The sequence below is a fragment of the Manis javanica genome, chromosome 3 (assembly GCF_040802235.1).
Source record: "Manis javanica isolate MJ-LG chromosome 3, MJ_LKY, whole genome shotgun sequence".
NCBI lineage: Eukaryota > Metazoa > Chordata > Mammalia > Pholidota > Manidae > Manis > Manis javanica.
Window position 1 is genome coordinate 96,273,202 of NC_133158.1, and position 72,089 is coordinate 96,345,290.

A 72,089-nucleotide genomic window follows, 5' to 3' on the forward strand; every position below is an offset into this window, starting at 1 on the left:
CACATTAACATAATAGGAATACAGCTACATAACCAAAGCAGACCTACAATTACCAGCCGTATCCAGTGAAACCAAGAAAACCAGTTAGGTACCCTAGGCATTTGTGAAAACTAATCAATGATATGATGGATATTGTCTAACTGAATTTGAATAGTTTGAGAATAATCAGACAAATTAAAACAACACATTCATGGGGACTGTTCACATCCCATATGTTCTTTTAACAGTAGATAGTCCATAGTCACACGATTTTGGAGCACTGCAACTTACACTTCTCCTAATTCTTGGTTGGGTTCTGACAGTATAGATCCAGTCAAATTTGTTGTTTTACTGTATGCACAGGCCGGCTTAGATATCTCCTTCTTCATTCCCATGGCAAGTCCAGGAACCAGTGGGATGAATTCAGCTACAACTGCAACAGCACCAGGATCTTTGTTGAAGTTTTTTGATGATCATCTTCTGGAATGACTCTTCCAGAGGATGTTGATGTTGTAAGTTCTTCTTCATATCTTAATTCATTTTTTGGGTAGCCAAATTAGGCTTTGATCCTCTCACTGATTAGTTTTGACTAGTAAAATGTGAATGAATCCTGCTTCTTCCTGTCCTCTATGCCAAAATGTCTCAGAGACATCAACTAGCTTGTCTCTCCCCTTTGCTTTGAGGACAAATTCAGAAGACTCAGATATGGCTGAGCCACATGATGAAAAGAGACATCTGATCTGTATCAGATTTGATCAGGGTGTGGGTGTGTATGTGTGTGTTTTAAGTCACTGAGGTGTGGGGATAATTTGCACTAGTATTAATCACCTGTCTCATACAGGCAGCTTTCAACCTGCTTCCCCAAGGTGGCCTAGCAACTTAGGAATTGTGGCACCTCCTGCTCCAAATTCCTTCAGAAGAGATAGAGGATGAGCATTCACATACATAACAGCCCCCAGTTGTTCTATCTTTACAGCCAAACAGCCTAAGCCAAAAGTGACTTGGGTGACATGGCAGGACACTTTAATGACTATAATAGAGCCCTAAGAATATCCCTTTCCAAACTAACATGAATAACACTAGTTTATGGATTTCCTACTCCATCTGCATTCTGAGCAAGAGAGAGATTTTGAGGGACCAAAAATTTGTAGATATCATGAAATTTTATTAAAGTATGCTGAATACTATCCTCATAGTGGAAAAGAGAATACAGCAGCCATGAGTGTTCCCTAACACATACCCACCATGCAACTAAAAATGTCACCCCACTGATTTCACTCTCCATGTCTTGGTGTTTAGGCAGAAGCATAGTTCCCACTTAAATGTCTGTTTAGAGAGAGAATATTTAATCAGAACTGAAAATTAGTTAGAAACAAATGAATTGAAAATATGGACTTTAAACACCCATCATATAGCATGTTAACAGCTAGAATTTTTTAATTTTTTTATTGAACTATAATCGATACACAATTTTATATTGCTTTGAGCTATACAACACAGTCGTTTAATAGTTATCTGTGTTATTACGTCCTCACCCCAACTAGAGCAGTTACTGTCAACATAGGAAGATGTTACAGAATCATTGTCTGTATTCTCCATGCTCTACTACCATCCCTGTGACCAACTTATGTTATGATTGAGAATATTTGTGCCCCTTTATCACCCCTCACCCTCCCCACTCATGTACCCACCCCAACCCCTCCCCTATGGTAACAACCAGTCACTTCTCAGTATCTATGAGTCTACTGCTGTTTGGTTCATTTGTTTTCTTTCATTTTTAGATTCCACAAATAAGTGAAATCATATAGTATTTCTCCTATCCTGCCTGGCTTATTTCACTGAGGATAATACCCTCTAGATCCATCCATGTTATTACACATGGTTGGATTTCTTTCTTTTTATGCCTGAATAATATTCCATTGAGTATATGCACCACTTCTTCTTTATCCATTCATCTATTGATGGATACTTAGGTTGCTTCCATATCTTGACTATTGTAAATAATAGTGATAGTGGCAATAAACATAGGGGTGCATATATCTTTTCAAATCAGGGATCTTGTTTTCTTTAGGTAAAATCCTAGAAGTGGAATTACTGGGTCATATGGTATTTCTATTTTTAGATTTTTGAAGAACCTCCATTCTGCTTTCCACATGGCTGCACCAAATGGCATTCTCACCAACAGTGCAGAAGGGCTCCCATTTCTCCACATCCTCACCAACATTTGTTATTTCTTGTCTTTTGATAGTGGCCATTCTAACTGGTGTGAGGTGATATCTCATTGTGGTTTTAATTTGCATTTCCCTGATGATCAGTGATGTGGAGCATCTTTTCATGTGCCTGTTGGCCATCTATATTTATTTCTTGGAGAAATGTCTGTTTAGGTCCTCTGTTTTTAATTGGGTTATTTGATTTTCTGGTGTTGAGGTGTATGAGTTCTTTATATATTTTAGATGTTAACTCCTTTTCAGATAAATAATTTACAAATATATTCTCCCATACAGTAGGGTACCTTTTTGTTCTGCTGATAGTTTCCTTTGCTTTACAGAAACTTTTTAATTTGATGTAGTCTCACTTGTTCATTGTTGATTTATTTCCTTTGTCTAAGGAGATGTGTCCAGGAAAAAATTGCTCATGCTTATGTTCAAGAGATTTTTGTTTTTTGCCTGTTTTCTTCTAAGAGTTTTATGGTTTCAAGACTTCTGTTCAGGTATTTGATACACTTTGAGTTTATTTTTGTGTATGTAGATAGGCAGTAATCCAGTTTCATTCTCTGTAATTTGCTTGAGCAGATTGGCCATTTTGACAATACTAATTCTTTCATCCATGAGCATGGAATAGATTTTCATTTATTTGTGTCTTCTTTAATTTCTCTCGAGTGTCTTATAGTTCTCATAGTATGCATCTTTTACCTCCTTGGTTAGGTTTATTCCTAAGTAATTTATTCTTGTGAGACAATTGTAAATGGAATTGTTTTCCTGATTTCTTTCTCTGTTAGTTGTTAGTATGTAGGAATGTGACAAGATTTTTATGTGTTAATTTAGTATCACTTATTAGTTCTGATAGTTTTTTGTTGGACTCTTTAGGATTTTTTATATATAGTATCATCTGCAAATAGTATCACTTTAACTTCTTACCAATTTGGATGTCTTTTATCTCTTTGTGTTGTATGACTGCCATGGCTAGGACCTCCAGTACTATCTTGAATAAAAATGATGAGAATGGACATCCTTGTCTTGTTCCTGATCTTAGAGGAAAATCTTTCAATTTTTTGCCATTAAGTTTGATGTTAGCTATGGGTTTGTTGCATATGGCCTTTATTATATTGTGGTACATACTATATATACCCATCTTGTTGAGAGTTTTATCTTGAAAACATGGTGAATTTTGTCAAATGTTTTCTCAGCAATTCTTAAAATGATCATGTCATTTTTATCTTTCTTTTTCTTACTGTGGTGTATGATATGCATTGATTTATGAATATTGTACCATCCTTGCATCCCTGGAATAAATCACACTTGGTTGTGATGGATGACCCTTTTAATGTATTTTGAATTTGGTTTGCTAATGTTTTGAGGATTTTTGCATGTATATTCATAAGGGATATTGACCTATAATTTTCTTTTTTTGTAGTGTCTTTGCCTGGTTTTGGTAATTGAGTGATGCTGGCTTCATAGAATGAATGAGTTTGGAAGTACTCCTTCCTTTACTACTTTTTGGATACTTTAAGAAACATAGGTATTAGTTCTTCTTTAATTGTTTGGTAAAATTCAGCAGTGAAGCCAACTGGTATTAGACTTTTGTTTGTTGGGAGTTTTTTGATTACTAGTTCAATTTCATTATGGGTATTTGGTGTGTTCAGATTTTCTTTTTCTTCATGGGTCAATCTTGGATGGTTGTACTTTTCTAGGAATTTAACCATTTCTTATAGGTTGTCCAATTTATTGACATATAATTTTTCATAGAATTCTCTAATAATTCTTTATATTTCTGCAGTGCCAGTTGTAACTTATCCTTCTTCGCCTCTGATTTTGTTTATTTGTGTCCTCTCTTTATTTTCTTGATAAGTCAAGCTAGAAGTTTGTCTATATTTCGATCTTCTGAAAAAACCAGCTATTGGTTTCATTGGGTTTTTTTTTATTGTTTTATTTTTCTCTATGTTATTTCTGCTCTGGTCTTTATTATGTACATCCTACAAACATTGGGTTTCATTTATTCTTCTTTTTCTAGTTTCTTTAATTATGAGTTTAGACTGTTTATTTGTGATTGGGTCTTGAGGTAAGCCTGTATTGCTATGTACTTCCCTCTCAGAGCCGCTTTAGTGGCATTCGACAAATTTTGGACTGTTGTATTGTTGTTTTCATTTGTCTCCATGTTTTGCTTGATTTCTATTTTGATTTGTTCATTGATTCATTGACTATTTAGAAACATATTGTTTAGTCTCCATGTGTCTGTAGGCTTTTTTGTTTTATTTGTATAATTTATTTCTGGTTTCCTACCATTAAGATCTGAGAAGTTGCTTGATGCAATTTTAATATTTTGAATTTATTGAGGCTCTTTTTTGGCCTAGTATGTTATCTTTTCTGGAGAACACTTTGTGTACACTTAAAAATTCATGTCCTGCTGCTTTTGGGTGGAATGTTCTACAGATATTTGTTAAATCCATCTTAACATGTTGCTCAGTGCCTCTGTTTCCTTATTTATTTTTTGTCTTGTCAGTCCATCCATTATTGTATGTGACATGTTAAAGTCCCCAAATATGAATGAGTTGCAGTCTATTTCCCCGTTCAGTTCTATTAGTATTTGTTTTACATATTTAGGTGCTCCTATATTGGGTGCACAAATGTTTATAGTTGTTATAACTTCTTGTTGGCCTGATCCCTTTATCACTATATAATGTCCTTCTTTATCTCTTGTTAATTTGTTTTGAAATCTATTATGTCTGATGTAAGTACTGCTATTCTTGTTTGTTTGTTTGTTTGTTTTTATTACCCCTATTATTGGCAGGAAATGTTTTCCAACCCTTCACTTTCAGTCTGTGTATCTTTAGATCTGAAATGAATTTCTCGTAGGTTGCATATAGAGGGATCTTATTTTGTTATCCATTCTGCTATCCTATGTGTTTTGATTGGTGTTTTCAGTCCATTTACACTTAAGGTAGTTATTGATAGGTATATACTTATTGTCATTTTATTAATCATTTTCTCATTGTTTTTGTAATTCCTGTCTGTTCCTTTCTTCTGCTCTGATACTCTTCTCTTGTTATTTGATGTTTTTTTTAGTGTTGTGATTGAATTTCTCTTTTTAATATTTTTGTGTATCTATTATAAGCTTTAGGTTTGTGATTACCATAAGATTCATGGATAGTTTCCTAACTATGTAACAGTCTGTATTAAGTTGATGATAACTTCATTTTAAACACAGTCTGAAAGTACGTCTTTTTTATTATTCTTCTTTCTCCAAACTTTATGCATTAGATGTTATAATCTGCATTTTTTGTTTATCCCTCGACTGATTTTGTGCATAGTTGGTTTTACTACTTTGGTGTTGCTTTGTTTTAATTTCATACTCGCTTGGTACATACTAGTCTATTCCTTTACTATGGTTTTATTTTCACTGTTGAAAAGTATTTAAGCTTAAGAACATTTCCATCTACAAAAGTCCCTTTAACATATCTTGTAATGCCAGTTTAATGGTGGTGAGCTCCTCCAGACTTCATTTTTCTGGGAAATTTTTAATCTCTCCTGAAATTTTAAATGATGAACTTAGTAGGTAGAGAATTCTTGGTCAAAGGCCCTTCTATTTTAATATATTAAATATTTCATGCCACTCACTTCTGGCCTGTTAAGTTTCTTCTGAGAAATCTGATAGCCTGATGAGGTTGCCCTCACAAGTACATTTTTTCTCTCTATGGCTGCTTTCAATACCCTCTCATTGTCCTTAATCTTTGTTATTTTAATTATTATATATTTTGGTGTTATCTTTCTGGGGTTCCTTTGGTTAGAGGCTCCCTATACTTCCATGACCTGAGTGTCTATTTCCTTCCCCAGATTGGGGAAGTTTTCAACATTTATTTCCTTAAAGAGACTTTCTATTCCTTTGTCTCTCTTCTGCTTCTGGCATGCCCATTATGAGAATATTGTTTCATTTGGGTTGGTCACACATCTCTCTTAGCATCCTCCTGTTTCTAGAGATTCTTTTTTCTCTCTGTTCCTCAGTTTCACTGTTTTTCTGTTCTCTAACTTCCACCTAACTGATGTCTGCTCTACTTGCAGCAATCTAGTACTCATTCCCTCCATTGTATTTTTCATCTCAGTTACTGTATTCTTCAGCTCTGAATGGCTCTTTTTCAACTCTTCTCTTTCTTGAAGTCCCCCCTGAGATCATCGATACTTTTCTGCGGATCAGTGAGCATATTAATGACTGTTACTTTGAAGTCTTTATCAAGAATATTGATGATCACTTTCATTTAGCCCTCTTTCTGGTGTTTTATCCTGTAATTTTGTTTGGATCATATTCCTCTGCCTCTTCATTTTGTCAGGGTTTCTGTGTTTTTTCTTTATATTGAATGGATCTGCTATGCTTTCTGGCCTAGAAAGTAGTGGCTTTATGAAGAAGGTGTTATGTGGTACCCAGAAGCTCAAGACTGTTTACTCACCAGTGCCTGTTTCTCCTTTGTGGTAGAGACCCAGTTGCTGTTGGTGGGCTGTGGGAAGGGCTACCTTTCTGTCTGTTTGCTGGCAGTGGCCTGTCTCAGTCCACCTGAGTGGCAGCTCACACCAGCAGGCCCTTTGTGAGCTGAGCAGTGGTGACTGGAACCACTGGTACTGGAACTGTATGCAGGACCACTCTCTGCTTTCCCTGCAGCAATGGTACACTACTGAGCTAATGGGGTGGGCAGGGTGAGTGTGCATCTTAGGGCTGGGCCACCAGTGTGGAGGAAGGCATACTCAGAGCTGACTCCCACAGATGCCTCACCAGTTGGGCTAAGAGAGGGCCAAGAAAGCTGAAAATCCTCCCTTTGCTTACCAGGCAGCAAAGTCTCCATCTGCCTGCCAGACTACAGGTTTGATGCTGCTGGATTGAGTAGTCCAACTAGGTGGCTGGGTATGCAGGGAAGTGCCTGAGGGCTGAGCCACCATCATGAGGGATGGAGCATTTGGGTCCCCTGCAAGCCTCTGATAAGTTGAGCTGAGGGACGGCTGGGGAAGCATCATTCACCTGCCCTTTCTCCTGTGGAGACAGCTATATCCAACCCTCACTCCTCTGACACCCTTCCCACAGCTGGTAAATATTTCAAACTGATGTCTCTATGTTGGGTCCCTGTGGGAGTGAGGGAATGTGCCTGACTTCTAGAGGCAAAAATATCAGTTTCTCAGTGTGCTCCAACTATCCCTGGTGTCCAGCCCCATCAATCACTAAATCCCAATGCAATATGGACTCATGTTCCCAGAGCAAATATTCATGGCCAAGTGTGCAGAGTTCCTGAGTGCTTATCCCCTCCCAGCTCCATACATCTCCCTCTGCTTGTGGGCTGGGATGGGAGAAGGGCTTGGGTCCCGTCTATTGTGTCTCTGCCACTTTACCCTTCTCTGTGTGGTCTTTTCTTCCTCAACAGATGTTGATGGTCTGTTCTGCAGTCTTCAGGTCATTTTCAAGGTTAATTGCACTTGCTGTAGTTGCTTCCTTGGTGTTTGTGTGTGTGTGAGGAGGTTTCCACTTTGGTTTCTACTCTGTCATCTTTTTTCCTTCTCTCCTAGAAATTATTTAATAAACATTAGACACTGGTGCTGAAGAACTTTTATAATCAAGGAGCTATTTTTTTTTCTACCAAAATTATAAAAAACAAAAACAAAATTTTTCATGAGCAGAATATATTAACCAAATAGCTCAAAAATATTCCTTTTAAAAATACCAGCTCCAAGTTATATCAGGCAGGGATTGACATACTTCTGCAGAGTTCCTATAATGATAACCTAGCACATATTATATAGGTAGGTACTCAGTAAAAATGACTTAGGAATATAGCTTGCTTGAATGTACAGTTGTTTTATTTTGAATTTTAATAAATGGACTGCCTGCCTTTTGGGCTTACCTGGCAATATGGACTTGTAAAAGATATAATTACCTTTGAATGACAATTTCCTCTACTTTGGGAATGCACAAATAAGGGCCTTCAGTTGCATGCATATAAAACAAGTACCTTCCTATTGCTCAGGGATAAAATGTGAGTTCGTCTAAATTGTAATGGATATATTACTGGGTTCTGTATAGTTATGTAAATTGAGTTTATAGTCAGACATGATATTATAAATGATGAATTTTTTTCTTGAAATAAATAAATAAATTGAGATGTTGATATCCTGGTCATGTGCAAGAAGCAGCACAGGTTTTGGAGATATTCCCTGTGCACTATTGACTAATGTTGTTCACTGGATATATATTTCTGTGAAAGGATGGAACCCACACTACATATTGAAAAAATAAGAATGAACCAGCATAGTATATAGCTGATTTTAAATTCCTCAACTTTACACCCTGAGGAATTATGATGGAGTACAAAGACATGGTCAGTAAATAGTGATGCAAACTACTTAGTCACCCAGGTCTTGACAGGAAGCTCATGTGGCAATGTACTCTACTGAAGGTTAGCAAGACTTTACAGTGACAGTAACAAGGGTTGATCTACACTTGCTGAAAACTAACTGTGGTGGGCTTTGGAGAATATCTCAGGAAGAGCAGCTAAGGAGTAGAATAAGATTTCCTCAGTTCATGGGATGCAGTCTCAAAGCCATGGTGATATGACTACCAAGAGGCACATGACCTTATGTTGAACCCGAAGTTGATGAAGCCAGACATTTAGTTATTTAGGCTCCTTTCCTCAAACCCTTCCTTAAATTGCAATGGTGTGTAGTGACGTTCCCCCTCCCTGATGCTGATTATAGGTTTTCCTTATCCGTAATTTCTTCCTGCCTTGCCTGGAGGAGAGAACAGGAAAGGAAAGCTTGAGTATTATTTTTAAGGCTTGCTTGAACAAACATGGTATTTTCTTCCTTCAAAATGGCATCCTAAATACATTCTGTACCAAGCCTGACACTTAGGTAATCTCTTAGAAGTTCACAGACCTATTACAAAGGAATTCTGCTTTATCATAAGGAGATATTTTTGCCAGAGGGACGCAGTCTGGCCACTTAGCTTCAAAGCCAACTTACTTCCACTCCACTAGTTCTAATTCTCAGTATATTGTAGCCTGTAGCAAAATAGCTTTAGCAAGAAATAAGGAAATGCAGTGAAGAACAAAATCATCAAGGGCAATGAAAATAGCCCTTTGAACCATCATTTACTTCTCACTCAGACTAAAAACACCCACTTTCTCAAATTTTTCTCAAGTCAGTTTGCACTTAGCTAGTTCATGGTAGGAGAGATTTGATGAAGGTCACTCTACTAAATATTGTTATTTCGTACTTTGTTGTAGTAAGTATTTTTCAACTTCATAGCTCAATATATAAAGTGAACAAGTTGACAACACAAGCCTCATTTGTTGTTATAAACAGAACTGGAGTGTATTTTCTCTAAGATCCTGTCACATCATTAACTTAGAGTACAATATGGGAGAGATGCTTTGCTGTTTACAAAATAGTGTCTTTGCCGTATTGCATCTTAGACTAACCATGATGAAAAGAATTAGCAACTTTTCCGCCTTTCATTAAGCAGAGGGATGGAAGTCTCGGGAGTGAGGTGGAGCAACTGGCAGATGTTAGGCAGTGGATACATATCAGTCTTTCTTTCTATTCAGTACAAAACTGAACATTATCCCTGATTTATGTCTTAGTTTTCCCTTTTATTTTAATTAAGTCAAGCATTCTATAAGTTCAGACAGAAGAGATCAAGAATACGGTCAACCAACATAAGAAATAGCTCTTAAGAACAGTAGGTCAAATGACACTGAGTATCTTCTATTTAAATAGTTTTATATTATCTATGAATTTGGCTAAACTGACAGAATAAAATATTTTTGAAAGGCAAACATTGTTATTCAGGTGCACTTCTAAGAGGAAAAAAAAATGCTCCAGGAAGAAGAATTACAAGGGAAAAGTGCAGAAATGAAATTTCCTCTTTCAGGCAGTTGGATAATAAATTGCTGGAGTATGGAAATGTGGAATACTTTACATCAACTGGAGAATTGTGGTTATTAAAATGATCTGTCAATAGAAACAAAGCAATGTTTAGGTGATGAATAGCTAGCAGCTGCACCTTTACTGCACAGTCAGGAATTTGTAATGAGGTTTAGGTACTGCTTTTCTTTCTTTTTTTTTTAAATCTTCACTTTTTTGGTAAATAAACAGGGAGGCCTGAAAACATCTTCATGATTATAGTTATGGTGGATTACATTCCAATCTTAAAAATGTTGTGGAATATTTATGTTTCATTAAAAATTTGGAATATAAAGCAATGTATTTCTTCTGCTCATACTATTGTCATAACACCCCTGAACAGTCCATGAAAAACTAGCTAAGGAAATTTATATCAAACAGAAATGCTCATGGGTCAAGAATAGAATTTTTCAGGTAAGGATTGCAAGCTCTGAACTTTCTTTTATAGAATAAAACAAAGACAAATCGAAAACCCATGTAGTCTTTGATTTTAAAAAAATTATCAAAAAATTAAGATTTAACACTCAAAGTATCTGACGTTCATCCTGTGTTACCTCAAAGAACACCTTAATCTCAAGTCTCTGTAATTCTAGAGTAAAATATAAATCGGGGAATTATGGTATAACTGATGTTTGGATATAGTTACCTTCTTGACTTCCTAGCCTTCTATCCATCTGAACTTTGTTCCTAGGGCCACTTAACTTCATAACTAGCTCATCTCAAAGTTCTGGACCCAAATGGACTCTGGTCAGGTTCACCATATGTCAGTTTCAAGGAAATCTTATTTGCCCAGGCATGTTCCTGGTAAGAACTGGCCTCATTTGTTAAAGCCATGAACAAAACACAACTAGGAATGTGAAGTAATGCAACAAAGTAAGGTGTATTAGTGGCCTGAAGTAAAAAACACTTATCAGCCATATTGTCAGGGCAACTTGGAAAAGGAGATAGGGAAGAGGAGGATGCCTTATAGGTTCATTCGAGTCAGGGACATAGAAGTGGGGGCCCATTTTGACATGGATGCATCCACGCAGTAGAATGGTTCTGGCAATTATTTCAGTGATCTTTGTTCAAGAAGTGGGAAAAATGAAACAGGGCTGGGATGTAATAAATAACACAGTAGCAATCATTCTGAAGGACCAATGATTAGAAATTTGCACCTGTTCAGGTATGATTCTGCAGATATGATTCTTTTTAGAAACACTATTTTTTGTTAGCCTTGTCTCTGATCCTTTGGAAAATGGTTGGTGATCATTTAAGAACAGCAGTCTTACCAGCAACATGAGTGATTTTTACTTTCACATCTTGTTCCTGTTCCAAAGAAGTCTGTGCTATAAATAGCAGGTCCTTATTCTATTAACTGGATTCCCCTATTCTACTTGTTTTAATTTCCTATTCAATTGCACTACTCTCCTGTTTCATTTCTAAAGACCAGGCATATGCCTCTAAATACCACTTGGCTGGGATTGCAATCATTTGAACCTATCTCCCTCATGCTAATGGCTTATGGGACCCCTCTTGCCAAACTGTGTCACCTGCCAGAGCACCTTCCTGTTTTGACTACAGGATATTTTATTTGCCTAAACTTCCTCCATTGCCTGCTTCATGAGCTTTTCTTGATTTTCTGCCCCATCAGTTTTGTTCTGTTCAGTCTCCCTTGTCCAACCACCAGTTGGAGTCCAATAGAAAATAAGAAACACAGAAATAAAAAGTTGTAAAATTTTGTCCAAAATATGTTTCCAAATATTGAAATGTTTGGCAATTGGCAATCCATGCTATGGGTAACACCAATGAATATCTTATAGTTTTTATATTTACTTTAAAAAATCTGAATAAAACACATTAAATTAACCTAAAATGATCAGTGGTGAAAGAGGAAGTGTTTCTTGTTTGTTTCAAAACCAAGCCAAGACAGCTAGGGTTCGAGCTTCGCTATGCTATCAGCAATATGATAACGGAAATAATTATTTAACCTCTTTGTGACTTGATTTCCTCTGAAAAAACAGATACAATAATAGTCTAACCTCATAAGATTGTTGATACATAAAGTGCATAAATGGCACAAAGCACCTTGTCATTTTTATTATTATTATTTTCATTACAGGCGATTTCTGAAGATGGTGTTCTTAGAGGAAAAAAATTACTGAGACTAGCTATGAAATTATTGTTACAAATCTTTCTGGGAAACAACACTTAAAAGTTTTATCCTTAACATTGAATGTTTTAAGTGAAGACACTGAACAGGAATATATACGATGACAAGAATGGGAATAATTCAAAAACATAATTTCTGAGATAATATACCCAAGGTCTGCTGATATGAGTAATAGTGATGCTGTAGTGCTAACACAATTCTTAAGTGCCATTGTTAGTTATGCGTTGTTTAAATCATTTAGGAGGTTGTCATTTACATGTGCCTAGAGGCCTTAAGAGTAAGTGCGCAGTATAAATCCAAGGAAGAATAATAATGGCCAAGACATTATCAGCTAAAAAAATATGACTACTAAATTGTCTTAGTAACTTTTAAACTCATATATAATGTGTTATTATATTTGCATCCCTTAAACATTTTTCTTAACTACTATTTCAAATCATGCACTATTGCTTCATGAATTATATAAAAATATTGGAATATTTTGCCATCCAATGGAGGAATGTTATACATTGGACCACTTGTATCAACCTTAGTTTTTTACTCCAAATACTGCAATGGGCACAAACATGTACATCACCTTCTCAGCCCTCAGCACGACCGAACTCCTTCATCATCACCTTAAATTTGTTTACATAATTCCGTTTTCTTATCAGCCAATTCAGCACGGTCCCTCAGCACCAGAACAGAAGCCTTCTACTGTACTCCAGGTTTATCGAACTCCTGCAAGCATTCTCCACCTAAACATTCTTGAAAATTAACTCTAAATCTTTGCCTGAGGGGATTTTTTTTTCCGTCTTCCAATTTTCCACTTCTGTGGTCTTCTCTTTTGCTTCAACATATTCAGAAATGTGTGCAGTTGATAGGAACGCATTTGGAAAGGCAGTGCCAAGATGCACGTGGCTCCCCTGCTTTTCCAGGGGGATGCTTGGGTTTTGTGTGGTGTGTGGTCTCCCACAGTTGTGTCTGACCAACAAGGCACTGGAGGTTAATCTAATGTTTTAGGTATCTTTGTGGATTCCAACATCTAGTCTCTCCTTTATTTTTTAGCACTGAGACAGATTACCAGGGAAATGAAATTTAAGTAACAGTCACAGAAACTCTCCAACATAGATGACATAAAAGGCACTTACTAAACTAAATCATATCTTGGCAACTTAATGTCTTGCAGTAATGAGAAAATTTGAAGTCATTCCTAGGAACAATAGATCATACAGCTGCATCTTTAACAGGAGCTGAGGATAAAATGAAAAAGAAAGTGCAATAGCCATTAATATAGGAAATAGCTATGAAAATAAAACTTACAAGAAGATATGCTAAATCAAGGATTTGAACATCTTAAAAACAGTGCTGTTAAAAAATGGGAATCAATTTTAGGCATAGCCAAAAACCTTTAAAAAATACAGTTCATCAATCTTCAAGCCCAGCTTCTTCTGAGGCAAAGCCCTATGGCACACAGTGAGCATATGGGGTCTGAGAGATGTGCAACAGGACCTTAAAAATAGAACTTGAAACTTGTTTCTTCAGGTTGACATTTCCCCTTATGAAGTGTGGGTGCTGTCATTTATTCACACCAGTAGGTGCCTTAGAAACTAACTGATCACATCTGGATAAGTTATTTTTATTAATTTACAAATAGTGATCATATTCAAAGACATATTTATGCCTAACACCCTCAAAAGGGGCTAAATATCAAAGTACGATATCTATGTATTAATTCCACCCATGTGGAGAGAGCAATGATTTTCCATTTATTTTATTTTCCTCTTATTGCCAGTGTAAAGGTTGTTCATGTAGAAAATCTAGAGAATACAGATAAAGTGAAAATGGAAAAGTAAAAAACAAGCTCAAGTACATCACCCAGAGATAACCACTGATAACTGTTGTGGTATGTCTTTCCAGCATTTTTATGCATACTTTTATATGCCATTTTAATAGAAAAAAAACACCATATTATATATGCTACCTTACGTCTTACAGTTTTTTATTTAACAATATATAATAGTATTTTTGATGTAATGAAGTATGCATCTAGAACAAAATTCTGTACAGTTTTAGTACTTCATTGTTTATCTGATATTTGAAATTTAAAGAGGTAATATCTCAACAACTAACCTCAAATCTTATGTCACATATAAGGAAATGATCTCCTTTGGATGAAATTTTCATCACACTCAAGATTCTTTTTTTTCCTTTCTGAAATGGGGTATGTGTATGGGAGGAAAAATAATGTACATCACATATACTGTGCATGGGTATTGGGTGGGAGGACTTCCCAAGTTGACTCCTGCTGCCTGTGTCCACCCCTCCCACCCCCAGGCTTGGCCCTGGTGCAACTAGAGCCCACTGTTACTCCCATCTTCAGCTTGGAGCTGATGAAGGAAGGAAGGTTCCTGAGACCTAGGATCTCACCTCATCTGATGCCACTGATTTCTGTTCCTATAGTGGTTTGGGCAAGGAAAAGGTCTATTTCCCCACCTTTTGGAGGATCAACAGTCTCTCTCTTTTTGAGTCCTGTCATCATCAGGGGCTGAAACCCCAGAAGGTCTTATACTTCACCACTTGGCTGAGTGACTTCAGGCCCTGGCTTTTCTCTCTCGGGGTCCCAAGAGCCTGGTAGGCTACACTCTGTAAATACTGTCATCCAAGGACAACTGGTGAGGATCAGAGGAGGGACGGAGTGTGTCTTCCAGACTCTCCGACCTAAACAAACATTTCCCAAGCCATCTTGGAGAGCAGGCTTCAATGAATGCCTGACTTTAGATGTTTCCAGGCAAGGAAAGGCACTGCTTATTTATATTTTAGAATCATCCCACCTCTAATGGTTCATTTTATGTGTCAATATGGTTAGGCCACAGTGCTCAGGTATTTGGTCAAACACTATCCTGGACATTTCCTTTTTCTTTTTTTTGGCATCATTAATCTACAGTTACATGAGAGACATTATGATTAATAGACTCCCCCCATCATCAAGTCCCCATCACATACCCCATTACAGTCACTGTCCATCAGTGTAGTAAGATGCTATAGAATCACTACTTGTCTTCTCTGTGTTGTACAGCTCTCTCTGTGCCCTCCACCCCCTACATTATATCTGCTAGTCGTAATGCCCCGTTTCCCCCCTGTCCCTCTCTTACCACCCATCCTCCCAAGGCCTTTTCCCTTTGGTAACTGTTAGTCCATTCTTGGGTTCTGTGAGTCTGCTGCTGTTTTGTTCCTTCAGTTTTTTTCTTTGTTCTTATACTCCAGGTATGAGTGAAATCATCTGATACTTGCCTTTTGGTGCCTGGCTTATTTCACTGAGCATAATACCCTCTACCTCCATCTATGTTGTTGCAAATGGTAGGATTTGTTTTCTTCTTATGGCTGCATAATATTCCATTGTCTATATGTATTACATCTTCTTTATCCATCATTCATCTACTGATAGGCACTTAGGTTGCTTCTATTTCTTGGCTATTGTAAATAGTACTGCGATAAACATAGGGGTGCATATGTCTTTTTCAAACTGGGCTCCTGCATTCTTAGGGTAAATTCCTATGAGTGGAATACCTGGGTCAAATGGATTTCTATTTTGAGTTTTTTGAGGAACCTCCATACTGCTTTCCACAATGGTAGAACTAATTTACATTCCCACCAGCAGTGTAGGAGGGTTCCCCTTTCTCTTCATCTTCACCAACATCTTCTGTTGTTGTTTGTCTTTTGGATGGTGGCCTTTCTTACTGGTGTGAGGTGGTATCCCATCGTGGTTTTAATTTGCATTTCTCTGATTAGGGATGTGGATCATCTTTTCATGTGTCTGTTGACCATCTCAATTTCTTCATTAGAGAAGTGTCTGTTCAGATCCTCTGCCCATTTCTTTAATTGGATTATTTGTTTTTGGTTTGTTGAGGTGCATGAGCTCTTTATATATTCTGGATGTCAATCCTTTATTGGATATGTCATTTAAGAATATACACTCCCATACTGTAGGATGTCTTTTTGTTCTATTGGTGAGGTCCATTGCTGTACAGAAGTTTTTCAGCTTGATAATAGTCCCACTTGTTCATTTTTGCTTTTGTTTCCCTTGCCTGAGGGGATATATTCATGAGGAAGTTACTTATGTTTATGTCCAAGAGATTTTTGCCTATGTTTTTTTCTAAGAGTTTTATGTTTCATGACTTACATTCAGGTGTTTGTTCCATTTTGAATTTACTTTTGTGCATGGGGTTAGACAATGATCCAGTTCCATTCTCTTACCTGTAGCTGTCCAGTATTGCCAACACCAGCTGTTAAAGAGGTTGTCATTTCCCCATTGTATATCTATGGCTCCTTTATCATTTATTAATTGACCATATATATTGGGATTAATATCTGGACTCTCTATTCTGTTCCACTGGTCTGTGGGTCTGTTCTTGTGCCATTACCAAATTGTCTTGCTTACTGTGGCTTTGTAGTAGAGCTTGAAGTTGGGAAGCCAGATCCCCCCTGCTTTATTCTTCCTTCTCAGGCTTGCTTTGGCTATTGGGGGTCTTTTGTGGTTCCATAGGAATTTTAGAACTGTTTGTTCCAGTTCATTGAAAAATACTGTTGGTATTTTGATAGGGATTGCATTGAATCTATAGATTGCTTTAGGCAGTATGGCCATTTTGACAATATTAACTCTTCCTAGCCAAGGGCATGGGATGAGTTTCCATTTGTTAGTGGCCTCTTTAATTTCTCTCATGAGGATCTTGTAGTTTTCAGGGTGTAGGTGTTTCACTTCCTTGGCTAGGTTTATTCCGAGGTATTTTATTCTTTCTGATGCAATTGTGAATGGAGTTGTTTTTCTGATTTATCTTTCTGCTAGTTCATTGTTAGTGTATAGGAAATCAACAGATTTCTATGTATTACTTTTGTATCCTGCAACTTTGCTGAATTCAGCTATTAGTTCTAGTAGTTTTGGAGTGTAGTCATTAGGGATTTTTATGTACAATATCATGTCATCTGCAAATAGAGACAGTTTGACTTCTTCTTTACCCATCTGGATGCCTTGTATTTCTTTGTTTTTTCTAAGTGCTGTGGCTGGAACCTCCAGTACTATGTTGAATAACAGTGGAGAGAGTGGGCATCTCCGTCTTGTTCCTGATCTTAGGTGAAAAGCTTTCAGCTTCTTGCTGTTAAGTATGATTTTGGCTATGGGTTTGTCATCTATGGCCTTTATTATGTTGAGGTACTTGCCCTCTATACCTATTTTGTTGAGAGTTTTTATCATGAATGGATGTTGAATTTTGTCGAATGCTTTTTCAGCATCTATGGAGATGATAATGTGGTTTTTGTCCTTTTTTTGATGTGGTGGATGATGTTGTTGGATTTTCGAATGTTGTACCATCCTTGCATCCCAGAGATGAGTCCCACTTGGTCATGGTGTATGTTCCTCTTGATGTATTTTTCAATTCAGTTTGCTAATATTTTGTTGAGTATTTTTGCATCTATGTTCATCAGGGATATTGGTCTGTAATTTTCTCTTTTGGTGGGGTCTTTGCCTGGTTTTGGTATTGAGTGACAATGGCTTCATAGAATGAGTTTAGAAATATTCCCTCCTCTTCTATTTTTTTGGAAAACTTTAAGGGGAATGGATTTTATGTTTTCTCTATATGTCTGGTAAAATTCAGCAGTGAATCCATCTGGCATTGAGTTTTGTTCAAGTGGAGTTTTTTGATTACCGATTCAATTTCATTGCTGGTAATTGGTCTGTTTAGATTTTTTGTTTCTTCCTTGGTCAGTCTTGAAAGGTTGTATGTTTCTAGGAAGTTGTCCATTTTTCCTAGGTTCTCCAGCTTGTTAGCATATAGACATTCATAGTATTCTCCAATAATTCTTTGTATTTCTGTGGTGTCCATAGTGATTTTTCCTTTCTCACTTCTGATTCTGTTTATGTGTGTAAATTCTCTTTCACTGTTAATAAGTCTAGTTGGGGTTTATCTACTTTGCTCATTTTCTCAAAGAACCAGCTCTTGGTTTCATTGATATTTTCTATTGTTTAATTCTTCTCAATTTTATTTATTTCTTCTCTGCTCTTTATTATGTCCCTCCTTCTGCTGACTTTGGGCCATATTTGTTCTTCTTTTTACAATTTCAATAACTGTGACTTTAGACTATTGATTTGGGATTGTTGTTCCTTTTTTAAATAGGCCTGGATTGCTTTATACTTTCCTCTTAGAACTGCCATTGCTGCGTCCCACAGAAGTTTAGGCTTTGTGCTATTGTTTTCATTTGTCTCCATATATTACTTGATATTTGTTTTAATTTGGTCATTGATCCATTAATTATTTAGGAATATGTTATTAAGCCTCCATGTGTTTGTGAGCCTTTTTGTTTTCTTTGTATAATTTATTTCTAGTTTTGTACCTTTATGATCTGAGAAGTTGGTTGGTAGAATGTCAATCATTTTGAATTTACTGAGGTTCTTTTTGTGGCCTAGTATGTGGTCTATTTAGGAGAATGTTCCATGTGCACTTGAGAAGAATGTGTATCCTGTTTCTTTTGCATGTAGAGTTCTGTAGATGTCTCTAAGGTCCATCTGTTCTAGTGTGTTGTACAGTGCATCTGTGTCCTTACTTATTTTCTGTCTGGTTGATCTCTCTTTTGGAGTGAGTGATGTGTTGAAGTCTCCTAAAATGAATACCCCTTTTTCTCTCTCTTCTTTTTCTTATACACCTATAATGCGAATATTGTTCTGCTTGGATTAGTCACACAGTTCTCTTAATATTCTTTCATTCCTAGAGATCCTTTGCCTCAGCTTCTCTGTACTCCTGTCCTCTGATTCTGTCCTCCTTTAATTCTGTTAGTATTTTTTTCACATATGTTGATGCTCCTGTGTAGGGTGCATATATATTTACAATGTTTATATCCTCTTGTTGGACTGACCCCTTTATTATTATGTAACGTTCTTTTTTATCTCTTGTGACTTTCTTTGTTTGGAAGTCTATTTTGTCTGATACTAGTACTGCAACACCTGCTTTTTTCTCCCTGTTGTTTGCATAAAGTATCTTTTTTCATTCCTTCACTTTTAGTCGCTATATGTCTTTGGGTTTAAGATGAGTCTCTTGTAAGCACCATATAGATGGATCTTGCTTTTTTTATCCATTCTATTACTCTGTGTCTTTTGACTGGTGCATTCAGACCATTTACATTTAGGGTGATTATCGATAGATATGTACTTGTTGCCATTGTAGGCTTTGGATTTGTGGTTACCAAAGTTTCAAGGGTAGCTTCTTTACTATCTAACAGTCTAACTTAAATCTCTTACTAAGCTATTATAAACAGTCTGATGATTCTTTATTTCTCCCCCTTTTTATTCTTCCTCCTCCATTCTTTATATGTTAGGTGTTTTATTCTGTACTCTTTTGTGTTTCCTTTGACTGCTTTTGTGGGTAGTTGATTTTATTTTCTGGCTTTAGTTGGTATTTGTTTTGTCTTCTTTCTTTGCTGTGATTTTATTTTCTCCCGTGACATCTATTTAATCTTAGGAGGGCTTCCATGTAGAGCAGTCCCTTTAAAATATCCTGTAGAGGTAATTTGTAGGAGGTAAATTCCCTCAACTTTTGCTTGTATGAAAATTGTTTAATCCCTCCATCAAATTTAAATAATTATGCTGGATACAGTATTCTTGGTGCAAGGCCCTTCTGTTTCATTGCATTAAATATATCATGCCATTCTCTTCTGGCCTGTAAGATTTCTGTTGAGAAGTCTGATGATAGCCTGATGGGTTTTCTTTTGGAGGTGACCTTTTTTTATCTCTCTGACTGCCTTTAATTCTCTGTCCTTGTCCTTGATCTTTGCCATTTTAGTTTTTATATGTTTTGCTGTTGTCTTCCTTGGGCCCCTTGTGTTGGGAGATCTGTGGGCTTCCATGGTCTGAGAGACTATTTACTTCCCTAGCTTGGGGAAGTTTTCAGCAATTATTTCTTCAAATACACTTTCTATCCCTTTTTCTCTCTCTTCTTTTTCTTGTACACCTATAATGCGAATATTGTTCTGCTTGGATTAGTCACACAGTTCTCTTAATATTCTTTCATTCCTAGAGATTCTTTGCCTCAGCTTCTCTGTATTCCTGTCCTCTGATTTCTATTCCATTAACAGTCTCTTGTAACTCATCCAGTCTGCTGTTAAGCCCTTCTATTGATTGTTTCATTTCTGTTATCTCCCTCCGGACTTCATCCCTTAGCTCTTGCATATTTCTCTGCAGGTCCATCAGCATGGTTATGACTTTTATTTTGAATTCTTTTTCAAGAAGATTGGTTATATCTGTCTCACCAGGCCCTCTCTCTGGGGTTGTCCGAGTGATTTTTGACTGGACCAGTTTCTTTTGCCTTTTCATGGTGATAGAAGTGGTTGCAGGCAGGTGGCATGTGTTTCAGCTGGGAAAACAAAGTCCCTTCCTGCTTGTTGGTCACCTTGCCCTTCTCCACTGCCTATGCCAGTTACCCACACACTGGGAACAAATTCTTGGACAATCTCCTGAGCTACTGTGGGTCTGGCTGCCCTAGGGCCAGCCTAGAGCACTGCGGGGAGTCACAGCCATGCCAGGTGTGTTCTCCTGTGAAAAAAGCACCCCTTCATGCCTTCCGGACCTTGCTCCAGCTTCCGCTACCTGTCCTGGTTAGCTGCACACTGGGAGGAGACTGAGTGGTTACTGTGGGTGGGGCGGCTTTCTGGCTGCTCCGCAGCTGTGGTGGGTCAGCCGGTTTGCTAGTAGCCATGGCCTGGGGCAATGAATGGCAGGCTGCTTACCACCATGAGGGGCTTTGTGGCTGCTTTACCCGCTAGAGAGTTAGGGGGCCCAAAGTTCCTTTAGATTCCCAGCCTGCTGGGCTGTGTGTGCTGGGATGATTTTGTTCAGTTCTTGAGTCCTTGTCCCTTTAAGACTTTTAAAAATTGTCCACTTTTCTTTTGTTCCAGGGGAGCCAGCTGTGGGGGCCCCACTTGCAGTCTCTGCCTCAGATCCTACCCTTCTGTTTCTCTAATATCCAGCACACCATCCAGTGTGTGTCTGTGTTCCCAGTGCAGATCACTAGAGCTGGTTATTTAGTAGTCCTGTGCTTCCACTCCTTCCCCTCTCCAATTCCTTTCCTCCCGCCAGTGAGCTGGGGTTGGGGGAGTGCTCCATTCCCACCGGGTCACGGCTTTGTATCTTATCCCCTTCTTGAGATGCTGAGTTCTTGCAGATGTAGATGTAGCCTGGCTGTTGTACTGTATCCTCTGGTCTCCCTTTTAGGAATAGGTGTATTTGTTGTATTTTCAAAAATATGGTTTTGGGAGGAGATTTCTGCTGCCCTACTCACTCTGCCATCTTGAGTTGGATGTCCTATCCTGGACATTTCTGTGGAGCTATTTTTTAAAATGAGATTTACATTTAAATCAGTGGATTTTAAGTAAAGAGATTACTCCATAATAGGAGTGAGTCTCATGCAATCTGTTGAAGGTCTTAGAAAAGAAGATTGGCAGCCCCCAAGCAAGAAGAAATTCTTTTAGCAGACTGCCTCTGGACTTAGAGTGTAACTCTTTCCTGGGTCTCTACCCTGCTCACATGTTCTGTGGATTTTGGCTAACACCTCCACAATCTCATAAGCTAATTCCTTAAAATAAAGCCTTGGTGATAGATGATATAGATGATAGATAGATAGATAGATAGATAGATAGATAGATAGATAGATAGATAGATAGATAAAAGATAATCACAGACACAAACACATACATCCTGTTTGTTTCTGTTTGTAGAACCCTGACTAATACATCAGCCCCCCAGATCAGAACACCTATGCACCCCCAACTCTACGTCTTCTAGAGTAGTGACACTGAAAAGTAGAAAGATCAGTGAATGTGCTCTTTACTTTCCCCTCACTCTACTATATTAAATGGTAACCCGACCCCAAAATACATGCTCACATTCTAATTTCTGGAGTCTATAAATAGTATCTTATCTGGAAAAAGGATCTTTGCAAATGTAATTAAGTCTCCTGAGATGAAGAGTTCACCCTGGATTGCCAAGGTGGGCTCTAAATCCAACCTTAAGTGTTCTTATATGAGAAAGGCAGAGGGAAATTTGAGACAGATAGAAAATAATGAGGCAATGTGACCAGAGAGGCAGAGACAGGAATGATGCGGCCATAGGTCAAGAAATGCCACTAGACTCACAGGAAGAGGCAAGGAATGGATTCTGCTCTGGAGCCTCTGAGGGAATGCAGCCCTCCTGATCCACAGAATTTTAAATTCTATCCTTCAGAACTGTGGGAGAAGAAATGTCTGTTGTTTTTAAATGCTGTGGTCATTTGTTGTGGCAGCTTCAGGAAACTAATACACTTTTTTGTTGTTGTTTGTTTCAATTCAGCTCTCCTTTATATTGTTTTTTCTTTCTTTCCTTCAAGCTATGTTTATATGGGACAATGGAAGAAAGAGAAGTGCAAAAGCCGATTCCAGATATAGGAATCTACCCCTATTTACATTTCTCTTCACACTCCTCACTGACCCTTGAAAACCTACCCTTGCAATAGTGGCCAATGACAGAGAAGGGAGTTATTTGAACCTAATAGCTAAAGAATGTAGCATCGTTTAAAAATTTTGTTTCTCTATCCAAAATTATCTTTTGTTCTATGTACTTTTACAATATGTATTTAACTGATATTGAGGATGTTGGGTATTTATCAGAAAATAGAATGTTGTAATATCAGATTTTGGCTAAACACCCACAATCAGGATGGGAATTTTTAAATGGAAATGCTGACTTAAAGATACTGCAAAGATTTAAGGAATTTTGCTTTTCAGTAGGCTTTTACTACTGTCCTTGTTTCTGACTCAGTGTTTCTATAAGTGTGTTAACAAGTACCTATTAAGACGGTCCTAATGAATAGGTAGCAGGTAGAAGTGGGATTCTGTTATTTATTTTACTGTGGCAGCTCACCATGTTTGAAAGAATCTATGTTTCAGATTCCCATCATGTGGGCCCTGCTTCCTCTGTCAAAGTCTGAACTCAACTTCTTGGTCTCCTTTAAAGACAGAATGATGGCATTCACCACAGCTTCTCCAACCAGATGTACTTGTATAACTGGTTTTAGAAGGGAACAGAGTGCAAATGCACATAATTATTCGCCTTTTGTAGAGTTAAAGTGGCCAGCTTTGCTAGGGCAATTGGTGAATTTCTGATATGTAGTTTTAATTCTTACTGGTATCAACTGTGGTAATGGATTGAAGCAGTAACAGTGGTTTCCTTGAAAGCAGCCCTTGTGGTAACATTGATGTTTTTTCTCTTTGTAGAGTTTACAATCCTAGCTCTCAAGCCTTCTTGGACAATCAGTTAGTTGCTTAATATTTTTTCATAACCTCCTTTCTGCTTAAACTCGCTAGGGTGGGCTCTCTCTTTTGCAATAAAGAATGCTGGCCAACACTACCTTAAATAAGTTTGCAAAACCCAGGGTGAAATTTATTATGCATTTTTCATTACTAAAGATACCTATAAGATATTTAATGTGCATTGTGAACTTCCAAAAAAAATAAAGTATGCAGTTTTTCCTTAGATGTATTTGACTACAATATACTTTCTCTCTGGAAAATAATGTATCTTCTGTGTTCCATTGAAGACAGTTTGGGAAACGCTTCATGTTTCTCCAATCTGCCTGCCACAAGAAAAACACAGTGATTTTGCCAACATGCATAACTTACCATGGTCTTCCCTTCTTAAGGTTCTTCAGTGGTTTTCTATTGGCCTACAAGGTAAGAATATAAACTCTCTTAAAGGACATAATATTTTATTTATGCTTTTATTTATTGATGCCTGTCAACACTTAACTCCTGGTTCCTAATTCAACTGCAGAGCCCTCCTCTACCTTCCCTAGCTATTATTTCCTACTTTTAATTCCATAATATTGAACAACCTATAGATTCCAGAACAAGTCTTACTTGTCTGTACCTCTGTGTGTATTGCTTCCTCTGCCTGGTATCCCTTTCTCTAATCAACTGTTTTACATCTTAAAACTCTCTACTCAAATACAGTTATATTCTCTCTGATATTGAACTTGACACCCCCAGGCAGATCTAGGTGCTGCTTCTCCTTTACTACACTTAATACACATCGTTAAAGCAATTGCCTTTTTGCATTCTCACTATTTCCTTTAAGTGTCACTCTGCAGTAGGCTGTCATGCCCTGAGGGCATAAGCAACATCTTACTTTTTATTTAATGTTATTAACACAGGAAGGAGACATGAGTCCAGTTTCAGAATCAGGTCCCCTGTCTCTGTTAGGGTATCAAGCACCCAGATTCAGACTGACAGGCAGAGAAGTTCCTTACTTCTGGTCCAGGCTTCCTCCATACAGAGTCCACATAGAGTGGGCAATGAGAGGAGTCTTAGGAGCACTTCTCCGCTCACCCACCACTTCCTTCCTGAATGTGACAGTACTTCATTCTTTCTCATTCTCAGCTCGCAGTGCCCTTGGAAGCCTCTCCTTACTATCAATTCCTCTTTATTCACCTTTCACCCATACATCTTGGAGTCTCCTCAAGAATTTTGCTCCCTGTTTCCTGCCTTACGGTCCTGTTGCTTTTTCTCAAACTTCATCGTTGGTTGAAAAGCTTTCCTTTCACTTATTTCTTAAAATAGAATTGAGAGGTTTTGAATATCTGAGAGTAGAGAAGATATTAAATGTTTCAGCCTCAGGATCAAACCCTTAATAAGATAATCAGCCATTTATATTGTGTGGAACAATCTTTTCATAGCATAATTGTGTCTTTATGCAGGGAGAGGTATTTATTTTTCCTTTCTTTCCTGAGTTGTATTTTAAGGCTTGCATCTTTTATTTTACCTTGATTAACACCAAGGAGGGAAACGATAAATTTTATGGGAATGATCCGTTAAGAAAAACACTCTCTCCTGCCACATTTGTATTCCCAGTGTCTAGCAGACTGAGGACACATGTTACATATATGGACTTGCCTTTTAAATGATAAAAAATAACAGATGAATGATGTGCCTAACTGAAGATGTTCGGATATGTAATAAGGTCAGGAATCCATTTGAAAAATGATTCTGAGCACTGCAAGTTGCAAGTAAAAATATAATGTTTAGGACCCTCCATCCCAAAGCTTTGCTGTGAAAGGTATAGAGCAGTATTCAGAAGTGTATGCAGGGGTCAGAAATTCTCTTCTATGTTTGCTGTTATTTTTTTTTAAGGTGGAAATGATATAAACATATCAATGTAGTAAGAGAAAGGCTCTTTGGAGAGTAAATAGTTAAAAGTTTGGAAAGAGAGGGCACAAATAATGAAGCAAAGTCCCAAAGAAAGATGAAGGGACTGTAATCTTGAACAAACATAAATGGATTCACCATGCGTAAGAAAGAGACTTCTGTCTTAAACTGAGGGTGGGGTGAATGTAAAAATGGACAGAGGCAGTAAAGTTTGTCACAGAGGAGTAGTAATTTAACGAAATTTGTATCTGAGAGCTTTTCTCTACTTTTATTGTATATGTGTATTTTTGTTTTTTTACTAAAAGCTGACTAAATCTTACTCAAAATTCCATGGAACACTATCAAAACAGATCTGTGTAAATTTCCTCTTTTGTTGTATTTGTTTGTTAATTTTATCCCTATTTGTACTTGCATTAATCTATTCTGCCCCTATCGGCGTTTACTCCTATGTCTTTTACCTGTGATATTTATCGGTCCAACATTGCATTATCCTTAGAATACGCACATATAGATGGGGCTGAGGAATATGTCAATGGACAAAATAGAAAAAAAAAATTCCTGCCCTTGTGGATTTTCCATTGTAATATGAGGAGAGGGAGCAAGAGAGAGAAAAAATAAATAAGCGTAGAACTTAGATGCTCATAACTGTTATCAAGAAAAAAGAAGTCAGGGAGTGAGGTTAGGGAGTGCCCAGGCATGAGACAGGGCTCTGCTTAGGGTAGCCAGAATCTCATGCAGGAAGTGAAATCCCAACAGGCACTTGAAGCTAGATCACATTCTTCTCTGCCCTGAACCCGGGAAGAGTTTCCCACATCACCCAGAGCAACGACCAAGGCAAGAACAATCCCCGTGAGCCTGAGCAAAAACTGGGAATGCACCGTCCCCGAGCTTAGGGCGGATGGGAAGAGAGTCCGGGGAGGTAGGGAATAGCCTATGTACCACTTCACTGGCTCATACTGAGACCACAGCTTCCTGGCTTCCTCTCCAGCTACAAGGCCCTGCTACCCCTTGAAAGGGGGAGTCAATAAAACCATTGGAGCATCCAAAAAATAATAATAAATAAATGCAAAGTTAACATAGCCTCTACCTCCATGTCTACAGTCTCTATCCCAATTCCTTGCCTAATTTTACTCCATAAATGTATAAGTTTCTAAAGTACTATAAAATAGCTCATTTTGTTGTCTGCCCCCCTCTACTCCTGTCTCTCCCCAGGCACACACACTGAAAGTAAGCAAATGAGGGGGGGCATATTTCTTTTCTGGTTTCTTCACTATATGTTCACTGACCACCCACTCCCTCCCTGCAGTACCTAGAAAAGTAGGCTTTAAGTAAATATCTGGGCAATGCAAGAGCAGAGGGAGCATACCGAGGGGTATCCGGAAGGCAGCAGGGAGATGTCTGAGGCAAGTAGACCAGAAGAAGAGTCCTCCTAGTTATTCAACAAACAGCAAAGAGCCACTGTGGCTGGAGTAGATAAACTTAGGGGGGAAAGCAGGGCACTAGACAAGTCATGCTGGGTATTATTGGACCTGGAGGATTTGGTTTTTGCTTTGAGTGTTGGAAGACTTGGAAGAATTTTAGCAAACCAATTGTAATGGGCCTACATCTAAAACTGGGAGATCATTCACTAGAGTGCAGTAAACAAGGGCTTAGCTTCTTATAAAATGTGCAGCATCATTCTATGTTCATCCACCTTAAATAGCACAAATGTTATGGTACTATATATTGCTTTTTCTTTCATCCTTTCCTCTTTTTCACTCAACATATGTTTTCATGATCTTTCTATGCTGATGGGTGAGCAGCCTGTTAATTGCCTCTAACTAGTAAGTATTATTTCTCGGCCAGCATCTATATATTTTTCCCTAATATGAATTAGAAACAAAGTTAAGACTGGGATAAGTTTGTTGTTAGGTAACAACATTAGGACAGTAAACATAAAGAACAATTTGCTAAGGAGAATAGGATATCGGGAGAAAAACAGAAAAGCTGCAGACTAGATCAAACAATGTTGGAATTTTCTAGATGAAGACAGTGAAGGAAAAATAAGGTCAGAAGACTAAAAGATGTAAATGAAAATGACTAAAAGGATAAACCATGGAGCTCATCTGGACATGAATTATTATAATAATACTTGATGAACAGACTAATATATTCAAATAACAAATAGAAATCAAAACATATTATACCATATGGAAATCACCAAAGCTAAATGGAAATACTAAAAGCTACTTGGAAATATCAGAATGGAAGAGTTAGAAGTAAAGAATATGATATTCAGAAGTACTGATATTTAATTTTCCAAAAGCAAATACTTTCAAGATTACAACCAGGTCTAGTGAATGTCTTCATAACAGGATAAAAAATTAAGATGTTAGAGAATCATGTATATGGACATTGAAGTTCTCTGAGGTGATGATTGGAGTTAGGGTGGAAAACTCAGATGATACTAGTACAATGACCGCAGGTACTAGTGGGAGGTAGACACTGCCATCTCAGCCTCATGACCCACTGGTACTGGGGTGGGGAGGAATAAGAAGCCCACAAAGGATGTGCCATGAGAGAAGCAGCACCCCTGCAGAAGAGCCAGATTTAGAACAATACAGAGAAGAAAACGAAGTGGACACAGTGAGGCATAAGACAGTTTGTTGTCAGTAAGATAAGGGGTTCCAGATGGCATAATAACAAGACCTAAAGGAAGATAATGGGAGAAAGTACAGAACTGTAAGGTGGTCAGAGGGAAGGGATAGCTACTAAGCCAGGCTTGCATTTAGACAGAGAAATCTCATAGTTCTAAATAAAATAATGGCAAAATTGCACCGATTAATTAAATAATTAGTTTGATGTGAACTCTATTAAATTAGACAAATGCTTTAGATCTCTGAATACAACTCATGCAACAAGTGTATCTTCAAGATGGGGGAAGAAGAGCCGATTTCATGCAGCAATTCTGCCATTCTCACCACGCCCATATGGACATGCACACATAGAAAATGAAATAAAAATAAAAATAAAAACTGTTAATCAAAATATTGTATGGACATGTTGCCTATTTGATCAATTGGAAAAAATATGACAAGATATCATGCCAATAAATACTTTAAATGGCTATTCTCCCTCTTCTTAGAGCAAATAATAAATTAAGTAAAACTGCTCTGACATTTAATAATTTTAGGTTATTAAAAATGCTCTGGTTGCTCCTTTGTCTGATGCCTGTTAAATTGACTTTTTCTTTAACACACAAACTATTAACAGGTATGAATTTTAAATAAATATACAGAAGTCATTTTCTCACCTTGATTTTTGCACATCTTTTCTAAACATAAAACATGACAAACTAGAGCAGTTTGTATTTTGGGAAATCACAGTATATTTAAAATTCAAGTGATAGGGTTTATTTTTAAAAGTTAAAAACAATCCATGTTAATTATTTGACTTCTAAATATGCCAACTGCTCAGTAGCTCTGAGCACAAATATTAGATTCCAGAGTCATAGAAACTTCTCTCTCTGAGTTTTGTGTCTTTGCTCATCAAGTTCTGACATTCACCAATATTCATATTCATTTTGAAGTGAAATTAGGCCTAACTGTGTTTCTATGTATGTTATAAATCTCCCAGAGGACTGTTAGTGACTGGATTCTGTCCTGAGATGTTGCAGTCTGCAGGAGAAAACTCCAATCTCTATTTTTCTGAAGTTCTAGTTGAGAACATGGTAACGAATAACTTCTAGGGTATGAAATCATTCCCTTTGCCAAAGAAATGCCAGATAGAATAGTTTATGAGCAAAGGGGCTCCACAGCTTAGAGAGAGACACAAGCTGAAGAGCTGGGCAAAAATCATAGCATTTGTTCTCTCATTTACTGACCAGCACTGTGAGCTAGGTGCAGGGGACAAGGATGAAATAAATGTGGAGTTGCCCTGGAGGAACTCAGTCCATCGAGGAAGACCAGTACATAAGCAAATACTTTACAATAAAGGTAACCCTGTAATTGTAGCTGAACTGTCTGGAAAAGCAAGGGAGACTTTTTGTTAATAGAAAGAACTCAAACTTGCTATTGTGAACAAAACCTAAGTCAAGGATAGGGTAAAAAATCTTTCTTGTTTCTTTTAACCAGGAAATGTTCAGTCCGGTTAGAGTCCTTTTCAGAGGACCATCAGCTGCCCTCTTCTCTCCCTAGCTGTTCTCTCCTCCTCTTCTCTCTTCTTGAATTTTCTGGGTCTTTTCATCCTTTTTGGATCTTCCTGCAGGGTCCTGCCCCCAAGGCTGGAAAGACGGTGATAGATCTTGTAGGCCTCCTTGAAGAGGAGCTGTAGTCCTTTGGATTCTCCAGATGGAGAAGATATAACATAAATCTTTCTCTGTTAGTTTACTGCGGCACCAATATTTTCCATAGTTTCTTTACACAAAATTGTTCCAACATTAATGGGTAAAGTTTGGTAGTATCAAAAAATGATGAATCTCATGGATTCTGGAGCCAGCTTGCCTGGGTTTGAAACATTGCTCTGACAGTATTTTACACATTTCTTTTCCTCAGAACACTATCTGAGGATGAAATTAATTGATAATATGTACAAAGAGTGAGTAGGAAATAAAAAACAAAAGCTGTGAGGGGAACTGTAAACCTCAACCTGCCATAGAAAGGTAAATAAGCAATTCTGGAAACCCAGGGGAATCGGGCACATGGGCTTTGTGTTAATTCTCTGTCCTGTGCCATTGCTCTTAGATAACCCTCTGTGTGGGAGAAATTCCGATTGTTCTGGCCTCTAAAACATGCCCCCTCTCTGAGCCTGCCATTCCTGAGGCCGTCCACATGGAACTTGCCTTAGCAGTGGATCCAGTGTTCTCCAGTCATGTCAAGGCGGAGAACAAGCTCACCCTCGGGCATCAGTCCCTTGCTCCTCACCAGGTGTGTAGGTGCTTCCCCATGCTGGAGCCCAACGGGTTCTGAGAGCCCACAAAGGTGCCTTCTCAGCTCCCACCTCCGCACTGTGCTGGAGCTCCTTACTGCTTTTCTTGTTTCTCTGACACTAGTAGATGGAGCCTTTGCTCGACCATTTCCCCCCCCTAAAGTTGAACCAAACAGCTTGTATTTGGGTTCTGTGGACCCCAAGGAGTAGTCCTATGTATGCGGTTTCTCATCCAGGGATAATTAACTGATCCATTATACTTCTAGCTGCGGGTATCTATGGGCACCGTCAGCACTAGTGTAGTGCCAGTGGGTTTACCCAGCTAACGGGAACATATTTCCATAAACCTACTATGGAGAAGTGATAGGGAAGAGGGAATGGGACTGGTTCTCTACCTCCTTTGGCTGGGTGAATGTTTCCTAAATCAGAACCCCATCCTTATTCTTGAGAAAACTCTTTCTTCTATCTTTCTTAAGTTTTGGAGCCCATCCTTCATTATTGCTTCCATTAAGTAAAGCATTCACAATATAACCCTTAGCTAAGCACATTAAATCCTACAAAAGACTATGGCTAGGCACTTTGTTTTTTTACCTACAACCTACAGGAAAATATCACGAAGACAGTTTCATCTACAGAGTATAGCAATATGTGCAAGCTCACAAGGAGCGTGGTGGAGAAACTAATTTCAAGAAAAGAACACTGCTTGTAGTTTCAGAAACCAAGTTTTTTTTTAAATTGCCCCCTAATGCCTTCCTGTACAAACAAAGAGCAGCTGAACATACTGAAATAATTTAGTCTCAAATTAGTAGGAAATGGATTTTCTGTGACTTTCATTTACTAGCCTCATGCCTTAAATTATTTACCATCTCTGAGTCTTTGTCTCTTCTTCTGTAAAATGGGTCTACTAAATTATACTTCACATAATCTTTGATTTTATAAAATGAGGAAATACATAAAGCAGCTACCAGAGTATGGTGATCATCATAACAAACAACAAAAAAACCCTTATTTGTCATTATATATTTGAAGTCAACTATATATAATTTCATAATGTCAGTGTAGAATTTCCTACAAGTTAAGAAAAGTCAAATTAATTTTCCTCTCTGGAATATTTAGATGTAGCTCCTCTAAAAGAATCCTTTAATTTATTAAAGGACCCTATCTGAAGAAATTAGATGATCTATTTAGTGCCACAGCTGGATCTCCAATCCCTAAAATAAGGAATAACAAAGGATTATGCTATTCCTGTAGTGGCATAATTAGTACCCACTGAAAATGTTTGCACCGTACACTATAATGAATGCATTATTCTCTTACTTTCAAAAGACTCTATCTCCAAGAGACTGTATGTTTTTCCAGATCATGCAAGTGTTGAAGTCAGTAATTGATATTATTAAATATGTTTACTGCTGATGCAGTGACACAGCGGAAATGTGCTTGCTTTTCTAGGCTGAAAATTGATGGGCTATTGAATCTGATTTCAATTCTACAGTGGATGTCAGCACAACTTCTAAACATGCACCAAAGAAAGCAGGAACAGTTGATAAGTGCTTTCTCTGAATGAGCCTTAAAAACAAGAGTGACTCCAATGCCTGTGGTAGCATATGCTTCTGTATCACACAGAGTCTGCACTTCAAAGCCGTGAATAGCTGGTTCAAGCAGCTCTGGGTTACCCACACAATAAGGCACAGCATTGTGGAGCCAGAGGAATTGGCTCTAAGCCTTACCTTGGGATGAGAGCTTGCTTGGGGCTTGGCCTGTGTTTGTGGCTGTCTTCCTGGAAGGCACATGTTTTGTTTGTTTTGGAAAAGTGACATTTTTTTCACTATGCTGTATAAATGATGCAGTGTCAGAAAAAAAATATTCAGGCATTTGACTAGAGAAACATCTTTGTAAAATAATGGCCAGAAAAATGAATTTTTTGTTGGAAATTATATAAAATATATCTTTTTTTATATGGTATTCTCTAAGTGTACATTATTTAGGCAAAGGTTTATAAATTGCTATCAAAAGCTGAATTTGGGGGTGGAGCCAAGATGGCGGCATGAATAGGGCAGCAGAAATCTCCTCGCAAAACCATATATACTTTTGAAAATACAACAAATACAACTATTCTTAAAAGAGAGATCAGAAGATTCAGGACAACAGCCAGGCTATATCTACATCAGTAAGAACCCAGCGCCTCACGAAGGGGGTAAGATACAAGCTGCAGCCTGGTGGGACCTGAGTGCCACCCCTACCCCAGCTTCCCAGCGGGAGGAGAGGAGTCGGAGCAGGGAGGGAGAGGGAGCCCAGGACTGCTAAATCCCCAGTCCTAGTCACCCACACCAGGATCGTAGACACACAGAGTGTGGTGTGCTGGATACTAGGGAAATGGAACAGTAAAACCTGCAAGTGGGTCCCCACAGCTGGCGCCTCTGACACAAAAGAAAAGTGGGTGCTTTTTGAAAGTCTTAAAGGGACAGGAACCTCACAGCTGGACAGAAGCATCCCGGCACTGAGCGCAGCAGCTGGGAAGCCCAGAGAGCTCTAACCCCCTGGGCAGCAGCACAGCTCTGAGGGCCCTCACTGTGATAAACAGCATCCCACCCGTTCCCCCTACAGTGCGGCCCCACCATAGCAGAGCAACAGCCTGAGACTGGCCACACCCACAGCAGCCATGCAGAGCTTCCTCCACAGCAGCCCCAGGAAGAATCAGAGACCCTGTCTGCGTGCAGCTGCCCAGCACAAGCCATTAGGGGTCGTCATTCTCCCAGGAGAGGAAGGCAACAAGGAGCAAGCAGGAAGGGACTTTGTTCTACCAGCTGACACGTGCACCAACTGCCCATGACTACCTCTATCGCCATGAAAAGGCAGAAGAATTTTATCCAGATCAGAATCACACAGACATCCTCCTCTGAGAGGGAACCTGGGGAGATAGACTTAACCAATCTTCCAAAAAAAGAATTCAAAATAAAGGTCACAGCCACGCTGATGGACTTGCAGGGAAATATGCAAGAGCTAAGGAGGGAGAATACAGAAATAAAACAATCTCCAGAAGGACTTAAAAGCAGAATGGATGAGATGCAAGAGGCCATTAATGGAATAGAAATCAGAGAACAGGAAGGCAGAGAAGCTGATGCAGAGAGAGATAAAAGGATCTCCAGGAATGAAAGAATATTACGAGAACAGTGTGATCAATCCAAGCAGAATAATATTAGCATTATAGGAGTTCCAGAAGAAGGAGAGAAAGAAAAAGTGATAGAAAGTGTCTTTTAAGAAATAATTGCTGAAAACTTCCCCAAACTGGGGAAGGAAATAGTCACTCAAACCACGGAAGCACACAGAACTCCCTACACAAGGGACCCCAGGGGGACAACACAAAGATACAAAATAATTAAAATGGCAAAGATCAAGGACAAGGACAGAGTATTAAAGGCAGCCAGAGACAGGAAAAAGATCACCTACAAAGGAAAACCCATCAGACTTCTCAACAGAAACCTTAGAGGTCAGAAGAGAATGGCATGATATATTTAATGCAATGAAACAGAAGGGTCTTGAACCAAGAATACAGTATCCAACATGATTATCATTTAAATATGAAAGAGGGAATTAAACAATTCCCAGACAAGCAAAAGTTGAGGGAATTTGCCTCCCACAAACCCCCTCTACAGGGTATTTTAGAGGGACTGCTGTACATGGAAGCACTCCTAAAGCCAAATACATGTCACCAGAAAAAATAAAAACACAACAAAGAAAGCAGAACAATCAAATACTAACTAAAGGCAAAAAATAAAATCAACTACCCACAAAAGCAGTCAAAGGATACAAAAAAGAGCACAAAATAAAACACAACATATAAAGAATGGAGGAGGAGGAATAAGAAGGGAGAGAAATAAAGAATCCTCAGACTGTGTTTATAATAGCTCAGTAAGTGAGTTAAGTTAGACAGAAAGATAGTAAAGAAGCTAACCTTGAACCTTTGGTAACCACAAACCTAAAGCCTGCAATGGCAATAAGTACATATCTTTCAATAATCACCCTAAATGTATATGGGCTGAATGCACCAATCAAAAGACATAGAGTAATAGAATGGATAAAAAAGCAAGACCCATCCATATGCTGCTTACAAGAGACTCACCTCAAACCCAAAGACATGCACAGACTAAAAGTCAACGGATGGAAAAAGGTATTTCATGCAAACAACAGGGGGAAAAAAGCAGGTGTTGAGGTACTAGTATCAGACAAAATAGACTTCAAAACAAAGAAAGTCACAAGAGATAAAGAAAGACATTACATAATGACAAAGGGGTAAATTCAACAAGAGGATATAACCATTATAAATATATATGCACCCAATACAAGAGCACCAACATATGTGAAACAAATACTAACAGAATTAAAGGAGGAAATAGGATTCAATGCACTTATTTTAGGAAACTTCAACACACCATTCACTCCAAAGGACAGATCCACCAGGCAGAAAATAAGTAAGGACACAGAGGCACTGAACAACACACTAGAACAGATAGACCTAATAGACATCTATAGAACTCTACACCCAAAAGCAACAGGGTACACGTTCTTCTCAAGTGCACATGGAACATTCTCCAACACAGACCACATAGTAGACCACAAAAAGAGCCTCAGTAAATTCAAAAAGATTGAAATTCTACCAACCACAAAGGTATAAAACTAGAAATAAATAGTACAAAGAAAGTAAAAAGGCTCACAAACACATGGAGACTTAACAACATGCTCCTAAATAATAAATGGATCAATAACCCAATCAAAATAGAGATCAAACAATATATGGAAACAAATGACAACAACAACACAAAGCCCCAAGTTCTGTGGGACGCAGCGAAAGCAGTTTTAAAAGGAAAGTATATAGCAATACAGGCCTATTTAAAGAAGGAATAATAATCCCAAATGAATTATCTAAAGACAGAATTATCGAAATTGGAAAAAGAAGAACAAATGAGGCTTAAAGTCAGCAGGAGAGTCATAATAAAGATCAGAGAAGAAATAAATAAAATAGAGAAGAATAAAATATAGAAAAAATCAATGATACTAAGAGCTGGTTCTTTGAGAAAATAAACAAAATAGATAAGCCCCTAGCCAGACTTATTAAGAGAAAAAGAGAATCTACACTCATAACAGAATCAGAAATGAGAAAGGAAAAATCATGATGGACCCCACAGAAATACAAAGAATTATTGGAGAATACTACAAAAAACTATATGCTGACAAGCTGGAAAACCTAGAAGAAACAGACAACTTCCTAGAAAAATACAACCTTCCAAGACTGACCAAGGAAGAAACAGAAAATCTAAACAGACCAATTACCAGCAACGAAATTGAAGCAGTAATCAAAAAACGACCCAAGAGCAAAACTCCCAGGCCAGATGGATTTATCACAGAGTTTTATCAGACATACAGAAAAAACATAATAACTATTCTCCTTAAAGTTTTCCAAAAAATAGAAGAGGAGGGAATACTTCCAGACTCATCCTATGAAGCCAGCATCACCTTAATCCCAAAACCTGGCAAAAACCCCACCAAAAAAGAAAATTACAGACCAATATCCCTGATGAACATAGATGCAAAAATACTCAACAAAATATTAGCAAACCGAATTGAAAAATACATCAAGAGGATCATACACCATGACCAAGTGGGATTCATCCCAGGGATGCAAGGATGGTACATTTTAAAATCCATCAACATCACCCACCACATCAAAAAAAGAAGGACAAAAACCACATGATCATCTCCATAGATGCTGAAAAAGCATTCGACAAAATTCAACATCCATTCATGATAAAAACTCTCAACAAAATGGGTATAGAAGGCAAGTACCTCAACATAATAAAGACCATATATGAAAAACCCACAGCCAACATCATACTGAACATCGAGAAGTTGAAAGCTTTTCCTCTAAGATCGGGAACAAGACAGGGATGCCCACTTTACCCACTGTTATTCAACATACTGGAGGTCTACCCACATCAATTACACAAAACAAAGAAATACAAGGAATTCAGATTGGTAAAGAAGAAGTCAAACTGTCACTATTTGCAGATGACATGATATTGTACATAAAAAACCCTAAAGACTCCACTCCAAAACTACTAGAACTAATATCAGAATATAGCAGAGTTGCAGGATACAAAATTAATACACAGAAATTTATGGCTTTCCTATACACTAACAATGAACTAATAGAAAGAGAAATCAGGAAAACAATTCCATTCACAATTGCATCAAAAAGAATGAAATACCTAGGAATAAACCTAACCAAGGAAGTGAAAGAACTATACCCAAAAACTACAAGACACTTTTAAATTAAGAGAAATTAAAGAGGACACTAACAAATAGAAACTCATCCCATGCTCTTGCATAGGAAGAATTAATATTGTCAAAATGGTCATCCTGCCCAAAGCAATACACAGATTCAATGCAATCCCTATCAAAATACCAACAGCATTCTTCAAGGAATTAGAGAAAATCATCCTAAAATTCATATGGAACCACAAAAGACCTCGAATACCCAAAGCAATCCTGCAAAGGAAGAATAAAGCAGGGGGCATCTGGCTTCCCAACTTCAAGCTCTACTACAAAGCCACAGTAATCAAGACAATTTGGTACTGGCACAAGAACAGAGCCACAGACCAGTGGAACAGATTAGAGACTCCAGACATTAACCCAAACATATATGGTCAATTAATATATGATAAAGGAGCCATGGATATTAAATGGGGAAATGACAGCCTCTTCAACAGCTGGTGTTGGCAAAACTGGACAGCTACATGTAAGAGAATGAAACTGGATCACTGTCTAACCCCATACACAAAAGTAAATTATAAATGGATCAAAGACCTGGATGTAAGCCATGAAACCAAAAACTCTTAGAAAAAAACATAGGCAAAAATCTCTTGGACATAAACATGAGCAACTTCTTCATGAACATATCTCCCCATGCAAGGGAAACAAAAGCAAAAATAAACAAATGGGACTATATCAAGCTGAAAAGCTTCTGTACAGCAAAGGACACCATCAATAGAACAAAAAGGCATCCTACAGTATGGGAGAATATATTCATAAATGACATATCTGATAAAGGGTTGACATCCCATTATATAAAGAGCTCACGCACCTCAACAAACAAAAAGTGAATAATCCAATTTAAAAATGGCAGAGGAGCTGAACAGACAGTTCTCCAAAGAAGAAATTCAGATGGCCAACAGGCACATGAAAAGATGATCCACATCACTAGTTATCAGATAAATGCAAATTAAAACCACAATGAGATATCACCTCACACCAGTAAGGATCACCACCATCCAAAAGACAAACAACAAACAAACGTTGGTGAGGTTATGGAGAAAGGGGAACCCTCCTACACTGCTAGTGGGAATGTAAATTAGTTCTACCATTGTGGAAAGCAGTATGGAGGTTCCTCAAAAAACTAAAAATAGAAATACCATTTGACTCAGGAATTTCACTCCCAGGAATTTACCCTAAGAATGCAGGAGCCCAGACTCAAAGACATATGCATCCCTATGTTTATCACAGCACTATTTACAATAGCCACGAAATGGAAGCAACGTAAGTGTACATCAGTAGATGAATGGATAAAGATGTGGTACATATACACAATGGAATATTATTCAGCCATAAGAAGAAAACAAATCCTACCATTTGCAACAACATGGATGGAGCTAGAGGGTATTATGCTCAGTGAAATAAGCCAGGCAGAGAAAGACAAATACCAAATGACTTCACTCATATGTGGAGTATAAGAACAAAGGAAAAACTGAAGGAACAAAACAGCCGCAGAATCACAGAACCCAAGAATGGACTAACAGTTACCAAAGAGAAAGAGACTGGGGAGGATGGGTGGGAAGGGAGGCAGAAAGGGGAAGAAGAAGAAAGGGTTCCTGATGATTAGCATGTGTAATGTTGGGGGGGCACGGGGAGGGCTGTGCAACACAGAGAAGAGAAGTAGTGGTGATTTTACAGCATCTTGCTATGCTGATGGACAGTGACTAATGGGGTATGTGGGGGGGACTTGGTGAAGGGGAGTCTAGTAAACATAATGTTCCTCATGTAATTGTAGATTAATGTTACCAAAAGAAAAAATTAAAATTAAAAAAAATTAAAAAACAGGTGAATTCACCATGCATAAGCACAGAACTTTTTCTCTTCCAAAGAAATAGTTATGTCCAGTGTTTTCTCCTTCCTAATTTCAAGTTGCAATCCTTTGTACGTGTTAGGCTTTTTCCACAGAGGGCAAACATTTACATCCATATTTACAGTATTACTAATGCTCCAGCACAATAATGTGCTTTCACCTGCTTTATCATATTTAATCTTTATCACTACCATGTGACCCATGTTGTGTGACATTTTAATCCTCTTTTTACCTAATAGGACACTAAGACTCAAGGTAGGAAAATGGCTTGTTCAGTGTCACATTGCTAGCTATCTCAGGGAAGGCTCTATCTCATCTCTTCTGATTCCAAGCTGAAATGATTTTGTTCTGTGTTTAGTATATTAGAGCACCTCTCCTGCTTGCTTTGTATCATTTACTGACATAACTCAAAATAGGAAAAACTACCAAAATTTTCCTCTCTATTTTTTCACTCTTTAGATATGATTAGTGTTGAGGATTGCATGGCGCCCTGAGCTAGGATCACAGAATATAGAACTGGAAGATGTGAGCAATGAGGTAGTTCAACCCCTATACCAGATTTGCCAAATTCTTTTTTCACTGGTATCTTCCATCAGCTTGGCAGACGTGCTTTGTTATTCTAAGATTATCAACTTTTCAATTTCCAACTTTACTTATGAGGTACATTCTCTGGATCTATTGCAAACTTTTTCAAGTACGCCATTGAACAAATCAATAGGGTAATTGAGGATACATTATAAACAGACTAATTACAAAGGTGTGGGTAGGGTTAAGAGAAAGCAGTACATGATAGCGCAGTATCTTGGAAACATTACCCAAGTAGACCAGAAGGAGCCAGGGCAGGCAGGGGTCTCTGAAACCTACAGAAAATAACTGTAGGAGAGGAATGGAATGGCACTGGCAAAGATGAAAATGGAAACAAAATATCTGACTTAGTTTCTTCCGAACTACTCCTATCATGCTATACCTCCCATTGTCCAAAACTAAAGGCCAGATGGCATATTGGCCCAAGGGTGTTTAAATAAAGCCTATGCTAAAATATTTTTGGGAGTACAGTCTCAAGGAAGCAGAAGGAAGAGAAACATAATGAGGCAAAAACAGGAGAGCAAATATGAAAAAGTGCTTTACTGAGCTAGTGCCGTCTTCACAACAAGCAGAGAGCTTGGTTTCACAAAGCATCTCCAGAGAAGTGGTATGAAGCTGTGATGTCGCTCAGGAGTTGGAGGGGTCCCGCTGGTGGTTAGTAGCCCCTGATCTGGATGTCTCCTCTGATCTGGATTGCATCACACATGGGCACTGAGTGGTCTCAGGGTGTTTCCCACTCAGCAGCAGTGAGAAAGCCACGTAGTACAAGGGAAGAGGTATGAAGCATGAGCCAAGGTTCATGGGGTTGTGCTTGTGAACAGGATGAAGAAAAGTGAACCATCAAAATAGAGGCACCCTTGGCCTGAAGTGACCAGAAAGGTCCAGCTCCATGATCTTCAGAAGAGTGTCCGCTTTTGCCACGACTGCCCCAGTCAGCGGGCATGCCAGGCATGGTACAGATCTGGGGCTATATGAACCAGGCCCAGTACAGAGTTGCCAGAGTGCCGATAAAAGTCAAATTCACTGGGCAGAAAGGGGAGGCAGCAGCAGGGGGAGAGAGAGGGAAGAGGGTCTCGAGGGACAAGCAGTAAATATGTATCATGAATGTAGGAAACGGTAAAAGGTTTCTAAACTTGCCATGTCCTGTTTTGAAACGCTGTATCTCCAAACCTTGGTCTTTTATGATTCCTGAAATTAAAGTGGCAAGACAGAGTACTCTAGTGGTGAAGTCTGCTGGCTTTGTGTGTAGTCTTAGAAAATTTTGCTGTGCCTCACAGTGGTTTATTTTCATCCAACCTGCTATAAACCTTCAATCATTACTCACCACTTACCCTTACCTTGCCCTCTCTATCTTTGCTCAATCTGTCTGCTCTGTATGGGGCCATTACCATCTCTTGCTGGGACCTTTGCTTATTGCCCCACATCTAGGGCTCATTGCATTCCTTCCTGTCATTCTTACCGTGACAGCAAATCTTCTATGTAAATTACTTTGTTATTACGTATTGTAAAATAGTATACTAGTTTTATACAATCTTCTTTACCTTGGCTTTACAAAAAAGTTCCATTTGGTATCTTTATACTGGAGCAATGTACTTTTCAATTGCTAATAGATTTGAGCACAATGAAGAGGAAATACATTCACTAAACAGAATTTTGAGTGTGTATGCATGTGTGTTCCAGGTTATTCCACTGATGGCACTTTTCCCACTCACATTCTCTCTGGATGGAATGATTGTCCAGTCCTTCTGCCTCCATAAAACATTTATTTATCTCCATGGTAGTCCTGAAGACTGTACAATAATTTTCTCTGATTATCTCTCATCCTCATTTCTTTAAGCCCAGCAGTGAGTCTTACTCACTTGGGACTCCATGCAGTTGTACTCAGTGGGAAGAAAATTTTCGTATGTTCAGAGTGTGGAACAGAATCTTTCATCTTCATGCCTTCCAGTTCTTTATCATTATCTTCAGAAAAGAAAGTTGAGAAATGCTTTCTTGACTTATTCATTCACTCAGCACATATTTATGGGGTTTCAGATTTGCGCAACTCACTGTGCTGAGTGCTGAACATAAAGAAGTCCTGGTGCAGGTGTGGTTTCCTCATGCCCTCGAAACAGATACAGGCACTCAAGAGCCAACTTTTGTCAGGCACCTAGTTACCATGCACTCCAGGAAGAGAAATGTCATGTTTCTAATCTCCTCCTTCTGGCGGAATTTGCTTCTGGCCTTCTCACTTCATTCACTGCCCCAACTTGAAAATTGTACCAGTGTTAGTCAGAGATTTGTATGTGCATTTTAGTATTTACTTCCTTCTTACACACTGCATCATCACGGATGTTCAACCCAGCAATTTTTTTCTCTTGGATAATTACAATAAATTTTAATTTTAATCAATAGTTAAAGAGAATATCATTTCCCCTCTTTAATAAGTTTGACCTAATAGTGCATTTGCATTTATTAATGTCAGATATCATCTAGTTATCCATAGTTGTGATTCGAACCACATGAAAAAATAAAAGAGGGGAGAAAAAGGACTTGCCTACCTCAGCTGTTTAAATTCAACTAACAATATTTGCAGGTGCTGGGAAATTTACATATACAGTTGCTGCCAGGGTACACCTTGATCTACCCTTGAGGCATGGCATTAGGCCTCCAACTACATAACTCAGAAAGGAATTGCTCAGATACAAAAATAATCCACAGATGAACTGTCAAATGCCTAGCTTTATATTCCTCTGATTCTAAAGACAGGGTCATTGGTCTGGTTTATTGTGACATTTCATAAGATCTAAGTAGAAATATAGACTAAAAAAATAAAAACAAAGGATATTCAACAAAATCAGTAAGATTTTGGAAGATCATAAATTGTTATTATATCTTGCCCACACCTTGCTAAGATGTATATGTCAAGTTACCTCTCCAAATGGTACATAGAATTCCATCCATATGATTAAATCTCCTGCTATAGTACACAAATAATTTTTTCACCAGAATGTTCTTTCTGTTTAAGTGGTGAGGGAGTGGGGAGTGTCTCTGCCAATGAAGAATTTTCGAGAAGCTTAGTTCCTCCTTAAAGTGCTGTGTGCATAACAACCACCCTGACAGCAACTGCAGAAGCTAAATACAGAAGAAGGAAATGCACAGTAAAGAAATAAAAAAAGCTATTAACTCCAGAGCTAATATTACTTTGGAATAGTTGAAAGAGTGTAATTTCAGAAAGGAAGGACATGTTTTTATAAATTTCTTTCTCTTATGACATTTAACTTTGTGGTTAGGGCTGGATGGTACAAATTACCAGGACCTGAGTTCTGGAACCCGGCCCAGACCCCAAATGTGCTGCATATCATTACCAAGCCCACAGTTTTGTTTTGTTTCTCTGGCCCCACCATATTTTCTGAGGCCAAAAACAGTTTGTTTTCTTTCATTTGTTTATTTGTTTATTTCACTAGCATCAAAACCATTCTTGGCCATATACCATATTGCTAATGTTGATCTACTTAAAACCTATGTAAATGAAAGTGGAGCTCATTTTCATGTGCCTATACTTTAGAATTGCAGTTTTTCAAAGAGCTTTGTAAGGTGAATTGAGAATACAAACTTTCTCAATACTACTCTAGTTTAGATTTTTTCTTCTAAAACCAGTAAAAAAAAAAAGGCTAAAATTTTTTTAACACAGCAATAAAAAAGGAATTGTGTTATACTGCTAGTAGTATCATTAAGCATGAAAACATACTACACTAGGTTCTCATTTCTTATTGATAAACAAAGGTTTAGAGATGTTAGTTTAATATGGCAAGAACAAGTTTTTTGGTTTTAGCAAACCAAAAAACTAAGAATAGAGCCAAGGTTATTTGATTCTAAATCTAGTCCTTTCTGCACTACTCCACACTGATGGAATCTATCTAGGTAATATACCAATGTTTTCAGAACATAGACCCCAGGTTTACCTGCATCAACTATGATGCTTTTCACACTATTATTTCAGGCTCACCTTCTGAGAATGATTCTGCAGATATGGAATGAGGCACTAGCATCTGCACTTTTAGCAACCAGTCACCCAGCAGATCTGATGCATGCTAAAATTTAAGAACACTACCAACATGGTGAAGCCTTGGGTCACCATATAGGCACTCAGTAAATGCTGATCACCAGCTTCTCATAAGTCCCATCAAAACATACGAAGTATCACTATTTAGATATTGGTATTGAACCTCTGACAGGAGAAAAAAAATATGTAAGATTTATCTGGGCTAATCTATTTAGTCAATGAAGCAGTAGATGGAATACAGGATTTGCTAACACAAATTAGCCCTCATCCTATAAATGGTGTGCACTGAATCAAAGTCAACTGTTGCACCTACTTTAGAGAAGCCAGCAACCAGCATTAAACAGGATGGAAGTAGGAGTATTTCTCTTTACCCAGAGCTGTACTTAGATGGGAATAGTCAGATCCTCAAGGAATATTCAGCTAGCCGGGCTTGTTTATATTCAGGAAGGTGGCATTCTGAAAAATGATGGTAAGTACCATTCAGCAGCTTAGAAAAGACACTGCCAAGGTTCAATATTAATATTATTGTATTAGTATTATATATTCTTGATATTATCAATAATTAAATCAATTTTATATTGGTTATCAATATTAATAATGATTATCAAGAACATACTAGTATCTATTTATTTATGGAAGTTATGATGTGGTTTTCAACTAACAATGTTCAACAGGAATCAAGACATTTGTCATGTCAGGTTTTGATTTTGTTTTTGCTTTTGTTTTAAGAGACTGCAGGGAGCAGGGCACTGAGGGATACATCACATCAAAGTTTGAGAACAAGCAAGTGCCTGCAACAGTCTACATGCAAGACAAGGCCTCAAGTTTTCTCATTTCAAGCCTGAGTAATTTAGATCATCTGGAAGGCATGTGGGCTACAAGGCCACAGATTCTAGTCAGTGTCAGTTGCCTTTTGTACAGGAGACAATCAAGCAGCAAGGCACACTGTAATTTTTCTTTTATGTTGCAAAGGGCTCTTTAGAAAGATTGTATTCTTCCCTTACATTTTCATTGCCACAGCTGGGGGCTCCCTCCTAAATGGTATATTAGGGCCCTCGAGCACTTGATGTCTATCTTCTCTTACTTGACTGACATGATGTGTGTCAAAATGTAAATAGTCTAATGCAGAAAGCACATGAGTTCAAGGAGAAATTATAAAACTGTTTCTGAAATGTCTTTGATAGGCTGTGCTCTGAGAAATTTCAGTCTGTGACTGTGTAGCTTTCCCTACTTCTAGGCTGGTGTTTATAAAGTTGTGCTAATGACCATGCTAATGTATACCCGCTGAAAGGGCTGAAATGTTCTCTCTCCCTTACTCAGATACACAGCACTTTCTGCTGTGATCTAAAGCAGATTACTCACAGCTTGCTATGTGGCCCTACAATTCCTAAAAGCTAAATTAAATTAAGTCCATTTCAGATTCTTTTACTGCTTATTAAGGAATAGTGCATTTCATTTTTAGAACCTTGTTTTAATGAGAGTTCTGTTGTTAATGAAATCATTATGCATCGGTAATGCTGTCTGCATCTGACCAGTGTACAACTGAGTATAGTCCTGGAATGTAGAGACAGAGGGAGTTTAGAGACTTAGGACTGTTTCATTGGGGACCCCTCACCTTATTTTTCAGATTCGGCGTTCTCTGTAAATTAATGTTCCACAGACACACACAACAGCTAATCTTGTACCTGCTGCCATGATACATCATCAGATGCTTCCTCCTTTTGCCACAGAGCCACTGCCTTGAAGGTGAAGAATCTTAATCGTGGATCCTCATAGAAAGTCTGATTCTCTCAGCAGGTCAAATACTGGTCTCAGAATTTGGGATTCATTACCTTTTCTCACAACTCATGTTTCCCAGATTTACTGAATGCGAGGTTTCCCCAGGTACCCTGCTAAAGATAGATCACTGGAGATAGGTAAGAAAATGTCTGCCCTCAATGAACTAACAACTAAGTGGTTGTAATTGTGCATCGGTAACATAAGGTAAGTGTTAGAAGAGGTATTATGAGGATGGAAGATAAGCTTTGCACGCAGGGTGAAGAAATATCCATGCCTGATGCTCCAGCCAGTTCAGAAAATGATTACTTCTTCTCCTCTTTTGCATTACAATACCTCACACACTGGCATGATCACAGTGGTCCTACTCTCCCAGGCATTCCATGGTGTACCACACCTCTCATACTTTATATGTTTCATTTTACCAGAGAATATTACATAATGTATTGGACAAAGTTTCTCCTGCCAAAAGTGTCATGTCCCTCTACTCTTTCCCCACCTCTAGAAACACAAACACTTACTAACTCTATTTTTTGTGTCATCATGATGTGTACATGGTGAGGACAATACAGGCTAGTCTGTATTTGCAGAATTCTGGATCATTTTTTGACCTCATGATTTATTCTGGCTTTTTTTGAGTAAGTAATGTGATTATTCAAGCCCAGCTTGAACTGTATGACTGGTTATGTTTACCAGATTGGAGCACTGCCTCCTTGTGTCATTGCACTTTTTACAGAGACACAGTTTCACTATCTAAGCCCCTGGTTTCTAAATCACATTGCCAAAAAACAAACTATGCATACTGAATAAAACAAAGCAGAAAGATCTTATTGCAAGGCTTTTGACCTGTAAGCCAGGACATTCAAGGCTGCAAGAGCAGTAAATTCTAAGCTGCTCACAGACTAAGGGATTCTTGTGTAATAAATATGGAAGATGTTTGTCTTTTTTCAGCTGATGGTTGACTAGTGGTTTTCTTTCTTCTTTATGTCAGGGTGGCTGAGTCAGGGGCACAAGGAAGTCCATAGATGGCATGAACACATTTGGCATTTGGGAATTGGCTTGTGTCCTCAGCTGATTCCTGAAAAGACCTGTAAATTCCTGCAAGGTTAGGTTAAGTTTCCTTTAGGCCCCTCATTGAGCATCTCCATTTTGTCCTTGATGTAAATACCCCATTTGGTTTGGTGCTACAAAATGCCTATAACTTGTAATAAAGGGAATTCATATATTGGGACCCATAAATTGGAGGCTGCCCCAGTGGCCCTGCCCACATCACAGATCCAAACCTAAGTCCCCTGGCCTTACGAACAAATGGCTTACTGTCAAGGAAACCTGACATACACCAATCACAGGCCCCAAAGTTAGCTTTAGTTAGCTGACCTTACCCTAGAAAATAGGACCTGCTTGCCTTATAAGGAGATCTCTAACCTAGTCAAGCATGCCCTTTTTCCACATTGCCACTTCTAATGCTCTGTAAAATTATTTCTTGGAAGGGACCTTCACTGCTTCTGCGGCCCTGCAAACCCCCAAGCCGTGGGTTGCTTTACTTTGAATGCAGTACATCAACCTTGCTACTAAATTGTTTTATTTTTGTCATTTGACACTGTCTTTTGTTGAAACTTACTTATTTCTGAATTTGTTTTTATGTATGCATTTGCATATAATCATGTATTTGTAATTGAATAGAATCGGGTACATTGAAACTTCAGTCATGTCTTTAAATTTCTTAAGTCACTATTTACTATTTCTTATAGGTTGGGGCAATGCAATTGGTTAATTTTAACCATTATATATTAATGCTTAATTTCATTCTAAAAAAGATAATATCATTCATAGTTCCGGTGACCTATTGCTAACTAGAATGGAAAATGGAGATAGTCTATTATTAAGCAGTTGCTTCATCATTTCATAGTGGACTTTTTACATCAAATTGGTAAGGAATGAATGAACTTGAATGTCAACAGAATTATAAAAATAATTCATCTTTTTACAGCATTTTATATGTTAAAATAAATATTAATTTGTTTCATTCCCACAACTCTAAGAATAGAAAAATTATTGCTAACAAATGAATCATTGGTGTTTTCCCCAGAAGAAAAAAATGAAATGACTTTGTCATATAAACCCAGTTTGCCTCAAAATGAGATTTCCTGGAATATGAATTTGGTTTGCTTCTTTGGAGTTTTCAGAACATCAGAGCCTAGCCGAATCAGAGGAAAGTAACAGTACTCATAAATTCGATAGGCAAGGATATTTTCATGAATACAATTCCTAGTTCTTGCTCGTCAGGAGTGGGGAGTGTGTATGAATGGTGGAAATCACAGAAACTCAACGAACTTCTTTTGCTCAAAGGATTTGCACTTTATCCCAAGGAGGCTTTTGCCCTGATCTCTGCCTAGAAGGAAAAATCGGCTGCTCTTTCTTCTTCGTGTTCTCTTCCCAGCTTGTGGCCATGAGACTCCCCTCGAGGAGATCGTGTAGCATCTCCACTGGAGGTCATCTTTTTTTCATCACCATCTGGAGGTCTTTTCCCAAGCACTTTAGTTACTCCTCCACCTGATGACAATATCCCACTGATCTTGTTTTGCACTCTCTGCTTCTTAACAGGATCTTCCTTCGGTGTCCCAACCCCATAAAGAAGTTAGTAACATATAATGAGCTTGGACATCAATAGTGTGAGCTGTAGTGAACAAAAATTATCCTTCTTTCTCATGGCACCATGAAGGCAGAGTCTGATCATTGGTTCAGTCAATTCCCATGTTGTCAAGACAGACTTAGGCAAATGTTTTGTGAGCAACTAAGTATATGAGGATAGGCCACAGCGAATGCACCTCCCTCTCTCATCCTATTCATCTGGAACAATGATAGTTTTGCATCCGTCCTTGAAAAACCAGCACATGGTAGTCTGGAAAAACTACCTTTGTCTTGTAAAATGCACAATATAATCATTACCATTTCTACATAAATCTAAGTTGTATGATTAGCTTGGTTAGCCACAGTTTTTAAAAATATCTTTTTTCCTTAAGAATATAAGAGAGTCATTGCTTAGGTATTCCAGAAGCTTCCAAAATCATATTCCTTTTTATTTTTAGTACATTAATAAAAAGGAAAATGGTGTCTGCTCTATGTAATGATTGCTTGGAAAAATGAAATACGCATACAAAAGCTTGTATTTGTTAATACATGAATAACCTAATCCTTTAAAACTATTCTGATACATGGACAAAACATTCAGTTTGGGGAGAGGAGAAGTAGGAGGCAATTTGGGATCAGTATTTGCTCCAATGAGTGTAATTATTGTGTATACTGTGGCTCTTGACAAAAATCTCTGAGTCCTGGTGAGATGTTGTTAATGCCCCGGGTTAGAAGCCTGCCTTCTCTAGTGTGATTGCTCACAAAGATGCCGACGCTTCCTTCCTCTGCTTCCCACAGGATACGGGCAATTTGCCAGCATTTCCTTTTCAAGTGCCATTGTTCACCTAGAGCTTTAGGAAAAGCTCCTGCTTTTTCACTGTTAATCCAAGCCTAAATGATGATCATTTTTTAAGATCCTGTAACATTTTATAACAAATTTATCAGGCATTAACATTAGCCATTATAGCACAAATAGTTCTGTCACTTATTTTTTAACTTACCAAGTAATTTAGTAATTTCTACAGCCTCAGAATTACTTTTTTGGTTTGTGAAATCTCCTTTTATAAGTAATTCATGGGAAATCTCATAAATCTAGAGCTGTTTCTGCAACCCTTTCAATGTCATTCCATCAGTTATGATTTGGACAATAAAGTAACATGGTAATGTTTACTACATGATTTAATCCTTTTAAGGTCACATTTTACATTGCATATGCCTATGATGCTGAAGAGGAACAGTCCAATTGTCCTACACTGTAAGGAAATAAGATACATTTATTCATTAAAGAAATGGAAGAGTAGGTTAAAGATGTTAATGATCATCAAATGTGAGCCCATACTGGGACCTTATGTGAATTAGGTTTGGCAGTGCTGGGTTAATTCTTCATATTTAACACACACTACACATTCAGGGGGTAGTTTCCTGTGTTTTATCATGAAGATCAAAGCATGATAAAAATGGATGCCAGAATTTGAAATACTTCTATGCAAAAAATGTGCACTAGGTAATCTTTGTGTTTACCACCCCGTCTAGCAGCCCTTTCAACATGAGTCCTCGTGCCACCCACACTTGTCATGGCCTGCACACCTCCACATTTGCAATTTGTCACTTATCCAAGGCCCCCACTGTTACAGCATACTTATGCTCCAAACCCTTCTCATTCCCCTCTTTCTCAATTCAAAAATTTCCTTCAGATGTTAGATTCTTTAAGAATCCTGTCTAGTTTAGAGAACAAGAACACTGATTTGTGTTCAGGAGTTAATAGCTGATAGTAGCTATTAATGTGACACCTTTGCCAGATACAATTTGCATTTAAACAGCTGCCTTTAACTGAAAGAATTGGAGAATGCTGAGGGTTTCAGACTATGAGGCAGGGCCAATGAGCATCATTTTTTGTCACCAAGCCCTTCCCAGTACCTATCAGGTGTTCCATCTGACTGTGAGACATTAGGAGGGAGGAAAACAAATAGCAAGGCTCTGATTTGATTCCTAGCTCTGACAATTACTACCTGTGTGACCTTGAGCTGGTTCTGCAGTGCCCTCAACCTCAGAACAGGACCAATAAGGTTTTATTAGGATTAAATGAGTATGAAAGCTAAAACTCCTAAAAGGTTTAATATTGTAAGAAAGTCAGTTAAAAATATTTTGGCTACAAATGACAGAAATGCAACTTGAGCCAGATAGTCTGATACAGCAGAAATGAGTTGTTGCTAGGAATGTGCATTTTTAGTAAGGAAAACAAGAGGTTCTTATATGAATGGTAATTCAATCATATGTCAAAAATCACTATTCTAGGGGGCCTTAAAAAACAACAGGCAGGAAATGGTAGATACTGCAATGGTCTAGATATAAAATCATCTTAGAGATGGGGGTGGCAACCTCAGTAAGCCATAAAGAATACAGACAAGATTGAAATGCCATGCCTAAAATAAACCTGATTATTCACTTAATCTCTACTCAAGGATAATCCTTGACAGTGGAGTGAACTAAATTTAGAAGAAATATAGAAATTACCTGAAATAAGGGAAGTGGTTGGACCACTATTGGTAACCTGATAAAAGTTGCAGAAAATGAAAGAGGTGTCAAAAGACTGGAGATGAAAAAATACAGTCCCATTTTTCTTTAAAGAGCCAAAAATTGGATTCTTTCAGGTATAGAACAATGCATCTTGTTGTCAATCTCAAGAGAGATTATTAAAAGGAATGTTGAATGAATGAAAGATGTCTAAGCACTTAATGAAGAACATGATATTCATAGAGAACCTATATAAATTTCCTAATAGCAAGGCAGACTATTTCTATTTTTTATTGAATTACTAGATTGGTAAATTTTACATGACCAGGGAAAACTGGATGCCGTGTGTCTAGATAGAGTTCAATTGCCTGTGTATTTACTGTGAAAAAGAATGATGGAAACACTTTTTCTCTACCCTCTTAGGTATGGTGGCTGCAGAGCCTGTGAATTAAACTAAAAAATGGACAGATTAAGAAGAGAAAAGGTATACAATTTTTATTAATATTTTATGTGGACAGGAGTTCACAGGTAAGAAGTGAAATTCAGAGTGCCTAGACTTGGGCATTTATATATCATCCTAACTAAGGGAAGTAAAAGAGATTTGGGTTTTAAGGGACAATAAATCATAGGGAAGTGACTAGGAAATAAATGGAGTAATTAATGGAACATAAGGGTTATTTTAGTAAGGTCTGTTCATGCAAACTTGTCATAGTGTTGATTGTTCTTGCTGATTTAGGGTGTGGGGGGCATGGGGAAGGGGGCAACACTTTCTCGAAGGGAAATTTATGCCCTGCTCTGCTTTTAGGCAGGTAAGAGGAGGGCAGAGAATGTTTTCTGCATCCATTGATCATTAATTGCTTTAGGCTCAAAATAACCCTTATACCAAAGTGGCATATTTTGGGGTGACATATTATGATCACTTTTATTACCAAAGATCTTAAAGCAGTGATTCTCTAACCTTTTTGTCTCAGGCTTTTATACTGTTAATATTTATTGAGAATAAACAGATCTCTGATTTATGTGGGTTATATTTATCAATATTTATAGTATTAGAAGTTAAAACTGAACAAAACAAGTGTTAATTAATTCATTTAAAATAATAAACCCATGTATATTGCCTTATTTTATGAAAATAACTCTATTTTAAAAAATAGTGAGAAATGCCTTCTTTCACATTTTTGCAAATGTCTTTAATGTTTGACTTTATAGGAGTGAACCAAATTCTCACATCTGCTTCTGCATTCAATTTGTTGTGACATAGAAAAAATTATGCTGCAATAGAATACTATGTCTATAACATATCTGTCCACTTTCTCAGATTCTGATTCTGTGGGAAATATTTACCATTCTCTAGGCAGTTGTAGGTAGCTGAAAGAGGTACAAATGCTATCTTTTCTGGTAGAGGTTCAAATGTTTGTTCCTGAATTCTGTGGAAGAAATAGTTTTGCCTCCATTTGCAATTAATTTCAATAATCCTTTACTCCATATCAATGTTGACTGTTTTGACTTTTCCTCTGAACCAGTTTCCTCATACCTTTGGTTCTTTCAGTGAATGAGTAGAATAAAATCTTAAATGCATGATCATTTCATATTCAAAGGAGAGTAGTACTTTCACCTTTTAAAAAGTATATTTAAACAGTGAAATCACTTGTTATATAGGTTTGTACATTCTTGAGAGAATGAGAGTGAAAAAGAAAAGTAATTTTTTGGTATTAACAAGAGTGTCGTTTTAAACTTGCAGACCCCAAAAAGATCTTAGAGACCCAAAGAGAGCTCAGAATCATATTTTGAGAACTACTACTTCACAAGTTTGAGAAGAGCAGTCTCGTTTATCACAGCCAACACAAAGATTTCCCAAAATGATGTGAGAAATCCAAATCAGTCTAATAGAAAAGTTTAAAGAAACTGAATAATGCATTTGGCAAAAAAAATTTAAGAGAACATGATATATTATTATTCAAATATTTAAGAGACAACATAGAAGACTGACATCTTTCATACAAAGGTGGAGTTTGATTTCTTTTCCCTTTGAATTCAGAGGATATTGAGTTATTTGCTTATCATGAATAGATTGAGGAGTAAGTGACACTGAATGACTTACACAGCTAGGTCATACAAGGTCATACAAGCTTGCCAGATCATCTCCTTAGACATCATTCTTGGGACCTAGCCACTATGTTGTGAGGAAAAAAGGAAGCTCATTCATGTGGAAAGACCACATGTAATGTTCTGGCTACCAGCTCAGGCTAAGGTCTAAATCAACAGTAACATGAACCACTAGACAGACATCTGAGAGAACACACTTCAGCATCAGTTTTGAACCCCTCCAGCTGAAGCCAAGTAGAACAGAGACAAGCTGATGACTGTGAAGTTCTGACCAATGTGCAAATCCATGATCAAGATTATATTGTTTTAGCCACTAAGATTTGTGGGTAACTTGGTATGAAGCAAGAAATATCCAGAACAATGAACATTACTTCTTGAAGGGTTATCACTAAATTTTTAGTGACAGTTACATGGAGACCAATTTTGGTTGACTATATGAAAGATTCTTACAATAAAAATATATTTAAAAAATAGTCATAGAATGAATATGTTTAATATTGGTAGAATTTTGCCTTAAGATAACCATGTTCATTCTTTTATTTTCCAGATAAGGAAATATGAACACAGCAAGGTTAACTATTTCATTCCTCTTCTCTTTAATGGCTCAGTGAGAGCTAGAACCAAGGACTCCTGAATCTTAATCAACTTTGTTTTCCACTACACCATCTTCACTAGGAAGTCTTAGTTTTGCTACCTCTGTAGCTCTTTAAAGAGCAGTACTTCCCACTTGTCAGGAGTGTAGTATAAAGGAGTATGAAGATGGTTGGGCCTTTTGACTGGATGATATACAAAGATTTTCAAAACTAAGGTGTTATACTTCTATATCCTAAAAAGACATATGTTTGTAGACTTACAGGAAGTAAGTATCATTCCTATGGCACACCATGTAAAACTTTCTGTAGCCCTGTCTCTCAGACTAGTAAGTCATGTTTTTTAAATAATTTTAAATATTATAGCATCTCAGTGGTTATTTATCCTTCAAAGATCCTGAAAATTGCATCATGCATTTATGTACTCACTCTGCATGAGTACCTAATCATTTATGATTCATTTCCTCTGGTATTTACTAAGAGCCCAGATGAGCTCTTGTTTAATACATTTAGTACACTAAGGCTATTAATTTCATCCCATCCATCCTAAATTCTTCCACTTTTTCATCTTATTCAACTTTTATACATATTCACTTTTCCTTTAAGCTGATTTTTACATGTTCGAGAAAGATAATAATTATATTGCTATTTTCATTAAATCATAGATCAATTACTAGAAAACACTGAAAGGAGTAGAATGGAAATATATCATTTCATAGAAAGATGTAGGGATTTTTTTTTTTACAAGGCTACATTCATGAACTGAAAATATTTAAACTGTTACTAAGTGGAACAAATGATTTATTTTTCCATTATTGTAGCTAAAGTATATGAATTGTTTAAGGGGAAAAAATCGAAGCAAATATTTTCCAGAAGAAAGAGCATTCCAGTGTTAACTGCTATTTCTATATAAAATTTTGAGGGAAGCAATCCCAGGTAGTGATTGACAGGGAAAATCTGTGAACAGACTGGCTGGGTTCATATCTCACTGAGTCCATTTCTTCATTGTCTTACCTAGGATGAGTTACAAACCTCCTTCTACTTTCTTCTTCTGTAAATGGGGATGATCATAATTGTACCAACTTCATAGGAATGTCACAGTGAATAAAGCAGTTACTATTTCAAACAGTACTTAGAACAATGCTTTGCCATATGGTTTGTGCTGTTATAGGCTTTTATTGATGAAAATATGGTCATGTATAATGCTTTGGGTATTCTCTTATTTCTTGTGACTCATCACAAAGTTCAGTGTTGTAGATTTACGTGACATTTTCTTTGGAAATTGTTGAGTAAATGGCTATAGAATTAATTTAGGAATAACAGTAATCTTATTTTTCTTTCTATTTCAAATCCTCTAAAATTTTGGAACTCAGATAGTTTACCACCATCACAGAACTATGTAAACTTAATCTATACTGTCCATTTGATTTTAATGTAGTTCAATTTAACGTTCACTTTGGGATTTTTGCTTTGGAGATCTTATGAAACTTTTTTTCGCTCCAGGGGTGGAGATATGCTCCTAAATTTTCACTACACTTCTAATATTACCTTTCATTCATGTGTCATCCATCTGAATTTAAATATTTTGTGTGGTGTAAAGTAGTCATCTTATTTTCTATTATCCATATAATTAACCAGTTCTAATTATATCCATATCTTACTATATATAGATTATAACTTATTATAACCATATAATTCATTCTCCCAACACCATATATTAAGTCATCCATATAAGAAAGTGTCTATATCTTTATCACATAACAAGTGTCTATTTGACCTTGAGTCTATATCTGAACTCTTGAATGTAATCCATTGGTCTGCTTCTTTTTCTTTTCCTGTGCCTTGCCACACTTTTTACTTTTATAAATTTACTAAGCAATATGTAACACATAGGACGGTGAACTACCAAACTATAGAGTGTAATGAGAAACCCCTTCTAAAACAAACACAAGTAAAAGAAATGCACCCACTGAGAAGTGAAAAAAGGCAAGAACAAAGTGGGTGAATGTAAAGCAATAATCAGCAAACATTAGTCCTGAAATGGAAAGCTTATTAATTCTCCAAGTGAAACTATTGTTAGAATTACAAGCCTAAGCTACATGAGACTGACCGCATGTGACATTTCAGACAGCTGTTTTAGTCCATTTATAATCTATTTAAGATACTAGCTTAAATTACCAATGCAAAACTTGATCATTAGCAGTAAACCCTGAAGAATTAGACATTATAACATGGAAATTTTCAATGTGTCCAGGATGCCCTTGTGTCACGCTGACAGGTGGACTATGTAGAGCATGTCATCCTCACCTTTCTCAGGCTGGGTTGTAGACATGCGATAAGAAAGGGGGTGAATGAAGACTTTGACAAAAGGAACTAAATCACTTTAAAAATGTAAATAACCAAAAAGCTGCTTCAAATTTGACACATTTTTGTCTATACCCTGTTATCTCCAGAAAACATTTTGAAATGTACCCTTTTAATTTGGCTGTTAATATTATAGTCATCTTTTATCCTAAACTTTCTTAAAAATTCTGGAGGATTTGAGGAAGACCAATTAATCAATGTCAGAGTGGATAATGATTTATGACCAGAGTAAAAATAAGAATGTGTATGTTCAATATGTTCCCATTCCCACTGTTGACCAGATTTTTTTTTCTTTTTTCTTGGAATGATTCCAAACATCTTGTTGGCAAAGAGGGTGTATTTTTTGAGACAGCAAAGTTGTTTACTGAGCCACTGACTTCAATCAGCATCAGTAACTCTTGCAGTACAAGGAAAATTGGAAAGAAAAAGGCTTAGTGTAAATCTTTGAATATGGAGTAATCCATTAGCTGGTTCAGCAAGTTACAGAAAGGGGCTCAGAATGTGAATACATTGTATATGGAGTGTGTTTTGTGTCTGTTCCTTTTGAAATATATGGGCTAGTCACTTGTTTTCCAAGCATTTTTATTATGGTACCACATTTGTACCCAGATATTTTGATAGTATTGCTGGCATAGCACTCTGAGCCAAAATAAAAGATGCATGTAGATAGATTTTTTTCCCCCCGAGTTATTCTACTTTTACCCTTCAAGATACCTGGTTCAAATACTCAATCATATTTTATTACCTTTGTTTCCAAATCATAAATTATTTCACAAATACCACATTATTGAATAAGATAGTATCTTAGTCCTTTGGTGAGTAATAGTACCTTTGTACTGCTGGGATTTATGATACTCTTTTCAGCAACAGCTACTGTAGGATGGTGAAATGAACAGTAATAAAGTTGGCAGGCTGAAAGCTGCTATGTGTGTCTAATGTCTGAAAAAGTCTGCTTTTATGCAAATACAAATTGGCTGTGAAGCTTGTAATTCTGGAATCCAAACAGCTAGCATGTGTCCTCTGTATGACCCAATGTGATTTGAAAGACAGAGTGGAGACAACGGGTGGAGAGGGCAAGGATGGAGGAGGAAAATATTAATGTTATTTGTAGATATTTGTTAAAGGTCACTGCCTTTTAAAGAAAGAGATTCAGCAATGGAGCTGCTGCTAAATTACCATCTTAAAAATGAAAGAATAGAGAACTGTTGTTATTATTTTTCTATAGCAACAATAAGGGCTAATTAATATCTAACACTGCCTTTGGTATCAAGTAAATAGATGATTTTATTTTATCAAGGGGTGTGAATACTAACAGTGCTCCTTTTGTGAGAAGTAATATCAAAGGACAGGAGGAGAGCTGTGCCTGATGGCTCTGACCTGTAAAAAAGGTCTGTTGCAATCTGAGAGTTGATACCAAAGGATTTGAACCACACTAAAGAGGTTACTTGGCCCCCATTAACAGCTGATGTAAGAATCACAAACTATCTCTTTATATATTTCTGTACTGGATAGATAGTGTTTCGCCTGTCCAGTACTCTCCATCTTCTAGAACTCCCTTTAATCTATTAACGGTTCTCTCAGTAAAGGCCATGTTTCTATGACTCCATCTCCTAAGCACCAACATTGGCCCAATGAAGGGGAAAACCTGACCAAAGCTGGTAAAAATTGAGTTCTCTGATTCCTGGCTGAAGTCATTGGTCCAGGCTTGGGAACTTGCCCATACCAGATTAATAAGGATTAAGTCTGTCTGCAAGATGTAAAACCTTAAGATGAAAAACACAGAAAAATGTAAAAACCATGGTTTTTACTATAAAGAGGAAAACTTTATAATTTATGTATACTGAGTAAAATAATATAGACAAATGGTAGCTCAGTTAATATATGGAGTCCTTCAAGCTCTGTCTCTACTTGTTCCTAAACCCCAACTGCACCTCTAACTTTCTTGAGCTAAAATAATCTCCATTTTGTCTAATTAATTCACCCTGGGATTTGACACTTGCAACCAGGAACCCTGACTAATATACTTGCCAAGGTCAGTGATTGTCAGGTATCCTGGAGAGGATTGTTGCATACTAACTGGTGTTAATAAAAATATAAAAAGTGGTGTATATGAAAAATAGCCGTACTAGATTTGTGTCTAGAATTGACCCAAATTTATTTTTTAAAAACGCATTTACATAAACGATATTTCAAGGGTTAAATAATGCTAAAGAGCTTTTAATAGTTAAGTGACACAAATTAACACAGGCTCAATTTTAATCCTTTTATACATCAAATAGAAAATATTAAATCATTCATCACTCTTTTTATTCTAGCTCACCAAAACCTTTGTAGATTTTCTATATATAATAGTGCAAACTTAAATAACCACTAAGTAAAAACAAATATGACAAGTTAAAAATGGAGAGAGTCAAATTGCTGATCTCTTCGCAGAGCAAGTTCTGTGGCATTTTTCCCTGCTCTTGCTCAGATTCACTGATACAGCTGCTACCATGTAGCAAGCAGTGAAGACAAAACTCATAGTCTAGTGGATGAATGGAATAATGAAATCAAACAGCACAGAGAGAGATTAGAGAAGAACACTTACCTATCAGGGTTATATTGTGAAAATGAAAGGAATTCAGATTCAGAAAAGTGTCTTGAGAAGAGAAGGTATTAAATGTACGCTAGGTCAGGTGAAGCCTTCCACCCTCCCAGTGCCACTCATCATATGTGTGTCGATTTGGAATCTTTATACACACTGTGGTCCTTTGTTTCCTGTTCTCTCTCTTCTTCAACTCTTTATAGACAGACCCACTGATATCCCATATGCAGATTCAGCCTATCCAATTTTCCTGAATTAATTCCAACTGACCCAGAATATATTTCCACAGCAGCCATACCACCCTCTCCTTAATTCCAACCTAACCCAATGGGGCTTTGAATTGTTACATTCCTACACTTATCATTAAGGGTCCAGGCATTATTTATCTCCCAAGTGTCCCTTGCTGTTGATTTCTGTAAAACAGGTACAGTGCTATATATCCTGTGGGACTACTATGATTATTAATTTTAAAAATGGAGAGAAAATTCTTAGGCAAATGACTCTCATTCAATATCTGTATTTATTATTTTTACTTGTGATAGCTAGACTTATGGTCTTCTTCCTATTGTCATTACTATTATTTGCAGGCATTATCTTCCAGGAACTAATGATGGGTGCCTCTGTATCATCCAAAATAATGTTCTAGTCCTTGCATCAATTTTCAGGATTGATAGTCCTGTTATATTCCCCCACCTTAGTCCATTAGTCCAACAATTCATTTGTTCAGTTAATATTTTTCAAAAAGAAGCAGGAAAATGGAGGCTTAGGTTAAAGATAAGAAATGAGGCAATGGGGTTGTTAACCAGTTAAGCCTTGAGCGAGAAGGATGTAAACAGGATGGTTATAGCCACACATAATAATAAAGAAAAGAGTCTTTATTCCTGAAATGGAGTAAAAAGAACCAAAGGAAAGAGGTCAGAGTATTTTACTAGATTTTCCAAGCAAATAATTATAACCCCTGTCCTTGAGAAGTATATTATATAGGAAGAAAGATTACATATAAAACATATAAACATACAGTGTAATACATGGCCCAAGTAGTATATATGTAAGAATAGTAACACTAACAGCTAATATTTATGAACATGTATTATATGTGAAGCACCCTTCCCAGTCCAGTGGGGACCTGGAGCTGCTCTTATCTGCAAATGTGAGTCAATCTGGCATATATATATTCAGCTCCACTTTCAGTGATGTCATGGACCTACGAACCATGTCCTTTTTTTTTTATTAACCTGGAGATCTGGTGGTTAAACACTTACCAGACTACCACAGCCTAAATAATTCAAGCCCATCATTTTATTGTCTCATTTCTGACTTAGTCCCACAATGAAAGTATTAGTATTAGCCCTTTTTTTTTTTTACAGATGAGTTGTTTCAAAGTTTTCATGATTTACCTAAACAAGTTACTGTTCAAGCCAAATTTTGAATTCATTCTAATTCCAGAGTCTGCAACTCTAAACATAATAGAGCCAAGGATGGCTAGGTATGGAGGTGTGACCTTACCTAAAAAGTTTCACAAAAGATGTGTTGAATTTTGTGTTGAACAGGAATAAGAATGAGCTGCAAAAATATGGGGAAGTTTAGATGCTGGGTGTTCTATTTCTGATTTTGCTGTAAATGAGAAAGGAGCAGGAAAGAAGAAATATCTTACTTAGATTTTTTCGCACTATATGATTGATCTACTTTTAGCTTTTCTCCAGTTGCATTACCATGCATTAAAAAGCTCTGTTTCTATCTTCTTCCCTCTAACTAATTGGAAGAAAGTAATTCCTTTCTTCCAATTATCCAGGCCAATATCTTGGGGTTAATCTTAACATTTTTCTTTCCTTCAGGTGCCCATTCAGTTAATCAACAAATATGAACTCTACTTTGAAGACCTACCTGGATTCTAACCACTTTCTACAGATCTCCAGTGCTGTGACCCTCACCCAGCTATTATCATGCCTTACCTACAATAGTCTCCTCACTAGCCTCCTTGATTCCATTCTTGTCCTGTAGAAATTTTGCTTCACAAAATATCCAATAAAGTAAAATCATGTCATTCCTCTGCTTAAAAATCTGTAATGGCATTCTGTCTCCCCCAGAAAAAAATCCTAAATACTTACAATGGTTAGGTTTCAGCAGAACCACACTGGCTGAGCTATTTGAACTAGAACAATGTAAGAAGACCAAATTTCTTCTATATAACTGGAGCAATGAGAAGTATGTCTAAAATTCAAGGGAAGGTGTACTGAGAATGGAAGAAGGCCAAGCATAGATGAAGTAAGCAAAATCCTACAAACAGTAATCTCAGCTCAATCTTAAAAGGCTAACCTATAGAAAGAATATATCACTCCTTTAAAGTTGTCTGGATTAAGGTGTAAAAGCATTGAGAATTTATACCTTGACATTATATTGTGAAAATGAAAGGAATTCAGATTCAGGAAAGTGTCTTGGAAAGAGAAGGTATTAAATGTAATTAATGACCATAATAATTGTTAAAAATTTGTGCCTCAAGGAGCCTAAGTTCTAAGTCATTTCTCACTCAATTTGTGCAAGTAGAGAGAGTTAACATTCTAGGTACAACCCTATGAGAAAGAGATGCAGACTTTAGCTATTGGAATCAGAGTGAATTAAATTGGCAAAGTGATCTCAGGGAATGTATATGATGCACAGACAGTATCTGCTACAATCCACCCACTTCAACAGAGAGATACATTCATCCTTCACATTAAGTTTACTGTACTGATTCTTTCGGGTGGTGCCTGGTAACATTTCTAGAGAAAATGAAGACTCAAAAGAAAGATTATCAGGTTAAGCTATGGCCTCTAATGCTGTAGGTAATCCTAAAGTTTAGATAACATTCATCATCTGTCACCTTTCTCTCACCATTGGCCAACTCTTCTGCTACTTGAGGTTAGTTAAATGATGGATGACTTTACCTGACTTGAATTCTATTTCCTCACAATGATCAGATCCAATTGCCACTGCCAACATGGTGACATTGTCTGCTGTTTTGCTGTCATGAGATGCTCAAAATGGCCAGGTAATGATCATAATTTTAAAACTCTACACTCAACAAATTTAAAATTGCAAGGACAAGAAGCACAAGGGTTACTAGGAATGATGGTTAGCAGGGTCACTTCCACTTCTGCCCTATCATTTCTGGACTCTTACACTCCAGTTATCAAGGTTACAAGACAGACAGCAATCAGCTAAAGATATATACTATTGCCAGAAGCCATTCTCCAAACAAGCAAGGTATCATTTGCAAGTTGGAACTTTAGCCATGGCCTTGAGTGGTCACTGAAGTATTGTATCAGGCTGGCAGGCCCTGGGTGGGATGGAAATAGTTGGTCCAGTGACACTTTGGGCCATTCTCAATATTATAATTACTTTTTGCAAAATGTGTCCTTTGCTTTGAAGAACTATTATATAGGATGAAATGGTGATAAATCAGATGTACTCTAAGCCTTTAATACTGACCAAGATAGTAAGGTCAGGAAAAGAAAAACACATACCAGAATATCTGTCAATCACTGCCCCATTCCTGGGTGTATGGGGTCTCGTGTCATCAACTTGCCATGAAGAGCCCAGCATCAAACTCTTGTTACCAACAAGTCCGATATTTGGCAGTAAGAGTAGCTATATCAGACTTGTTAGAATAAGCTGACGATATTGAATTCATGTATAGCCACCATCTCTTTTACCATGGCTATGTACAGGCCTGTTACGTAAGCACTGGCACAAATGTGTACAGAGGATCACTGTCATATGCTGGATGAGTCACCATGTCCATCTGCGTGTTTAGTGCCTCCTATGCAATGCGTTTTCTCTGGTTGCCATTAATATGGGTTACAATGATCTGCACAATGTTCTGCTCATACTCATGAGTCCATCCATATGCTTTTTCTCTTGACTTTCTCTTCCAATCTTTCCCTTTCTCAACCACTGATCAACCAGCTAAGCCATGTACCACTGGATGGGAAACTGAGTATGTCTGTATCAAAGGTCACTTCCTTCTCCATGTGAGATAGAAGACCAGATATACTACACAAGCTCTGCCTGCAGGGAGAATTTTTTCTTGCCACTGTCTTTCAGGACCTCTTATGCACAAGGTTGTGATATGGCATGAATGTATGGACCATCAAGATCCCCTTGGACTATATCATGACATAGAGCAGAGGAGTTAAAATATTCCTTATCAAGACTGGAATGTGTCTTAATTTCTATCTACCTGAGCTGTCAGTAAATTCATCCCAATTAAAACCCAGAGGTTGTGAAATAACCATGATAATTTCTGTGTTTCCTCTGGAACTGGACAAGAAATCATCATCTGTCCATTTATCACCTGGCATTCCACACTAATGGGTGACCACAGTGGAATTTTGGGTCCTTGGTATCATTTTACCTTGGACCTTCTAACCAACAACTTTCAAAATTCTGGATATTCCCTTTACCCAATGCACATTGATCCCTTTGGGAAAGATTGGGTGAAATGCTATAGCATTGCAGGATCCTCCTTAAATGCACCTGAATCTTCTTCAGTCAAATTCATGTTTAAACTAGATGAGAAATAATGTTTTTCTACTGGGATGGTTAATATCAATTCATCTGTCTTCAGCCTTTTTTGATTATAAATATTAAGCAACATCTTGTTGGTTGTCCATTTATCTGGTTCTTAAGAATCCAATGGTATATTAACCTTTACTACAGATCTCCATGTGTCAGCATCCCTGGGTTTCCACTCCAACCTTACTACCCATATGTCACATACACTCACCTCTATGTCTAATGGTTAAATCCCACCACCTGTCCTCTGCTGTTCTGCAGTCCTATTCTCCCCATAACTTGAAGTGTATTCCCCGCAGCACTTCCTGTTATTAATATTTGCCTCCAGTAGATAGCCATCACTCCACCACTGAGCTTCCATGTTGCTAGATCCTCTATCACCAAATGCTTATCTTAGCCAAAGGCATGTCCTCTGGGACCTCCCAAGTAAGATAGCTGTTTGGTGGGTTGTTTGGGCTAACTCTAATAGATCTATTCTTTCATATTTATCTCTCTAAGTATTTTGTACCTTTCTCAACATTCTGCCAAATATAGCTCTGTCATCTCCATATAATTTAATGTGGACCACCATTACTTCCATCCTTCCAGGAGCCATCTCAATGATTTAGTAAGACAAAGACCTTGCCAGTATATTGAATCTGAATCATGGGAGAGAGTACACATATCATCCATCCTCTCAATCCAGCTTTATGTACAATTCACTTTGTACTGTACCCTAGGTCCACTCCTGTTCAAGTTTTCTTGATTCTATCTGCTACATATTATCCAGATCATATTGTTCCTTTGGTGAATAACCCCTATTGTTCCCTAGCAGAGTCAGTTTTTCCTAGTTGGGCCATCCTAAGACATGGCTTTAGTTATTGGTATCCTGACTAAGAAATGTACTCCTCAGGGGAAATTTCAGTAGGGTCTCAGCAGAGGCACCTCTTCACAGTCTTTAGGAAAGCATATGCTGCTGTCCACAGCATAGGAAGTGGCAACTTTTGCAGTTGCAGAGGGTTTGAGGTAATCTTAGGTTCAATGTATTCAAGTACATTTACCTTAATATCTCCATAGGAGATTGTGGAATCACACTCCCTTCCTGACTCTAGAGTGGAGATTTGCCAAGGTTATGAATTCATCATTCCTGTAGTTCTGCTAGACTCACCCTTGAGTTCTGAGCCTGATCCTCAGAGTAGTCCATGCTCTGGCTACAGGTGATAAAAGTCTTTAGGTGCTGCCATGGAAAATTTTTCACTTTCACATCATGCCTCAAGTCGGTCATTGACTGACCTGAGTTTGTCTTTTTCTTCCTTTAGCTCATCAGTGACACCTAGCAAAAAACAATCAATTCCGCAATTCTAAAAATAGCCATTCCCTTTATGTTACTTGGATGCTAGAGATTTTGAATCCAATGCATCCTCTTCCACCTTCACCACATCCTGATTTACCACTGAGGAAGGACTTGCTAATTGTAAGGCAGTATTGTGCCAGGAGTTACCATCCAATTCTCACCAGTAATTGCACCACTCTTCCCACCTGGCTGGTAAGTGACCCCACTCCAGAATTCCATTCTAGCTATCTATTTTCTAAACCACCTCCATTAACAACTATGTTTGACTGAGTTCCCCAGAATCATAGTCTGAGACAAGGATTTTATGAAATAAAGTTATTAGAGAGAATTCACTGAAAAAATTGGCACAGAAGTTGAGGACTGAAACTGAGAAAGAATAGAGGTCAAGCAAGGGTATGGTATCAAGAAAGTTCCCATGGGTCCTAAAGTCAACCAGGCTGAACTGCCCTCTGGTGACTCTGGAAAGAACCTGCTTCAAAGGTCATTCAGGTCGTTGGCCGAATATAGTTCCTTGCAAATGTAGAAGTAAGGTCCCTGTTTCCGGGTTGGCTGTTGGCCAGGGGTCACTCATAGCCCCTACAGGCTCTTCTCTGGCCTTTGCATGTGACCTCCTGTATCATAAATGTCATCAATTATCCTTTGAATTCTGCATGTGCTTTGTATCTCTGACTTTTCTTTTGCTGCCAGCTGGAGAAAATTCTCTTTTAGAAGACTTGTATGATTAGGTTAGGCTCACCTATGATAGAGAAACCTAGTTCCTATGTGATTTTGAGGCTGGATGATAGAAATATTTCTCTCTGTGATGTATGGTATTTGTCTCTTATTTGGTTTATGTAGCCTTGTTCATTGGAACACATTCCAGTACACCAGTACACTGAACATCTGTGATCAATGTCTATGTTTATGATCAAAGCTTAAATTAAATCGGACATTCACACAAAGTAGTTGGAATTAATATCTTCCTATACTAAGATCAACTAATCAGGAAACTTATTATGCAAGATCCCTTTTGCCAAGTAACATCACATAGTGGCAAGGGTAACAGTGGGACAGACATCATGGAAGCGATCTTAGAATTTTGTCTGTCACGGTCTGCCACAGAGTTGCCATCAAGACATATTTAAATCAGTTAAATTTATCTATAAAATGAAGATAATAATACCACCTAACCCATTGGATTGTTGTAAAGACTAAAAGAGAAAATCTTTTTATAAGTTCTTTGTGTAGTGTTTGACACAAAGTAAGCTACAACTGTTCACTGATCTAGAGAATTAACATATTCTGATCATTCTTCTTTGGAGATGGCCTCAAATGACCAAAGTTTACTAATATTCCTGCCCTTATAGGTTCCCTTCCCTTGAATCTGGGCTTGCTCCTATGATTCACTTGTAACAAATAATACATGACAGAAACAATACTGAGTTCTGATGCTAGGTCATAAGAACTTCTGTCGCTTCTATCTTCGTCTCTTAGAACACTTGCTCCAGGGAAAGCCAGCTCGCTTAGACTGACACTGTCTGTGGAAGCTCAGGCTGTGAGGAAATGGCATTGAAAAAAGATGCCTGAGCAGCCCTAAGCTGTGTATTTCAGGAAAACAATACACCTGGGATTGAAGAAGATATTCCAGATGAGCCTTCCAACCTCTTACTGCAATCTCCTGGAAGACTCACAGAACCAAAAATGGTAATAATAAATTGTTATTTAAAACCAGTAAGTTTGTCATAATTTGTTATCCAACAATAAGCAATCAGAACAGAATTCTAAGCAAGTTACTTAATTAAGTTCTCATTGTAGGATTTCCATATAGTTTCAAGTCAAGTTATATCTTTTCCCTTTTTCTACATGATTTTGAGGCTGGTTGATATAAAGGTTCTCTGTGATTAGGCCATCAGTTTCTTGTTTGGTTTATGTAGCCTTCTTATTCACTGAAACACACTACAGTTCCTTGACCGTCTGTGAGGAATGTCTGTGTCTGTGGACAGTCAAAAGGCAAATGAAATCTGACCTACACAGAGTGCTTGGAGTTAATTTGTCCTCCCCTGGCTTCTACTTATTACAGAAAGATGTGTTCATTTAAGTGTTTTCAAGCTACCCTGTAGTTGGAAGTTATTACATGTTGATAGTTATTTTCACTGACATTCACTAGCCTCGATATGCCGGGGAATTTTAAATGGAACCGAGAAACAAAGGCAATACAGTTATGCAGACACTGGAATGTGAAATAACACTCCAGTGACTTAACAAAATGGGATCAATGTAGCCCTAATAAAATATGAAGGCTTTCCAGTCCCAGATCCTATTATCTCCAGTGATACTCCAGTTGTCTGTCTTTTAAAAGTGCAGATGCAATCCAGTTAGAAAAATGTCAAGCTCTCCTGTAACACCACCATGCTCTACATTCAGAGTAATGAAGATTTCCTCCATCAGCGAACATTGTTGTCTTTGGTCCCTGACACTGAGAAGTTGCCCTGAAAATATCGGAATTAGTTTGTTTGAAAAGTGGGCTGATCTCAGCCACAACAGCAGCAAATATCTTCTTTAACTTTGGTAACTTGCCAAAATTAAATAAAGGAAATGATCCAAGAAAAGCAATAAACAACAGAGGCTGGAAGCTCGTTGAGTAGCCTAGCTTGGCGTCCGTGTACAGTACATTGCCTGCATGTACTGTTGACAAGGGCTTATTGATGATAAATGACAGCGAAGTCATTATTCCCCTGAACCCAGTTGTAAAACCTCCTCATTTTTATAAGCACAGTCATGCCTGAAAGACATTTAAAGATATTTGTGACTGTCTAGGAACATGAAGGATGCAGCTCCAAGCTTCATGGGCAAAAATGTTCTCCAAAGGAAACAAGAATGACCCAAAAACTGAAGACTTCAAAATTTTAGACAGTGAAATAAGAGACTAAATTCATAAAGTCAGGATTCCAAACTAAGAGGTGATATTGTTACTAAGTTCCTTTATAGCAAAATAAATCATTAGCTGTACTTGATTTTTTTCCCATTAAATGTTACTCTACCAATCCTTAAAAAATACAGCCATGGTATGTGTGCATGTGCAGAAGAGCTGAAGGAAATAAATCAACAAATATTCATAGCACTAGAAGGGACTCTAGAATTTCACTAGTTCAGTTCTGTACTTTTAGCTTTTGCTCCTTGATACCAGCCCAGAGAATGAGGTGCATGAAGCCACACAGCTCATCAGTGGCACTCAGGACTTGAACAGAATTCTCTACCTCGGGGTCATTCCTTCATCATGCTGGATCCATAGCAGATACCATTCTCTTAAACAGAGGGTGCTTTCAGTTATATTAGTCGTTCCATGGCTCAAGTCCTGGCACTGACGGTGATGAGGACCAAAGGAGAAAGAAGCGTTCATGCCGACATCCCGTGAGCTTTAGGGGAAGTAGAGCAAGCAGGAAATTTATGACTAAGAGAAAATTGATAACATTTGAATGAGGTCATTCTATAGAGTGTTAGGGATTATTGACAAGGGATCCTAACATGAAAAGAGAACTAGTCTATTCCCTTTGTCAAGGAACAAAAGACAAAAACTTATTAAGATAGCCAAAAGGGGCATTTAAATTCAGACCATATACCTTTGCTTTTAGGCTTCATTTTGAAGCTTTCCATGTCTTCCATTCCAAAGACTATTACATATTTTCTAGCCGTATGTAATTTTTTCTTATTCCTTGTTGGTTCATCTTTTTGTTCTTCCTAACACAATTCTTCATTTTTTGTTTTTGTTTTTAAATATAGCAATGGTCTCAGCTAAGTATTTGCTTTCCCAGACTGCCTTGTTGCTGATAGGGGTGTGGAGGGATGGGTTTGAAAGGGAACATGTGATATATCCAGGCTGAGATATATCCAGGCTGAGCTCAAGTCACAGGAGAAGGGAAGGAGTTGTCTGGCAAAGTTTTATCTTTCCAGGTGAAATAGGATGGCTCATATGGCTATTTTGTCTTTCCTCTTTCTCTTTACCAAAGTATATGTGTGACATCTGGACCTGCAGCAACCACCTTGCAACCATGAAGGAAAGGCATAATTAATACTCTGAACGTATCCAGCAACTGCCTAGTGTGAGTGTTTTTATATGATAATTTATTTTCTTTTTTTTTAACTACTATTACTGGGCTTTCTATTACTTACAATAAATAGCATTTCCAAATGATATATTTTCTCCAAGTTCCATCTTAGTTTTCTATGCTATTTCATATACTGGCCCTTCTGGAGTGAATATCTCCTTTTTCCCCAATATGAAATGTATAGGTTAGTAATTCCTCACCTTTGTGTGTCCTCATAGCCATTTGTACCCACATTCATTAGATACTTTTTAAATGTTAATGATAATTTTGTATATAAACTGCATATCCCATTCAGGTTCCACAGACTCAGAGGATGTCTTAACATTAATATTTTATTGCTACCTCAGTTTCTTCTGAATTCATGATACTGCAAAGATAGGAATTTCCCACGAAGACAACCCCTCCACTTCTCACAAGCTGTGGACATCACATGTACACAAGCATGAGTCTCCCCCTACCCTCACCCTGCCGTGTGCTGCAGCTCCAGCCTCAGGCCTCTACTGGTGACCTTTTGTATCCTCTGGGCATTTATTGGATCTAATGAGTATTTCAGCTCCTTTGCTCTACCTGCCACAAAGCCTTCCTCTTCCGGGGAGAAAGCAGTCCTGCTCCAGGTACAGAACCTGGGGCAGCCCAAAGCAGCAAAATCCCTAACATGACAGAATTGCATGAGGCTTTGAAGTGAAAGCAGCAGCTTCCACATTAGTGTGTCACACATCTTCAGGTTGCAGCCTAAATCTAGTCTGTGGTCATGTGAGAGACCAGATGCCAATACAGCTTAGCTTCTCCTCCATGCTCTTCCTCTCTCTTCTGATTTTCCCTATAACTCAGTGTAGATCTTTTATCTTCTACCTTAATTGCTGCTAAAGCAGACACATATTTTAGCCACCCTCATAAGGATCAGTGACCATACATTTTACACACAGGCAGGCTGTGATTCCTAGCCTGAGGTCAGCTAGGACATCTTGACATACTGCGTTTTACCTGGAATCCTTTTCTAAGATTTTAAGTTCCTCTGGGACTTGGAGCCTTTAGGTTTTTCTTTCCCATTTTGTTTGTTTGTTTGAGTTTATTAGTTTATTTTCCTTCCTCTGTCCCTACAGAGCATCTGACACACAGTGGGTCCTTGAACAATATTTAATGAATCAGTGAGGCCAAGAAAACCTCAATGACCATCTCCAAAACTGCCCAGCTAGTTAACAGCAGAACCAGAGCTGGAAGAAATTTCTTTGACTTCCAAGCCTATGGTGTTTCTCTGGATGCCCTTAATGCGAGCTAAGAGCATAAGGAAATAGAACCAAGAGAAAACTTATCTCTTACTTGCAGTTAAACCTAGAACTTATAGTTTGACCAATAAGAACTGATCATTTCCTATAACGATTGGTGCCCTTCCTCATGGTCCTAGCATGTCATGTGCCTTGAAAGCCCATAGATAATCCTAGAATGCACAGTGGAGGTCAGCTCTGCTCCTGTTAGAGAATTTATAAGGTCTAAATATAGTTAATGTTCTACTGGTTGTACAGGGAAAAAAACAAAGTAACCAACATGAGTCAGATAAGTGCATGTGGAAAAGTATCTCACTTTCATACACACACACACACACATATCCACACATACAGATTGCTTCCAATAAACATATCTCAGCAAACTCACAAGATAGAGCAAAGGGAACTAATAGAAGCAAAAAGACAACAGTCAATACTCAAGTTGCCCTGGAAACCGGTGGAGGGGAAGAAAAGCTACCTCCAACTGATTCGTATGATAACAGTAGTCTTCTCTGAGAGGCCTGCAGTTGCACTATTAGTCATCTGGCCTAAAAAATAGGAGAGAGCAGTAGCACCAGGGCATTACATTATTATATTCAAGCCTCACCCTATCTCCAAAACCCAGCCTTCTGACCTAAATTGATACGTATTCAATATTCATCTTAAAAGACAAAAGTTACATAGGGTGTACTAGGGTAGGGGAGCTAGGAATTTTTTTCTCTTTCTATTATCTTAAGTTTTAAAATGAGGCTTGTGTTAGCCAGCTCAGACTGCAATAAGAAAAATGCTACAGACTGGGTGAAATAAATAACAGATATCTGTTTTCTCACAGTTCTCGAGGCTGAAAGTCCCAGATCAAGGAGCCAGCGGATTTGGTTTCCGGTGAGAATGCTCCTCCTGGACTGCAGATGGCCACTTTCTTATTGCATCCATGCATGGCTTTTCCTCTGCGGCATTTGGAGAGAGAGAAAGAGAGTGAGAAGAAGAAAGGAAGGGAGGGAGGGAGGGAGAGAGAGGAAGGGAGGAAGAAAAAGAAAGAGAAAAGAAAAGAAAAGAAAAGAAAAGAAAAGAAAAGAAAAGAAAAGAAAAGAAAAGAAAAGAAAAGAAAAGAAAAGAAAAGAAAAGAAAAGAAAAGAAAAGAATCGTCCTTACATAAGTCCAGCAGTGCTAAGGAATCACAGCCCCACTCATATGACCATTAATTTAAACTTAATTTTCTCTGAAGGGCTCCAAAAACAGTCACATAGCTGGTTATGGCTTCAACATATGAACTTTGGGTGAATATTCAGTCCACAGCTTAAAGTTCATGTCCTTCTGATACGCAAAATATATTCATTCCACCCCAACAGCCCCAAAGTTTTAACTCACTGCTGCATGAAGTCTAAAATCTAAAGTTCAAAGTCTCCCAAAGTATCATCTAAATAAGGTGTGGATGAAACTCAAGGAATGACTGTTCCTGAAGCAAAATTCCTCTCTAGCTGTGAACCTTTGAAACCAGGCAAGTTACATGCTTCCAAATCACAATGGTGGGGCGGGCATCAGATGGAGATCCCCATTCCAAAAAGAAGAAAGGGGTGTCAGGCTCCAAGCTAGTCCAAAACCAGTAGGGAAGGTTCCTCTGCATCTTAAGGTTCAAAAATAATCTTCTCTGCCTTGATGCTTTGCCCTCCAGACCCACTGGGGTGGCAGATTCACCCCACAGCTTGCAAGGGCAGCCGCGCTCTTCAGCCTGTGCGGTGGCCCTCCATGAGGCTGTCTGTGAGTGTCCTGCTCATGCAATTACCTGTGGTAGCTTCCTGTCCTCTGAAGAGTAAGAGGAAGAGCCTTGCCCTCTGGGCCTATAGGGGGAGTTGCATCCCTCAGGATTTTGGAACTGACTTTCAGGTCTCTCTTCCTTTTTCCCAAATGTTAAAACATATTCAAAGCCTGCCTTCATTCCATCCTACTTTCTGTGTTTCCTTTGGTCCAGTGTTTCTGCTGGTATAATCTCACCTCCATTCCTGCCTTCTACTGAGGTGGCTGATTAGAATCTTGCTTCACATTCATCCTAATCTCCTGGTCAAATTGTTCAGTCTGCTCTTCATGTTCTTTTCAGAACAAGCATTCTCATTTTTTGTGATATGGATAGGCTGAGAATCTTCCAAATCTTCAAGTTATAGTTTCTTTGTGCTTAATAATTCCTTCTTCAACTCATGTTTCTCCTTTCAAGTTTTATTATAAGCAGTCAGGATGAGCCAAGCCACTCCTTCAACACTTTGCTTAGAAATCTCCTCAGCTCAGTCAATCTCATTTCCTGAGTCTTACTCACTACAGAACACTGAACATGCACACTATTCAGCAAAATTATTTGCCCTTTTATAGCAAGGATTGGATTGGCTTCCTTCTAGTGTCTGATAACTTGTTCCTCCTTCTGTCTAAGATCTCATCAGAATCATCTTTAACATCTGTATTTCCACCAACATTCTGTTTATGATTGTTTATCTAAGAAGATGAACACTTTCTCTCCAGCTCTCATCTTTCTAATTACCTTTAATGTGCATATTTCTATCAATTTCCCTTCACTGCAATCTTGGCTTTTTCTAACAAATGCCTTAAAACTCTTCTAACTACTCCCCATTATGCAGTTCCAAAGGGACTTCCACATTTTTAGGTATCTGTCTCAGTAATAAATATGCATTAGTCAGCTTGGGCTGCCATAACAGATTCCACAGGTTAGGTGTTTTAAACAGCAGAACTTTATTTTCTCACAATTCTGGAGGTTGGAAGTCCAAGATAAAGGCCCCACAGGGTTGATTTCTGGTGAGATATCTCTTCCTTGCTGGCAGACAGACTCCTTCATGCTTTCTCCTTAGCTGGCTTTCCTCTGTGTCATGCCTCTCTGCTGCTCTTCTCATGAGACTACCAGGCCAATTGGATGAGAGCCCCACTTCTATCACTTCATTTAACTTTAATTACCACAAAGACAGTCAGATTGGGAGTTAGGGCTTCAGCATATGATTTGGGGGTACAGAATTCAGTTCCTAGCAAGATTATATACAACATACAACTTTCTCTAATACACAATTTGATGAAAAGGAAAAAATATTTCTGGGGG

At 37.9% G+C, this 72,089-nt stretch overlaps 1 long non-coding RNA gene across 1 annotated transcript; it reads left to right on the forward strand.

Moving 5' to 3' along the window:
* Positions 1–347: 347 nt before the first annotated feature.
* On the forward strand, positions 348–59,802 carry LOC140848180 (uncharacterized). The gene is made up of 3 exons (XR_012128732.1): positions 348–491; positions 50,538–50,598; positions 59,594–59,802. It is a non-coding gene; the product is annotated as an uncharacterized lncRNA (long non-coding RNA).
* The last annotated feature ends 12,287 nt before the right edge of the window (positions 59,803–72,089 follow it).